This window comes from Lathyrus oleraceus, chromosome 1 (assembly GCF_024323335.1).
Source record: "Lathyrus oleraceus cultivar Zhongwan6 chromosome 1, CAAS_Psat_ZW6_1.0, whole genome shotgun sequence".
In the NCBI taxonomy this organism is placed as follows: domain Eukaryota; kingdom Viridiplantae; phylum Streptophyta; class Magnoliopsida; order Fabales; family Fabaceae; genus Lathyrus; species Lathyrus oleraceus.
Window position 1 is genome coordinate 379,765,881 of NC_066579.1, and position 70,749 is coordinate 379,836,629.

Genomic DNA, 70,749 nt, shown 5'->3' on the forward strand with positions numbered 1-70,749 from the left:
GACACCACGCGAATGCCAAATATTTCCTCAACTAACATGAGGAACATCAGGACATCCAAAGTGCCACATTAACCGTAGCCATCATTTTGACCATTCCAGTATACGCCGGACAGTCGCGATGATCTCTTGCTACTTACCTAAGGTACACTAGATCCGGGTGTAGGATCTTTCACTCAAGCATAACATACCCAAGCAATCCCTTAAAAATAAATCAGACAAATTGAATAAGTGATCTTGTTTTTAAGGTAACCTCTCTTTTTAAATATTTAGGGTCCCCAGCAGAGTCGCCAGTTCTGTCATACGGTGAACTGGACTTTTTTGTGGTTTTAATCGCAATGTCGCGGTTAGCAAGAGTCGCCACCGACTTTTCTTTTATCCAATAAGGAAAGGTGGAAAAGAACAGGAAAGACCTTAATTTAGATTTTGGGTTCGGGAGGTACATTATACAAAGGGAAGGTGTTAGCACCCTTTGTATCCATGGTTATCCATGGGCTCTTAATTGCTCGATCACTTATATTATTTTTGTCTAAAAAAGTGTTTGTGAATTGTTTGGAAAATTGTTTTGAAAAGAGAATTTAACTTTGTAATGATTCTTGTATGAATGTATACAAAGTGGTTATCCCGTTTTAGTTTTGAAAATTGTTTAGAAAAATATAACTCGGTAATGATTCTAGTATGAATGTATACCAAGTGGTGATTTTCTAAAGGCATTTTGAAAGGTGTGAGGTGCAAAAAAAAATGTTTTAAGTTGTGAGCCAGCAATTAAGAGTTATACCGACCCAAGGTCTTTACGGGCATTTCCTATCCTTATGAGGGTAAAACTGTCCTTATTATTGAGAAATAAGTAGTTTTATCCTTTGGATGTAAAAGGGTCATCGTAGGGTCATCGATTGGTCATTGAAGGCAACAGTTATGAGGATACCTTAGCATTCGAAGGGACTATCATCATTTAACCGTAGGCAACATCGGAGGGTCATCGAGGGACAAAGTTGTATATTCGAAGGCAACATCCGAGGGACTATAATTTATTTTATGATGATTTAACCGAAGGGTCTTTGCTAAGGGTATCCCCACGTTCGCGGGACATGACCGTAATATCGTAATCATAAGGCAACAAAGAGAGGTCCAAGATCACTTATTCAAAGGCAAAGTTTTACAATTAATTATATAATTAGGATGAAACTCCACATTAAAATTATTAAAAATAATATATTAAAAAATTAATACATTAGAAATTAATACATTAAAAAATTAATTTAGGGTGAAACTCCACAAGGGTATCCCACAAATAAAGTGGAATACCTAGCCAATAACCTTTTCCTGGGATATGTGAACCTTTACGAAACTCAAAAAAAGAAACATGTCAGAACACCAAATCAGGGTGCAATCGAAGATTACACCGGAGAAATATCACAACAATAAATAGGATAGGATAAATAATGCATGGCTATGATAAAAACATAAAAAAAACAGACTAGAAGAATCAGGTACTGTCTCGTTCGCCTCTGCCTCGCCTAGCGAAGGCCACGGATTTTGAATTTGAAAACAGCCCCATGTTAGGAACTTTGAATTTTATGGCATTTTATCACAGGAATAACATGGTCAAACATTCAGGGTATTCAGGCATATTTAAATTCCCATACGAAAGCAAATTATATATCAACATTTAATCATGATGCATTATATATGTAGATATGGCCAATTGAAAGTATAAACAATAGAGATACACAAACCTGTTTGCCAATTCAAGGTTGAAGGGATTGACCACTTGTAGTATCGGAATAAGTTAGGCAGCGGGAATTGGACGACGATGGCTTCGGTGCAGATGGGCTGCCTTCAGGGTTTCTTTACTCTGAATTCTCCGGGTAGGCAGGGTTCCTATGCCAAAGTTTCTATCCGTCCTTCTCTGTTCTCTCTCTTTCTTTTTCCTCAAGGTTTTGTTCCAAGGAAACCTCAGAGTGTTTTGCTTCTCTTCCTTCTTTCTCCAGTGAATCTCCCAGTGTAAACTCCCAGTGTAACTTCAAGTCTAACTCCCCCTACTGAAACTTCAGTATTTATAGACTAATTTCGTGGGTAATGGGCTTGGAATGAGGGAGACCCAAGTCCAAAATAATTTGTTATATTTTATTTATTTATTTATTTTAATTATTTAATTAATTAATTAATTAATTAATTAATTAATTAATTAAATTTTTTTTTTTTTTTTTTTTTTTTTTAGGAAAAATGATGGGTAATTTTTGGGGTATGACATACGTGTTAGTGTTTATTTAGAATTTAGGCTTCTCGAGTTATTAAGAGGGTAGAGAAGAGGACAAAAGGTTTATTTTTTATTAGTGGGCTTGACAAGATTTCGCAATCCTGCTCCTACGTATCTCAAAAGAGAAGTCAAGGCACACGTAGTTCTGGGTTAAATTTTTTATTGTTTGTTGGTCAATTTTAGCGAAAACTATCTTGTATTAATCGACGGAAAATATTATTTTACCCAAAACAAGTAAGAAGCGGAAATTTGCACCACATTGAATGGATTTACAAATCACATTCACGCCATTTTTCTCAACTCAACATTTGTGGACGAAACATTGTTTTCCATCTGCTTAAGACAAAATATCTTTCGTTTCTGAAAAGGTTTTGGTTGTGCCAAAAGGCAAAAAAAGTTTTAATGAGTTTGATGTATTTTTGGCGATGGCGAGAGCTTGGATTAGAGAGATATCCATCTCGAATCCTAGTCTCAGGAGCTCGTGGTATTCACCCCGTTCCGTTTCCATCTTTATTAAAAAAGTGTTTTGGGTATTTTTAAGTATTTTGAAGTTTTATTGAGAAAATGCACTCGATGTTGATCAAGGTTTGTTTACGGTTATGAAAAAATTGAAGTGGTTTTATGGTTTAGAAAATGATTTGAATGCGGATGGTTGATAAATTGGGATAGTGGAATCGGTTTGAAAAGAAAAGTCAAATGGGTTGGTTTTGAGATGATTTTAAAAATAGCTTGACGTTGGATCAAGCTTTTGACTTGCCTTTAGAAATAATTTTGAAAATGATTTTGGGTAAGTGATTAGAAATGAATTGAAATCGATGATTAAATAGGATGGACACAAATGGTAACGCGAAAGGTGCGACTTGGATCGTGAATGGATGCGAATTCAAATGTAACGACATGAACTCAAGCACAAGGCGTAAATCAAACATCGCAAGATCCGAATATATATACAAGCATTCGACAATGATAAAAAAATAATAAATAATAAAAATAAATACGAGAACATATACAATATTTGCATCACACGTCCACAACAAATAATTTAGAAAAATAAAGTGAAAAAATGCAAGGATTAAAATCATGACGCAAAGACGCGAATCAAAGTCGCGTACGCGAAGACGTGCAAAGGCCACCACAAGAAATTTAATTCGATATAAACATAATGATGTTGGATCGTTGTTTTTAGCATAAATTGAAGCATGCAAATTGCTAATGCACAAGCGTTCATTGCAAGTCGAATCAAGAAATAATAATATGATAAAAAATCAAATTAAAACATAAAGTTACGAATCGAAACGCGAATTGGTAAGCGCACAAAAAGCGGTTCGCCACTATGCTAAACCATCATACGCGTATAAAATCGAAATACAACAATAAACAAGTATAGAACCGCACATATACCAATAAAAATCAATCATTAGCTTGTTACACTTAATGTGATCATCACAATATGGTTCAAAATCGTGCTGATCTAAATTATCAAAAAGAAACACAAAGTAAAAATAAAATAAAACGTGTTAAAAAAAACTAACAATATTGCTAACGCAAGAATGCGATCATCGCAACCGAATCGAACTAACACAAATGTCACGCATCATGCACACATATATGCAAATAGCGTATCGACATGATCCGATCCAAGCAACATAATCGAAACCACTAAAAAAATTAACTAACACACACAATATATATATATACACTACAACAAACAAGACCTTAGACAGCGCTTTTTTTAGCCTTAGACAGCGCTTTAAAGCGCTGTCTAAACCTCCGCTGCTAAAGGTTTAGACAGCGCTTTTTTAAATCTTAAAAGCGCTGTCTAAGCCCCCCCCCCTTAGACAGCGCTTTGGCCAAAAGCGCTTTATAAGACCCTCTTATTTTAAATTTTTTAGGTATACCTTAGACAGCGCTTTTCAAAAGCGCTGTCTAAGCCCCACCCCCTTAGACAGCGCTTTGGCCAAAAGCGCTTTCTAAGACCCTCCTATTTTAATTTTTTTAGGTATACCTTAGACAGCGCTTTTCAAAAAGCGCTGTCTAAGCCCCCCCTTTAGTTTTTAAAACCTATAAATAAAAAATAATTTTGTAAAACTAAACTAAACAAATTTTATAATTTTGAAATTGTAAAAACTAAAAAATAATTTTACAAAATCAAATCAAAGAAATCCTTACTGTTTATCATATAAATATTTAAGTGTAAATTATTTCCATAATATAAAATGTTAAACTATTTTCACCAGAACTACACTTTATAAACTACTATATATAATCTCATAAGTATTAATATAAACAAATAAGCTTTAGAAAATCCAAATAGGCTCAAAATAACACCCACATCATCTTTTTTTTTACTAATGTATAAACTATTAATTGTTGGACCATACTTTCAAAAATTTAAAATATTCATAATTTAACACAGACAATTAAAAATATCATACCATAATAACTTATTTTTCACACAGAATACAACTAAAACCTTAGTTTTCTTTTAATATGAAGAACAAGAATCAGGACCTTCTAAACGAATATAGTCATACATTATTCCCTGAAAGCGTGCCAAAGGACCAAAAGCCATAGTTTGTGTTAGAAAAATAGTATTATCTCCATTGAATAGCAAAAGACTTGGTACATCAATGTTGAATAGCCAATAAAGTCCATGAATGCCATGTCTCCCTATTGCATAATCTTTTCCAATAACTCCAGTACTAAATATTGGAGGATCTTGTTTAACACTGTTCACTCGAACCTTTAAATTCGAAACCAAAAATATTTGAATGAGCCATGATAATATAAAATATAGGTATTTTATAAGTTCATGATTATATTGTAAAAATAATTGAATGTGTTTTATCATCATGTTCCTTACCTGTAATTCAGAGACATTTGCACTTGCAAGAGCCAATCGCAATTTATATATTTCATCTTTTTCCACGTCATCTAGGTTAAACTTTATTTGCCATGTAGTTCCTTCATAAATATCTTCATTTTTCTTTCTGTATTTCATATACATAATAACAATTAATCTATGTGAATAAAAAATAGAACCGATCTTTAAACTTATTATTTTTAAGTGTACCTTGTAACCTGTGCATATAACCAATCTTTTGTGTAGTCACTAACACCAACAGTATAAATCAAATCTTCATTTGGATATAACTCTGCATACCTTTCCCACAAGCCATACTGCCTATACCTGTGATTAATCAACCAAACTTATTAAAACAAGTTAAAAAATAGCTTAAAATTTCCACATTGTGGAGAATTGCAAAGCAGCTATTACAATGACTGTGGTTTAAAACCTTGATAAGCAGCAAGCACCATTAAAGATACATCAAATAGAATACAAATGCAATGAAAGAACAAACAGCAAAAGAACTTCAACACAGTAAAATCAAACTTTAAAATATAGAAACTAATTCAAGATAGAGATAATAAGTACTCACCTAGTGCAATTGCACTAACAAGAATTGTGAAGGATAAGACAAAGATAATCAAAGAAGCTCTTTGAAAGATATTGACAAGCCTGTCAATTATTTTCTGTCCTATGTATGCTGCAATTGTAGCCACAATGGTAAGATACAGAGCTGCAAATCACCACGAAAGATACATATTAGTATAACTAGTTGAATTTTATGATGACTTATGAAACATGACATTCAATTTTACCATAAGGAACCGGAAATCGATTCAAGAGAAAATATTGCGCAACCGATATAGATGCTGTGAATGTCATTCCTAATGTGGCCGTGGCACTTGCTACCTGAGGCGCGATTCCGAATTCGATAAACAAAGGACCCATGACAAATCCACTACCTACACCAAGAAGTCCACCCAATATTCCAGCTAGCAAAGCACATGAAAGTGATACAATCAGAAGATGCAAAGGCCAATGTGTGCCATGATCTTGCTTAGAAACTGTAATCTTCTTCCCTTGATATAGGCCTATTGCTTGGTACATTGAAACCCCAACAGTAACTGGTGTCTATAAAAACAACAAAATTTAAAGCCTAAAATTTTGTAACTAATTGTCAATTCGAAAATTTCAATATTTGAGTTAAAAATCTCACCTGTAACAAAGTTAGTAACCAGTATTTGATTGAACATGTAGCTGTATAATTCTGTTACAAATTTAGCTTTTATTAATCATGAATCCGTAGTAGTATTTCTATTTCGATGGTCGAAAATCTAGATTAGAAAATTACCTTGGCAATCTGCAAGAGAAGAACTGCAATCCAAACAAAACAAAGAAGTCCAAATTTCTTCCATTGAATGTTGCTAAGAATGGTACCCTACATACATAATTGAATTTATCTATTACAATTAATCAACAAGTTGCTATATTACATAAAGACAAAAGCTATTAAAATAAGCTTACTTGATTAATTTTCTTCTGAGGCTCATCATCTGGACAACTAGGAAGATACTTGTATTCAACATCTTCATTGCTAGTGGCTGAAAAAGAAAATAAGTCATTTTCATATAAATAATTGATTTTCAGATATCTACTGATTTTGTCTCTTGTGACACCATGTGGAGTGGTTTAATTCAAATCCAATTAACCTAATCTCTCACCAGTGGACTCTAAATGCTTCACAAACTCCTGTGTGATTCCAAAAGATTGAAGGAAAAAAGTTAGAGATTATTCTTCATGTTGCACATGAAAATCACTTAAAAGTATTAAAATATGCAATATTTATGAACCTCTTTCACTATGGTTTCTTTTTTCCATGTGGATAGACCCTTGCTGATGCACTACCCAACAATCTAGTGGGTGCTTTTGTCTAAAATTTACAACTTATGTTTTCACTGAAGGAAAGTAAGAATTGTAATGTTTTCTCTGAAAAATAAGAAAAGAGAGTAAGGTAAAAGATTCATCTTCTGTTACTAATGCAAGTCGTCTTGAAAATTTGTTTATTATAGCTAAGATTCATTCTCTGCTATGGCAACTTGCACGCATCTGTGTTGTCTTTTGCTTTTGCCTTAAATTTTCCAAGCATTTCATCAACAGTTCTGCATCTACACTGGTTTCCTGGCCGGATTACATCACCATAAACAGCCATGTCAATTATATCAAGCTCCTTGTCTGTTCATTGATGAAAATTATTAGGTTTCTCTCTAATTGTAAAAATTTTAGCATCAAACATTTTCCTAAAAGAACAAGATGGCTAAAAGTAGTTGTGTGGAAGATATAGAACTCACAAATCAATATCAGCCAAAATGAAGGACTGGCTTTCAATATAGCATTCCATGTCAAAAGTCAAAACATAACATCCATCCATGGCCAAATTCATATGCAGCACATAAAGCCAAGAAAAACAAATTACAGGAATAACCCCTCACTTAACACACACACAGAAAATGGGAGCAAAAGAAGGCGCTACAAAATACTACTAACATTTGGTTCTCCTCTAATAGCATACAATAAAGAACTCTTTATTGGTAAAATGCATACAATAGGTTAAAGGACATGTTCAATGTTAAAAAAAAGACAGATAAAGGGCCATGCTTGCTTACCAGTAAAATTAATATCACAAGAGTAGCCTTTCAACTTGTCCGAATCAATCTGATATTTGTCCGATTTCAATCTATTAACTCTTGATTGAAGTATTTGGCAATTATCGGCTGTTGATTCACCACCTACAATACAATTTCACATGTCAAATAGATCAATTATCAAAATAAAAAACTTGGATAACATTGTTATATGGTACTTTTTGTGCTTCACTAGTTCTATCTACAAAGCTGCATCTTAGGCTACACTTCTACATTCCATACTCCCATTGTTCTCTTTAGATAACAAAAATATTCAGCAATTTCAGTTATACTTCAAAATTCAAACTTCTAAGTTCTAGTTAATTCAAAATATGAGGAACAAAAGCTGGACAGAAAAGATCAAAATCATATAAGGAGGACCCAGAAGAAACCATATGCGAAACATAAACCTGAAATCTCGGCCAAAGATGCAGCTTACGAATATGCAAACACTTCATAGTTCTCTCCGCCTTCGCAAAACCCGAAACCATCGCTTGTGGCCTATCGGAGAAAACACGAACAAACGCACTTCGATTGAGAGAACGAAAAATCCTAACAATAAAAGCTTCAGTGGAAGTCTTCGAAACGGAATGAGCGTTGAGGATGATGAGTCCGGAGATAATTGAGGCAGGTAGTTTATTAGTGAGAAGATCAACGATGAGGATTCTAGGGGTAATGAAACAGACGGAGCCGGAAGAGTAGAGGGAGTGGCGGTGGTTAACGGGGAGGTCGGCGGTGATTTCGACGGGGACTTGGTAGAATTGGGGGTTTAGGGTTTTGAGATGGAAATTGATTTTGGATTTGAGAGTGGCGGAGGAAGGAGATAGAATGAGAAGTGTTCCCTGAGAAGTGGAGTGAAGAAGGAGAAGAGATGAAATGAGTTTCGATAGAGAGAGACCTGAAGAGAGAATGACGAGACCGCCATTGGTGTCTTCGAGAAGTTCTGTGATTATGTGTTCTGTGATTATGAGTTTCCAAAAGCGCTTTCTAAACCCCCTTAGACAGCGCTTTTGGTTTTAATTTTTTTTTTAATTTAAAGACTTTAGACAGCGCTTTATCAAAAGCGCTGACTAAGGTATATATTTAAAAGCGCTTTCTAAAAGCGCTGTCTAAGGGGGGGTCTTAGACAGCGCTTTTAGAAAGCGCTGTCTAAGACCCCCCCTTAGACAGCGCTTTCATTATTTTTTTGGTACATTTTCCGTGTTTTATTTTAATTTTAACCTTAGACAGCGCTTTCTTTTAAAAGCGCTGTCTAAGATGCGCTGTTAAAAGTCATTTTTGGCGTAGTGATATATATATATATATATAAATATAAAGTAACACATAATATATTTATATATGTATCAAATAACATGGACGCACAGAAAAGTAAACAAGTATAAAATCCACTAGCTCACATGCCGTATGACGACGAGAACCGACAAGGAAGAATGTTAGAAACAATTGAAATTGTTTACTGTATAGAAAATTTGAGAAAAGTGGATCTCATTCTCCAGCCGCGTTTGTGTCTGTATTTTCCCCTTTTTCTTTGTGCCTTCTTCTCTCAACATCACTAATATATATACCTATCACATTAGGGTTTTTAATAATTTTAAAAATTCACAAATGTCCTTGGTGCTCACTTTAGAAACAAAATTAAATAGTATTAACTAAAACTAAATAAAATTAAATATTAAAAAATAAATAAAATAAAAATATATAAAAACACCAATAATTCTATTTAATTTTTCTAGACACTCTGAAAAAAATACAAAAATAAAAGCATCTAAAATAAAAAAGCTAGGCGCAAAAATGCCCGAAAAATAAATTGACCGCACCAAAATAATCAACATGAAATAAACTTCTCAAAAATATACAACATTTGATTTAATTTTGAAATAAATTTTTATCGGTTAACAGGCCCAAACTGATCAAAATGCGACTAAAACAAGTCAAAAAAATAAAACAAGCACGCCAGGTTAAACTACGTGAAATGTAGATTAATATAATTAACGTCTATAAGCTCGATTTTGAATGTTTTTTGTCCACTGATTTTACGCACAAGTGAGATTCAGTTTGACCGATCTGTCTGTAAATCCGAGAAATTATTTTGACTGATAATTTGGACATTATGCATGTTATGATATGCATATGATGTTAATGGTTCTATGAATGCATTGATTCGGCGATTCAGGGTCAAAATTGGGGTATGATAACATGCCTCTTCAAAGTTCTCAATTCCCTTTTCTTGACCATTACATAACATGAATCTCTGAGTTATAATTCAAATTAATTTTTGAAAAATCTCTCAAATAATATCTAATTTTGAAAACTCTTACAACTATGGTATCATGCTTTCTAGCTAACTTCCATTCTTGATTCTCTAGCATAGTTAAGTTGAGACCATAAATAACGTCTGTAAGTTGATTCTCTATGGTATCATGATTTCTAGCTAACTTCCCTTTTCTTGATCTCATGATTAAGTCATACTTGATACATTAAACAGACTATCTATTCTAGGGACTTTATTAGACAAACATAATAAAGAAAAAGCCTTTTATTATTAATAAATAATTCGATACAAGTACCAAAAGTATTGGTCTCTAGGGCTTACACCAATAGTGGATTGGTCTGATGTACGTGGTGCCAAAGAAAAGTGGAATGGTAGTGGTAAATAATGAAAAAGGATATTTTATGGCCACATGTACGGTCAGTCCCCACTTTGCACAAGTGCAGGGAGCTCTACAACAACGGACCCCAAATCTTAGGGAGTCTAATCTTTTTTATATAATTAGTCCAAAAAAGTACATATAAAAAAATAAAAAATTATCAAAAACACAAAACTTATATAAAATAATTTATAATTTAAACAATACTTTGAATTTTTTGATGTTTCATTTATTTAATATAGAATTGTATTTTTGGTGTGTTATTTTTAATTATTCGAATTATATATATATATATATATATATATATATATATATATATATATATATATATATATATATATATATATATATATATATATATATATATATATATATATATATATATATATATATATATATTTTAAATTTAGGTCCGTTTTTTAAATTAAACAGGACATCTGAATTGATTGGGTCGGCCCTACGTACAGTAACGGGTTGGAGAATATGTGTTGATTATAGAAAGCTAAATAAAGGTACTAGGAAAGATCATTTTCCTCTCCCGTTTATTGATCAGATGCTTGAGCGCTTAGCCAAGCACTCACACTTATGTTACCTGGATGGATATTCAGGATTCTTTCAAATCCTGATTCACCCGAGTGATCAAGAAAAAACTACTTTCACATGCCCTTGTGGTATGTTTGCCTACCGACGAATGTTATTTGGGTTGTGTAACGCTCCAGCTACATTTTAGAGGTGTGTGATGACGATCTTTGCTGACTTCACATAGAATATCATGGAAGTCTTCACGGACGATTTTCCTGTATGTGGGTCGAACTTTGAAAATGTCTAGCCAATCTAGAAAAAGTACTTGAGAGGTGTGTCAAGGTCAAGCTTGTATTAAATTGGAAAAAATGTCACTTCATGATGAAGGAAGGAATAGTCCTCGGACATGTGGTGTCCAATAAAGGAATTGAGGTTGACAAGTCTAAAACAGAGGTTAGTGAGAATTTACAACCATCCAAAATCGTAAGAGAAGTCCGGAGCTTTATGGGACACGTTGGCTTCTACCAACGATTTTGCAAAGACTTATCTATAATCACTAAGCCTTTGATTGGTCTTCTAATGAATGACGTGAAATTCATCTTCGATGAACAATGCCATGAGTCCTTTCAGCTTTCAAAGCATACATTAATCTCTGCCCTTATAATGCAACCTCCAAATTGGAGTCTACCTTTTGAGATCATGTGCAATGCAAGTGATTATGCAGTATGTGTTATTTTAGGACAACCCAAAGATAAAAAGTTACACACCATCTATTACGCTAGTAGGACCTTGGACGAGTCTCAGATCAATTACGCCACAACTGAAAAGGGGCTTCAAGCCATCGTCTTCGCTATCGATAAATTTTGTTCCTACCTAGTAGGGTCGAAGATTATTTTTTACACAGACCATGCTATTATTAGGTACCTACTAAGTAGGAAAGATGTGAATCCGAGACTTATACGGTGGATACAACTGCTACAAGAGTTCGACATGGAGATCCACGATAAAAAGGGAACATAAAATGTAGTAGAGGATTACTTGTCAAGGATTAACAATGAGAAAATTGAAAAACTGGCTATAAATTACTACTTCCCTTATGATAAGCTGATAACGTTTTAAGAGCCGAGGCACCCCGATACGTTCATCTACCAGATTACCTCGATAAGGGCAGATCGGGCATAGTAGCAAAACCAGAGGATGTTGCATCATTAGCTAAGTCTATTATTCTATGGTACACTGATTTCATTAACTACCTCACTGCATGAGTCTTGCCTCCATGTCTTACCTATCATAAGAAGAAAAATTTCTTCCATGACATTAAGCATTACTATTGGGATGGTATCTTACTGTTGAAGAAAGGTGTCGACGGTATTTTATGCTGATGCGTCCCAGATGAGAAAATAGAGAGCGTTATTACCCACTGCCCTGCTTCTCCTTATAGAGGACACATGAGTATTTAAAAAACCACTGCAAATATTCTTCAGGTTGGCCTACCATTCTGAGATGTTTTACCACAGAATGTGAATGGTGCCAACGCACTTGGAATATTTCGAGGAGATATGAAATGCCCCTGAAAAAAATCTTAGAAGTTGAAGTCTTTGACATCCAGGGAATAGAATTCATGGGCCATTTTCTATCTTCAATGGGGAATAAGTTCATTATGGTTGCTATCGACTATGTTTCGAAGTGGATTGAGGTAATAGCCTTTCCCACCAATTATGCAAAAGTTGTGATTAAAATATTCAAGAATGTAATCTTTCCAAGATTCGGCGTCCCTAGGATTGTCATCAGTGACAATGGATTTCACTCCATCTCGAAAGTATTCAAAAATACGCTAATAAAGTATGAAGTAAGAAACGAAGTTGCTACCCCTTCTCTAATAGAGAGATTAAGCAAATCCTAGAGAAAAATGTATCCATCTTAAGGAAAGACTGGTCCACAAAGCTGAATGACGCACTCTTGGCCTATAGGACGACATACAAAACCCCTTATAGGAACCTCCCCTTTTAAGCTGATCTATGGAAAATCGTGCCACCTTCCGGTAGAGGTAGAACATAAAGCCTATTGGTCCATCAAGGCCCTAAACATTGACCATAATGCTGCAGAGGAAAAAGAATGTTGTACTTGCATGAGTTAGATGAAATGAGGTTGGATGCGTACGAAAATTCCCTAATTTACAAAGAAAGAACCAACAAGTGGCATGATAGACGCATCACCAGAAGAGAGTTAGATGAGGGAGAACTAGTACTACTCTTTAATTCTAGACTGAGATTATTTCTAGGAAAGCTTTTCTCCAAATGGTCTAGACCATTTGAAGTGACGAGAGTTACCCAACCTGGAAAAATATAGGTTTGGAGTAAGTCCACTAGATAGTTCTTAGTGAATGGCGAAAGGTTGAAGCATTATCATCCAGCAGACAATGTTGTAGGATAGTGTGTTACCTTAGGCTTATACCCCTTAAGGGTTGAGCATTAATGAGTTGAGCTACCGACTTAAAATGAAGCATTGCATGGGAGGCAACCCACGAGTTTCTAGTTTAAGTCTTTTGTGTTTCAATAATGAAAGTAGAGCAACTAAGGAGGCCGAATAAGTGAAAAAAGAGAGAGATACACTGACCACCGCCTTGATCATGTGGAAAACAAATCTTAAATAGCATGGCGATTAGAATTTCACGACAATGACAAGCGCCAACTCACTTCAAAATGCTGACGATCGAAGTACCATGTCCATGACATCCGCCAGCGTGTCAAAATCGTGATTAGTTATACCGTTTCACAACCTTTTTCCATTCAATCACTTTAAATCCCATTTAATCCCTTTTAAACCCCCACTCAAACCAAATTATAACCTCTCACTCTCTCTCTCTCTCTCTATCATAAAACCTGCGCCCATAATCACCATTTTTTGACATTTTCAAAACTTTCATCTTCCTCAAAAACCTTTTCTTCCAACAAAAACTCCATTAAAGCTTAATCTTAAAACTCCATTCTCGCTCACCTCCTACTCAAGTCAAAAATAGTTACCACCATCATTACCACTACCGTCCCAACAACATTTATCCCACTTCAAAAACCAACATTTCCTTCATTTTCCATCAACACCCAAATTTGAGTTCACCACTTTTTTCCACAAAAAACCCAACTTTTTTTCAACATGCCTCATATATTTCAAGTTGATTACATGGAAATCACATTCAGCGAAAGACCAGAGTAGAGGAAGCACTTTGAAATTCTTTATTAGCGGGAATTGACTCCGATAAGGTACACAAATGATTCTTATCTTAGAACGTTAGGCTTATTTGATAGTGTGCATTTCATGCTAGATAGAGTAGGCTAGATAAAATTTGTAACTCTATGTCACCCCACTTACGAGATACACACACTTGAGTTTCTCAACTCTTTTAGTTATGACATGCGCCCACTAAGTAATAGCACTCTTGAGACTGCTATATTTAGGATGTTTGGTTGCAATTATCAGTTTATCCAAGACAAAATTTCCAAAATGCTACATTTTCAATCGCAACCTGGTATCCCCTACGAGGTTCCCATGGCGAGAACTTGGAATCAGGATTTTGGTCGTTTATGGGAGCGATTGATTGGGGATATTGCGCATGACATGGAAGGGAAAAAGTTTTCCCGTATCCATAACCCAGTGATCCGTTATTTTCAAAATTATCATGGCTAACACCATCTTTGGTTGCGGTGATACCAAAGGTAGTTTGAATATGAATGAGTTGTTCTTTATTGGTTGCATGTTTAAAACATGTCAGGTTCTGTCGCAACCTGAAAAATACAGTGTGCGAAAAAAACAACCGGCGAAAGAAAATGACAGAAGAGTCGCCACCGTGCGTTATTTATCCTAAAGGAGGGAAAGGAAACGCTCGAAGTAAACCTGAAAAGAGGAAAGGAAAAGACAAGGTCTCGCAACCAAATCTTGGGTTCGGGAGTCGGTTATGCGAAGGGAAGGTATTAGCACCCCTACGCATCCATAGTACTCTACGGGATCCACTTTTGTAGTTCTTGTCTAAAGGGTGTGAGTTTATCTTGTGCTGTTTACTAAAAAAGGGGTTAAATGAAAATGACTCGCGCGGATGTCGCATCCACTACATACGTATCTCATCTGAATATGAGAATCAGAGTCTTCGTAGCTCGGCTGACCTATGGGTTGGGGGGATGTGTGCTCGCTAAGACATCGCGTCTTATGCCTACGTATCTCATCTGGAATGAGAATCAGAGCAAGCCGTAGTTCGGCTAACTACGGGGTTATGGATTGGGTTTTGGACAAACGACGTTACTACGCAATCTACCGGATGCTCGACCTTTGGAGACTTACTCGCCTGTAGTAGAAGGAGTAAATGTGTGTTTAGGAGAAGAAAAATCAATGAAGGGTTAGGGTTTGGGATGCTCATGCAAAAAGGCAGTCCTTGGCGAAGGAACCTGTAAAAAAAAATAAACACACAAAAACATTGCCTCCTATCGAGGTCTTCCAGCTAGGAAAACAGTAAAATGCGGGAAAAATGTAAAAGTACCACACAGATGAAGATCCGAGGTAACAACAATTAAAGGAACGATAAACCCTGAGATCCCTCCAAGCTAAACACCATCAAAGAAAGTGAGTCAGTACAGGTAATCGGAATGAAACCTCCAGGCGGTATCCCACAAATAAATTGGAAAACCACGCAAGTTATCCCTGCAAAAGTCATGTGAGCCCTCACAAAAACTCAACAAACAGGTTAGAGACAAAAAAATAGGGTAATCAAGGGTTGCCCCCGAATCAAAATGTAACCACATGAATCATGCCATTAAAATTCACAAAAAAGACATGCATCAAAAGGGTATCAAATTCACCCATAATACCTCAAACATTCAAAGTATTCAAATTCAAAGCTCAAAGGTAATGGGAATAAGGGCAAACCTGATTGGAGAGCTTGATTGAAATTGAGTTGCACCCGTGAGGTTTACAAAACAATATTTAGGGTTTATGTGAGGCAGAGGTGATTCTGTGCAGTTGAGTTCCCTTCAAGGTTTGGAGGCTGCTCTGAACTCTGTTAGCTCTTCTCTCACTATCTTTTTCCCCAGGGTTCTTCTCTCACTATCTTTTTCCCAGACAGGGTAATAGGAATATAATTCCTTTTGTTTCACTGAAACTCTGAATTTATAACCTGATTTTTGTGGACCTGTGGGCTCAAATGAGAGAGGTCCAAGTCCAAGATTTTTTCTTTTATTTATTTATTTATTTTTTCGTTTTTCATTTTTTTTTTGTTTTTTTTTTCCCGTTTTTTTTTCGTTTTTTTTTCAAAACACGTGGGCTTCGCCTAGCGAGCATGACAGCTCATGAACAAACCTTTGCTCCTTCAAGATTAACGTTTTGACTGACGAATAGACCCCTGTTGGAAGTAACTCAAGTCTTTTCCTTGTGTTGACTGATCATCTAAATAGAGCCCACAAAGTGTCCTGGATGATGTTCAAGCTTCTTGGATCCGATTCCGATTGCCATGATGAAATGCAAATGCTAAATGACCTAAAAAATGAATGCATGCATGAGGTGTAAAGCGTATGCTTCCAGGAAAAATGAAGGGTAAATTTTGGGGTATTACAGGTTCATTCAACGACATTCATGATCGCTCACATAAAAGCGGTTGCCAAAGCCAGAGAGGGTGATATCCCCATTTGAGATTGATTACCTCCATTTCCATGGCTCTAGGCCTATAGGCTAAGCTTGCCACACTTAGACCCCTCGAGGGAAGAAGTTCACTTGACATTGCCTCATGTAAGGCGCAAAGAATGATTAAGTCTAAGCGTGAGAGAAAATACTATCTGATGATAAGAAATGCATGATTGAGAGCATCGTTTTGCCCTGCCCGAGACACACTGATATGCAAGTTAAGGAAAATTGGTTGTATGACATTCATGATAACGAGAGTGAGGATGCTTAAGCTAATGTTGATGAGGGCTGGGATACTAACATAGAGATGGACTGGAGAGAGTGATTCTCTCATATGCCTCCACACTTCACCCCTTCCCCTAAGCGTCATCCACCACATACCCATCATACCTACCCCTCATATATGCATGCTTCTGACTCACCTGCAGGTACTTCCTCCAGACATCAGAGCAATACTGAGTATGAGTTGAATGCTCTATGATACAAAGTTGCTGACCTGCATTATAAGATGCATGCACGCAATAGCTGTGAAGTAGAGCGTGATCAAATGCTCATCGTGTTGAGCCAACAAATGTAAGGAATGCAGATGGAACTAAATAAATGCAATGCAAAGGAAGACGAACGTAATTATCTATTGCACTTACAGAATCCCATGATATAAGACATGTCGTTTCATATGCAAAACCACGATATGCATCCTCTGAAGGTGTGAAAAACACAAGAAAGGAGGGGGGGTTGAATTGGGTTTTACAAGCACAATCTTTTTCCAAAATAAAAACACCACTAACAAGTTAATAACAAAGAGATAAAAACACAATGATTTTTATCCTGGTTCGCTTGAGCTCAAAGCTAATCCACTCCACCCGCTAAGGTGATTTTGCCTTATACACAAGGACTTAATCCATTATAATCAACAGATTACAATAAACACAAAGAATAACCTTCTTTGTCTTCTCAAGGATTCAACTAAACCTTAGTCTCCTTAAGGACTCACAAAGAACAACTTTCTTTGTCTTCTCAAGGATAACCTCCTTAAGGACTCAAACAAATAGTTTAAAGAATATTTAGTATGTTATAAGATACTTCTTCACAAGTAGATTTTACACAAATGAATAAAAAACACTTAAGTAAAACTGTATATAAAGAATGATAGCTTTTCACAAAGAAAAAGAGCTTGTCAAAATACTTGTGCAGATTAGCGTTTTCTTCAAGTCTCCAATGCATGCTTATATAGTGTAAGCATGTGACCATTGGAGGGAAAAAGAGGGAAAGCTCCTTTGAGTGGCTGTCCACTGTTGGTTGGGAAAGGAATGATACCACGTACTATCCTTTTGCCGAAAAATTCAGTGACAAGTGTGATGTATAGTACTGTCCTTGCCCATGAAATCAGGTAGTGGAAAGGTTGTTCGATTTGTACCATGTACTATTTGATCACGTTCCCACTTTGATCTTATCTTCAAATTCTTTGTCTTCTGATGAAAGATGATTGAAGTATGAAGTCAAGAAGTAGAGATATGTTGCACATCATATGATCAGAATCAGAACTAGTTGTTAAAGCTACACAACAAGAAACCATTTGGGTACCAAAATTATTCTCACACAAATATAACATTATTATCATCAAAACTCAAGGTATAAATGTACAACCTAATCTTGTTCAGGAGTACGCTCCAGAATGGAAAGGGCAGCAGGTCGCTTTATAACTCTAGCAATTTTTGCCTGAGGCTGAGTGGAGGCTTCGACAACCTTGGGTTGTCTCTTCCTTTTCCTAAGAGTCAGATCTAGGACAGAAGATAGATCCTCTTCGTCTGACTCTATCATCATAGGAGCTACAACTGCTTTTGTTTTGATTTTTTGAGGAGTAGGGGGAGGTTTTCGAGCACCCTGAATAAAAAATCGAAGTGTTAGAGATACCATTATATATAACAAAAGTAATTGGCAGAGTAAAGATGTACCTTAATGGTCTTGCTGCCACCCTTAGCTTTTTCTTCGACCAACTTCTTGGTTGCTAGTTTCCTAGGTGGAACTCTGATAGCTAAAAGAAATAAAATGAAGCAATTACTACAAGTCAAGAGTGAATATCCTAATAAGAGATGTGATTCGAAAAGGCCTTCCACTCCACACCTTCATATATATCTGATTCGATGCGAACATCTTCGATTCCTATATGAAGATGCCCTTTGAAACTGTCTAAAGTATGATTAGTCGTAACCACCCGCGGAGCTTTTTTCTGTGATTGTTGTCGAAGGATTTTTTATAGAATCCCCACAGATGAACCAATCTGGGAATGAAGGGGTAAGGGCCACTCCAAAATCAGCGTTTGGCAGTCGAGGAAACTCAAGAGGATGCATTTTGAAAGCCATTTCGTAGCGTTTCTCAAATTTAAATAAAGGAGGGAACTTTTGTTCTTATCTAAATTGTTGAAAATACACATGGAGCATAGTGGATAGTTACATGCATGCAAAGCACCACTTGTCTCAATTTGGTGGAAAGGTCGTTAGAAGCGGTTACTTCAACTAGTATAAATAAGAGGTCTTAGTGTTAGGATCGGGTATGTATTCAAGTGTGTACAAAATCTGTCAATTTTACCAAAGTATGAGTGTGTATAGAAAGAGTAAATTGAGAAATGTACGTTTGATGTCACACCATTGTCTTTTACTTGAAGTAATTTAATCAATTCTTTATTTCCAAAATTATACTTTTACCCAGAAATTTATCTTTACCGCCATTTACTTTCGATTTACAACATTCCTTTTACCCTATTTCATTTATATTTGCATTAAATCCTTTAACGAATTACTGTTGGTATGAACACCGCCGAAGTGTTTATGTTCATTAAAATTCACCTTTAAAAACAGTTAACACATGTCCTAGGATCAATCTGATCGATCCTATAAGTAACCAAATATAGTAATTTGGAAGATCAACGATTGTTTACCAATTTTAACGGTAAACACAGGGGTAGCATAAAAATTGGGAGGAAAGAAGGCCTAAGGTCTCCTATAGTAGTTTGTGTAACTCTATGAGTAGTTGAAAAACTGGTTGATTGTGGTGGGGGAACCACCACCTTTGGAAACGTCGTTGAAACTAACATTTGACTTATAAGAAGAGCGATTACTCTAATGGACGTTGAAGTTCCCACACCACCAACCGTCTATTCGATATATTGTTCTTCAACATCTGGAACATTGTTCTAGGGAAGGGAAGAACTTTTTGATGATTGACGAGCCATCTTAAGAATTTTATCACTTCTCAGACGCATAACTCTCTAAAAATTTGACATGTACACCATTACATGACCTTCTGTCCTCTGCTTCGCTTCCACGTGTCTTCAGTTCTCAAACAAGTGTAAAATTGCTATTGTCATCGAAAATACCTCAAATTACCTCTGTCGAGAATTTCATCTGTCGAATCTTATGACTTTTTATGATTGAAAATGTGATTTAATCACCTATATTTAACTTGTGTTTTTTTATCCCAAATCCCCCCTCCTATCAAACATATCGAAAATCTCAAACTAACACGTAGTCCTAATAATCTTTTAAAAATATGAAGAATCCACCTACACTTCCAACCGATGAAAAGGTTAAAGAATTAATCCCTCTCTAAAAAAATTCATAAGTCCAAACAATTATGAGGAAGAATCCAGTATACCCTTCCACCAATTTATGTCATGATTTTTCAATAAAATAAAGGTATTGCCAACAGTTATGTATGTGATTAGTGTCCTAGTATATCTCTACTAGTCCAAGTAGTGAAACACGCCTCTACTTACTCCTTTCTGGATCTCTCCAATCCTTTCTCCTATGACGTCCCATTCCATACTAAACTAATTAGTATCGTTTAACATATAAATTTGATGCTTATTATTTTTTGGATCGAATCTTAGAATCTGAATGATGTCGATAATACCATGCACAGTTATAAAAACAAAAGCGAGTACCACAGAACCACTCATTTCATAGGGTCCCGCATCGCTTCCTCGTGCATGTCACGAGTCTCGTATAGTAGCAGCCGCCACCACCACCACATGCTCTTGTTCATATATTCCTAACTCTTCGGTTCGGTCCCTTGAGATTGGAAAGAGAGAACTCGTAACTCAGTTACGATTTTGCTTCTTTTCTTCTCTCTCTATCCACATAATAACTCATCATAGCCACACACACTATGACATCCACTTTCACTTTCTTCCATTCTTGCATCATCTTCTTGTTCTATCTCTTCCTCTTAACTCCTTCACGTGCTTCTTCGTTTTCTGGTAATTAATTTCCATTTTCTTCTTTTTCTTTGATTTGTTAATATTTATAACAACATCAGAAAAAGTACTACTGTAAAAAAAACCAGAATATTATTGAAGTTGTTTGTTTTGATTCTTGGAATCTTGGTTGGATGAAATGTGAAGATACCCTTTTTAGGATTCAGATTCCTTTCCTTGATGTTAGCAAAAAAAATATCATTTTGTCTTCTCTCTCTTAGATTTTGATGCAACAGAAGCATCTCAACTAAAGCCTTGAATCAACAAACGCCACCTCAGCTTGTTTCATGGCTATGACCTCAGAGCATGCTGAGAAAAATGAAAAGGGCCTTTCTTTCATGAAATGTTCGTGTGGGCCCTTTGTTATTCTTGGTTTGACTCCTTCTGGGCTTATGTTGAGTGTGCTTTTGTTAACTCTGAGGCTGACACCTGATAAAACATGGGAGATTCTGTTGAAATATCATTAAAAAATTGTGGTTTTTGTGTTTCTTGTTACTTATATGTGGTGGATGAGAAACTTAATTGTGTATATTGGCTTAGTTTAATTTGGAAAGAGATGAAAAGAAATTAAAACAGAAGCACAAATTAGACTTTTCAGTTCTTGTGGTTGGATATGCTAAATGCTTACTTGAAAATGGTTAGGAATTGAAACTGGAGATTTAGAAAAAAGGGGTGATTTGTTTCCGCAGATTCTAAGAGACGAGGCGGTGGCAAGACTTGTTGAGCTTGGAAAGGTACATAACCTCATCAACTCATCTTTACTTCTGATAATCATCCATTGATATTTCTATTCTGGTTTAAATTGCATATGACTGTGTGTATATGATAGATTCTTGAAGTGATTTCCAACAGTATCAATCTACTTATCACATTGTTGATGTTCCTAAATGGTGCTTGAAATTGCAGAATTTCGTTCAATGTTGATAGGCAGCATCACATTCTGCAGAAAAGGCTAAAATGAACCATAAACATGTGAATTGTTTGTTCTTAGATGTTAATGTTGGTGTTGAATGAACAGGTCAGTGATGCTAGTGGCTATCTAGAGAGGACATTTTTGAGTCCTGCATCGATGAGGGCGATTGATCTTATTCAAACATGGATGGAAGATGCTGGTTTGAGAACGTTAGCCTTCTAAATTCTTTAACTCTAAATAGTTTCTCTTAAAGGTTAACTAATGAGTATGTTTTTTCCAGTTGGGTGGATCAAATGGGAAATGTGCACGGTAGAGTTGAGGGTGCAAATGCAAATACAGAAGCTTTATTGGTTGGATCTCACTTGGTGAGACTGAACTATTTCTTGACAGTTAATGGTAAATTTGAGTGAGGATTCATTGTTCATATCACTGACTATGATGGATACTCTTTCTTTTTTAGGACACTGTTGTTGATGCTGGTAAATTTGATGGATCACTAGGAATAATTTCTGCAATATCTGCATTAAAGGTTTTGCATGTCAATGAAAAGCTGCAAAACCTAAGGCGTCCTGTTGAGGTTTGTCAAGTAACTGACTGATATAGTGCAATCTTTTAATGATATATTCTGATGCGAGTCGTTTCTCAATTCGATACTAAGTTGAACCCGAATAGTACAAATTTCTAGTGTGTCTATTTCGATGGACATGAATCTTATCTTGAATCCTGATTCGTTCTAATGTCATCTGATCGTGCAGGTTATTGCATTTTGCGATGAAGAGGGTGTGAGATTTCAAACTACTTTCTTAGGTAGTGGGGCTATAGCTGGTATTTTACCTGCTACGTCATTGGAGATATCTGATAAGAGGTATCAACTTTGAACTTTCTGGTTCTGGCTATTGTAAAATTTCGTGTTAGAAATATAGTTACTTATAGACGCTTTTCAGAAATGTAATGATAAAAGATGTTCTTAAAGAGAACTCAATAGAACCTACCGAGGAAATGTTTTCGCAGCTCAAGTATGATCCAAAATCTGTTTGGGGTTATGTTGAGGTATGACAAGCATTTGCGTTATGTTATTGGTTTATAGTGCTGTTTGGCTCAATATTTCACAAACATAGCTAACCTGTTTCTTATGTGTTGCAGCTTCACATTGAGCAGGGTCCTGTGCTAGAACAAGTTGGTTTTCCACTTGGTGTCGTTAAAGGCATAGCTGGACAGACACGATTGAAAGTAAAAAAAATATTCTCAACGAGTTTAAGCAATTTGAAAGTAATATGTATACAAAAAAATGAACTGAAAGATGATATTAATGATAAGTTATTTTGTGCAGGTTACGGTTAAAGGCTCACAAGGTCATGCGGGAACTGTTCCAATGTCCATGCGCCAGGATCCTATGGTGGCCGCTGCTGAACAAATTGTACTTATGGAAAGCCTCTGCAAACATCCCGAAGAATACCTTTCTTTTGATGGTCATTGCACCGATTCGTCGATAAAATCACTTTCAAGTTCACTTGTTTGTACTGTTGGTGAAATATCAACATGGCCAAGTGCTAGTAATGTCATTCCAGGCCAGGCAAGCGATGAATTTCCAAAATGTTGTTGCCCTGGTGATCTTCAAGTGGACATGTTTTTTTGTTCCTTAATTTTGAATACTATGATGATAACATGATGATCTGTTGCAGGTTACATATACAGTGGATATACGAGCAATTGATGATCTCGGACGCGAGGCTGTTATCTATGATTTATCCAATCGAATTTACCAGATATGTGACAAGCGTTCAGTTTCCTGCCTTATTGAACACAAGGTACGTTGTCAAGTTCAACCCAACATATTCTTAACCTTAAAACAAACAGCTTTGTTTTCTGAATTGTATATCAACAATCGACTTTTCTGTGTTCTGCTCAGCACGAGGCAGGTGCGGTGATTTGTGATCCTGAACTAAGCTCACAGCTGAAGTCTGCAGCTTATTCCGCACTCAAGAGAATGGAGGGTGACATTCAAGATGAAGTACCAACATTAATGAGTGGAGCAGGGCATGATGCCATGGCAATGTCTCGCTTAACAAAGGTTTAACATCCTTTTCTTCTATTTTCTGTATATAAGTTTACTTCGAGCCTTACTGTTTGTATAGTAGTTGTTATGTTAGTATTTTCACGTTCATCTGTGACGATTTGAACAGGTTGGAATGCTATTTGTGCGCTGTCGCGGAGGCATAAGTCACTCTCCACAAGAGGACGTGCTAGACGACGATGTTTGGGCGGCCGGTTTAGCAACCTTATCATTTCTGGAAAATCTATGATGACCAAGTGAACTAAAATATGTATATATTGTGTTTGTAGCATGTAATTATAGGTTAGTTTATTGAGCTCATTCATAATTCAACACTTCATTTAACTTTGTGTCTTTGTTATAGTTGTGTTACTAAATTATCCTCATGTCAAGAGGAGGCCTCCAAATTTGCAACAACTCAAGTTGTTGCAAATTTTGTTGTGAAAAATCAATTCTTCCATGACCATACATGAGTGGTCAATGTTTCAAATGTACTTGATAAATTGAAGAAGGAATATAAAGGCCATTTTATTAATACTTGCATTTATCAAAGTAGCATGTATATGTCAAAAGTGTTATGTAATTATTGGTAAGGGGTATTTGAATTTGAATATATAGTTTAGTTAAGGGTTTGTTCAATAAGTGCTAATGGAAGTGTTATTTTCATTTTAGACTGAAATGTTTATTTTTTTGTTCTTGTTGTGACTCTAAGTTTGTAGGTAATTCTCTTCTATAATATTGAAGAACATCAATTAGTTAGTCTCTCTATCAAAATATATTTTTAATAAACATCGATCAAAACCCTTGAAAGACCTATATATTGACTTGAATAGTCTCTTTGATTCTTGAATCTTCATGCAAGACAAACATAAAACTTTCAAAATTATGGTGTTAAATTTAGAAAGAGAAAAAAAAATACTAACTTTAATACATAGTTCAATTTAAGGAGTTAAATTGCTATTTTGTAAATTGTTTAAGGGAATTAACATCAAAAATATATAGTAGACATTATTTTCTCCGTTTTTTTTAAGTGTTATTTTTTTACTTTTTACATATATCAAGAAAGTTAATCATTATTGTTATTTTTTAAATAATAATTTTTCTTTTATCTATAATATCCTTAATTATTTATTATATTCATTTTATTTTTTCTCTCTATATAATACTAATTATTTAGGGATAATTTTGACAAAGTTTCATTTTATTAATTTTTCTCTCTCTCTCTAATAATTATCTAGGATACATTATATGTTTCCCTTTAATAGCACTAGCAACATAAGTCTTAACTACCATGTCGTTTCTAGTCTCACTAGAAGGAATCTCTATCTCAAATTGAGTATTTTCCATAATAGTTTCTAGTTCTTTAACATGTAGGTCTTTGCACTTCATCCCCATACGAGTTTCAACAAAAATAATATTTTTGCTTTCTGATAAATTTTGTTCTTCTAGGATCCATCTTCCACAATTTGTAACCTTTCAGGATAACCAATGAAGACAACTTTATATCCCTAACATCAAGTTTGTCTTGTTTGATATGAGCAGATTTCTCCTTTGTGACTTCCCTTAATATTTTATCTTAGAGGTACAAGATAATGACACTTCTGGACTTATTCAATATCCTGGTCTTCTCAGCTTGTGTAACGCTTGCAGACATTAGTGTCTCTCCCTTCAATGATTCTACACATTTTTGTTGAATTAGTATTGCTTGAATCTTTACCTTCCATAATTTTAAGTTATTGTCTCTGGAAAACTTTTCAATGTCTCATTTAGAACTCATGATGCTCACATGTAAATTTAACCCATTTTCCCCACTGTGGACGACACTTGTTAAGAAAATAAGTGCAAATGATTTTCACATAAGACTTTGATGTGTGGAACAAAAAACAATGACAACCAGACAAATGACCTCAAGCAATACAATAATAGGAGAGAACATAAGAAATTTATTTATCCAGTTTGATCAAATCGATTTATGTTTGGGGGAGAGAGCAACTCTTCTTTTTATTATACTTCAAAAGTTGTTATAAGAGATTGCAATGTAAGTTACAAGAAAATAGTCTTTGGAGTTCTCAAGAACAAACCATATTTTCCACCAAAGTATTTCTCCATCTCTCAAACTCTTAATATAATAATCGAAGAAACCCAAAGGTAACCCCTAAGGGTTGACCTAGTGGTGGAGTCTTGGGTTCTGAGAGTGCAATACTCTTAAGGTCTCAAGTTTGAATCTTGTTGAGTGCTAACAATCTTTGTGTAGGGTCAGTCCATACATAGCTTTGCTCTGGCTTAAAACATGGTCGTCACTAGTTTCCTCATCTCTCCAACTCTCAATATAAGAACCACAAAAATCCAAAGGTAACCCCAAGGGTTGGCCTAGTGGTGGAGGCTTGAGTCTTGAGAGTGTGTTACTCTCAAGGTCTCAAGTTCGAATTTTGCTAGGTGCTAACAATTTTTATGTTGGGCCAGTCCATACAAAACTTTTCTCTGGCTTTAAATGTGGCCCCCGCTAGTAGACAGTGGAATTGGTCATCTTGAATTAGTCGGTCTCAAGACCGGATTCCAAGATTTAAAAAAAAAAAAAAAACTCAAAGGTGTTTAAAGTGCTTCCTAAATGCCTTTGATAACCCCAAAAGGCTGTCAAATCCCTAAAATATAATTCTAATTTTTATCATTTGTTTCTCACTAGGATTTCTATCTTATACATCTTCAACAACTTGTCTTCTAACAAATGGAAGAAAAACCATATTTATAACTACGAAAATCTTTTTCGGACCGACCCTTTAACAAAAAAATTCGCGAACAAATATAAAAATCTATCAATATTGAAATATGTTTTTTTCCATCTCTTTTTTCACTTAAGGTTGTAAGACATATAACAACAAACATAATTTTTCTCATGCCTACAAAGGTTTAGCATAGTCTTCAAGACTTTGGACTTAGTCAAAAGCACAAGGGGATTTGTTAATTTGTCTATATGGCCACATTCTATATTTGTAGCACCAATAATCAAAGAAGGTGAGAATGATGGAACCATGATATGAAAGAGTGTCGCACATATGGACAAGGTCAACGGAACACGTCCAACAATATAAAAAAAAAACACCAAATATAGGCACCATTGCATCTCACAAATGAAGGGAAGAACCACACACTACCCATATTAATGACCTATCAAGATGACATTTTTGTAGACTATAATGCTATAGTTAATAATATGGTTAAATGTGTTTGTGGTCCTCTTAAATATTTCAATTTTCATTTTTAGCCTCTCAAAATATTTCCTTCAAGGAATGGTCCTCCTAAAATTTTTTATTCACAGTTTTGGTTCTTAATACTAAAACTGTCTCTACTTCAGTCACTATATAATAAACCGTCGTTAACTCTGTTGCTAAATCATAAAAACCGTCACTAAATTGCAGGAGAGATCAAATACGTGGATGCAAAATTTTATGAGAACCATTTAAAAAAAAATTGAAACTAAAAACGAAATTTAAAATATTTAACAAAACCACCTACATATTCAACCAATGTGAGACTATTACCCACACTACTCACACTCCCTCAAGTGTGAGTTCACAATGTTTCCCCTTAAGTGAAAATTCTTTTTACTTCCACAAACTTAAGTCGGTCCCTTTCTTAAATCAGACTCTGATATCTTTTGTCGGGAGAATTTTTCACTATGAAACATCGAGCATTGTGTGATTTCTTCTTTCTTGAGCAACACATTTATGAGACACACCACATATTCACCTAAAATCTTAAGATGATAGGTGAGTGAATTATCTCACTTATAAATGCTAAAATCTCCACATTTTCAACCAATATGAGACTATTATCCATACTATTCTCATTTGATATATTCTCAACAATTTTACCATCAATACAACATTATGTAAATTCGAAAGGATATTCAACTAATCAAACTAATTACACATTGTGCAATCATTATCTTTATTTAAATTTTTTTTATTTATAATTTTGTAGTTCATCCGTATTTAACTTTCTTTAATATACTTAAAAAACCTATAAGAAATACAATTAAAAGAAGTAGTCCATACTATATTATAGGGTTTTCCAAAAATGAGGAAGTGAGGTTACTCGTAGACCATGGTTTTTAGGTCCTAGCAAACGGTATTCGATATTAACAACGTTGGTCGCTACTCCACCAAACAAACAATACCTGACGCTGTTTCGTAGCCAAATACCACTTGATATCGCGACCACCGTTTTCTTTCAATCCACCGATAGCTTTTGCAATTTTACTTTATATATCTTTCCACCTTTTTAGTTTGGATTAAACACGTTTTTATGTCTCTAATTCTTACTTAAATTTTACTCTTCATTTTGTAGGACAACCTTTAAATCTTAAATAAATAATCCACATGTATGCATGGATACTCCGAAAAGCTAGATAGATTTCTATTTTAAAAAGCAAGAATATCTCTTAATTAAACAATTACATGTTATTGTCTTTATATGTGAGGATCATTGACCCACCCACATACTAAACAAAAAAATATCTCTTAAAAGTTAATATTTTTAAAAGATAATCATTAACGAACGAGTCAATATTTACTCCCATTGTTAATTTGACCGTATTTCACACTGATGATTTATTGTAATAATAAGATCAAATTAAAACAAAAATTAATTTTTTTTAAATAAATAAAAATATGCATTAAAAACTCAAACTGTTGAATTTTATTGACATAGAAAATCCTGTTTACCTATTTTGCCTAAAATTGTTTATATATGCCTATTTTAATTGAGAAAGGAACACAAAACAGTATAGTACTTTTTACAGATATATATATAATAAAAAAAATTAATAAATTTTTTCTCTTAAAATAAATTAACTTTTTTCAAATTTTGTTAAAAAGGAAATTTATTTAAAATTTATTTATTTATAAACTCTATCATGACTTATCACAACAAATAAGTACGTTGAATTATACAATTTTTTCAAAATATTATTTTTTCATACAGCAGACGACATTTTTGTTGTAATAAAATGTACACAACCGCATCAATATTTACGTAATTTCCACATAAGGAAAAGTAAATTATAAAATACTTTCCTGACCAAATATACTAATGTATTTCTATAAATTAATATGAAGAAAAAAATTAAATTAGAAAAACTATAAAACTATAAACTTATATTCAGTTTTTAATAAAAGTATTTGTAAAAATTGTCGATAGTTACTTTATTATAATATGAAATGTCAATTGTGTCTTTGTATGATGTATACTAGAGGTGGTAAAATGGACCATCCGTCTCGCTCCGTTTAAAGTGAAGAGAGCATTGTCCGTTAAATTGAAATAGATATAAAGATCTAATCCGTCTTGTCAAGGGGCGGGTTGGCGGGGGACGGACTTACCTGTCTTTTTTATTTTATTTAATTTTCATTTTTTAAAGAAATTAAAAGTTTTTTTTTATATATTTCAATAAGAAATATCAAACGAACAATTAGAAATCATAAATGGTAAAAGATTAAAACCATTAAAGTATTAGTCTTAAATCAAAAATAGAACCTTCAACAAGTATTCACTTAAAATAGAAATAGAATCATCAACCAGTATTAACTTTCAACCAACCAAAATAAATATTAAGTTAAATCATCAAACAACCATTAATTTTTAACCATCAAACAATCAAATTTAAGTTCAACCAACTAAAACCACAATAAATATTAAGTACAACATCAAAGTTTAAGTTCGACAAACAAAAACCATAATAACATTGCCTAACAAAACAAGAGTGAAACATTCTAAAATCTAAATCATAATCATCATGATCAAGAATATTAGATGCACTCTTAGAACAAGTTCACCATTTTTTCATCTTCATTGTCATCATTATTTCCATCTACATTACAAAACAATGAAATAAATTCAATGGTTAGTAAAAAATATATTAAAAAAATAGTAGATAACTATATTCATACTAAAAATAATTACCATCATCAAAGGCATGCAACCAATTGTGTGAGCAGAGCAATGCTTCAACATTTTCAGACAATAGTCAATTTCTATATTTGTTAAGCACTCTAGAACCAATGCTAAAGGAAGATTCTGATGCAACCGTTGTAATAGAAATGTTTAATAAGTCTTGAGCCATTACTAAAAGTTCATAAACTTTTTGTCTAGTATTCTTCCACCATTGTAGTACATCCAAATATTTTGTGTAATCAAGATCCAAAACTGACTCTTGCAAATACATGTCAAACTGACTTTAATCATTTCCTTTAGCTGTACTAGATTGTTGTCAGCCCAATCTAAATTTCTAAAATTATGACAATTGAATAATAACATAAAGTTAAATGAAATTTATTAGTAAATCATGATTTCATATTATTTGGAAGAAATCAATTAGTAAATCATGAACAAAAAACTTACATCAAATAGGCTTGACTCAGTTGACATAGTTGAAGAGGTAGTAAGAGGAGTACTTGAAGCATTGGAAGAAGAAATATAATATTCTACAAATAACTTGTACAATTTCAGCTTTATGTTTTCCAACTTCAATTCCCAATTTAGTGGATCAATCACTTTATAATAATATCTCAATGAGTCCAACTTCATTCTTGGATCTAAGACAATCTCAAATGCAAGAACAACACTATATTCATCCCAATACTTATCAAATTTCAAAATCATTCTTTTAGCCATTTTTTTATAATTCCATCTACATCTTTTTGGTTGTCTATCAAAAGACGTTGAATTTTCTAAATTTACAAGAAGTACAAATTAGAAGCGGGATAACTTGTTTTGGACATCAAAGTGGTAATTTCATAAAATGGCAACAAGAACCTACTCATTTTTTTCAAGTATCACCCACTCTTCTTTTGAAGGATTACTTGTATAATTTGCATCATAACAATGAAGGTTTTCAAATGCAAGTTGATATTTAAAAGCGTTTTTAATCATCAAATATGTTGAAGTCCATCTTATAGGCACATCTCTACCAACCCACTTGATACATCAATGTTACCAACCATATTAATGCATCACTTAATATTTACCATCCTACTCTCTGAACCTTTCACATGTTTGATGCTTTCCCTAATCTTTAGCAAAGCACCAGAATCTACTTTAAGACCATCTTGCACAATTAGATTTAAAATATGTAAGAACAACAGACGTGAAGTTTTTAACTCCCCTTTACATAACAACCAATTTTGCAAGGCTAGTTGACTCTTCAAAGTTTGCTGCATGACATCATTTACAGAAGCATTATCCAGAGTAATGGTAAAAACCTTCTTCTCTATTCCCCAATTAGTCAAAAATTCATATATTCTTTTACACAACTCAAAATCGGTGTGAGGAGGAGGCGTGAGACAAAAGTTTAGGATTTTACTATTTAACTTCCATTTTTTATCAACATAATGAGCATTTAAAGTAATATAACCCTCAATATTAATTAGTGTCCATAAATCATAAGTTAAAGAAATCTTACAAGAGTGTTGGTCTTCTATCTTAATCTTTTCCTTCTCCCTTTTATATATTCTCACAATATCAGTCTTGGCGGTATTTCTAGTGATAGGAATATAATAAAGATTCAGGTACTGAAGCCAATATGTAAGCTCTTCAAACTCAGCAAATTTAAAAGGAAGATTTCGCTTGATAATTAGTCGAACACGCTCTTCAAACACAGCAAATTTAAAAGGAAGATTCCGCTTGATAATTAGTCGAGCACACATTTCATGAGATACCAAATTATCCACCTTTAATTATTTTATCTTTCTTTGCATGTCTAACAACAACTAACCAACATCTCCAACATTAACATTAACTTTCTTACAAACTTCAAGATGACGTTTTAGAGAAGTTGTCCCATATCATTTTCCTCCACATGTATATGATCTACCACATGCATTGCATTTTCTCTTTACCTCCCCTTATTATCAAATCCTTCTATCATAGTAAAACACTTCCACACCTGAGATTTCTATTTTCTCTTAGTGTTCTTCATTTTACTAGATTCCCCTAACACATTATTATTAGGTTCCACTAACTCACAATCTTGTTCAACAGTTAGACAATAATCAACCAAAATTATATCTATAAATCTATGGCTAAACTAAGAATGAATTAGAATGGCACTGAATTAAGGGAAATAAAATAACATATAAATACAGAACAAATGCAGATGCAGAAATTGAATTAAAGTAAGACAGTAATCAATCAAAAATTTAATTAGCATATACATTGAACTAAAATAACATATAAACGTAAGATAGTAATCAACCAAAAATTGAATTAGCATATACATTTACATTGGAATACAAATGCAGAAAATCAACATATACACAAACCATACACAAATCACAAACCATACACAAATCACAAACCATACATATTATGCAGAACAATCAAACCTAAAGCCAAAACAGACCAATCATAAAAAAATCATTCATCCGCTGTCGCACGCGGATCAAAACGAGTAGTTTTTCAAAAATGTAGTTTAACGACAAATTGACTCAAATATCGTTCTCAAGGATTCTTGTTTAATTAATCTACCGATAAAACAAAAGGGGGGGGGGGGGAGTTGGTTGGTTTAGATTTTTAAAAGTGATTATAAAATAAGCTGACACGAACCAACCTACTGCATCATCTTCCGACTTATCATTGATTCTTATAAAATTCCAAATCCCTAACGGGTCTACTCCTATTCGATTACAATTACCATTAACAAGCGTAAAGGAAATTATGCGAGTAATATTCCCAAATTCCGAATTAAGCAAACGGATTAAAAACTATTGCGAATTAAGCAGACCCAACTTGATCGTTCATGATAAAATAAAAGCTATGTTAATACGAAATTGATTCGGGATCATCATTCATCAATCGAATTTAAGGATTCTATCCTATAGCAACAATTAGATTAAGAAAATAATTGGAATTATAAGAAGAATTCAAAGGAAACAAATTGGAATTAATAAAAACCTCAAAGCGGATTCTGAATTACAACAGGTTGATTCAAAAGGGATTAGTTCTCCATAGTCATCTTGCTAGCTCTCAAAAAATCATCCATGAACAGCAAAACGTAACCCTGTTTTTGGCTGCCTAACCTAGGTAAAAACACCCAAACCCGTTTCATAACTCAACCGGGTCAAATGTACGATCCGGACCCAATACAACTAACCAAAACAAAATATAAAAATAATGCAGCAGCTTCAACGAAATTTCTGGCCCTGCTACAGTCTGATTCAGCTCTCGACTTCTGAACAAAAGTTGTAGATCTTTTTCTTAGCTTTCCATCAACTGGTAGCACGTCTCAATCCGATACTCCTAGCTCAAGATATGATTTTTCTCACGAAAGCTGCTAATGCTGAAAATTAAATACGAAAATTAAATAAGTGCAAAAATAACATAAATTATGAAAACACATTAAAACATAAAAATAATCAAAGCAAACCGAAGAAATGCTTAAGTACAAACATGGAAGAACGTGCATCCAAAATGCACTGATTAATGATGAAAAATTGAGTCACTGAACGCTGGTGGTTTCAATAAAATAAAACAAAAAATTTAACTAAATTAAAAATCATATCACAATCAAACAACAAAAAAACCTCAATCAATTACAAGATACAAGACGTATATATAAGAGAGAGTCATTGGAAAGGAAGTACCTTGAGGCTGGGAGAGAGCCGCTGAACACTGAAAAGGGAAGAGAGTTTCGTCTTACGTGGTGGTTTCGACGTGCGTGGTTGTCGTCGCGAGCAAGACGAAGACGTCTGCAAGTGAGAGAGAATGAGAGGACGTCTGTTGCAAATGTAATGCGAAGAGTGATAGAGAATGAGAGGACGTCTGCTGCAAATGTAATGCGAAGAGTGATAGAGAATGAGAGGACGTCTGCTGCAAATGTAATGCGAAGAGTGAGAGAGAATGAGAGGTCATTACTCATTTGTTATTTTTTTAATGGATATTATTGGACCATTTGCCTTTTTTTCTAACCTAGACCGTGGACCATTTTTTAAGTAGTTTTTATTTCCAATTCTTTTAACAGGTTGGCGGGTCAACTCTTCCCCATTATATATTCCGCCCGCGAAATTTTTTACTTTGACAGGGCGAACTAAACGAATAAGCAATCCAAAATTCAAACCCAAACCATCAATTTTTGACGAGTGCGCGAGCCGTGGCGGTGAGCTCCGACCCGTTTTACAACCCCTAATATACATTTTAGAAATAACAAACTAAATATATCATTTTTTCCCACTAATAAGATGGAGAACAATCAAAATAAAACTTAAGCAAATAATGATTTTTCCTTTTTTTTTCTATTTTAGTCTCTGTGATCCTATTTATATATTTTTTTTAATTTTAATTTCTCTGATCCTATTTATAAAAAAAAATTAAATTTTTAAATTTATTAAATAATTAATGTATCTAATTGATAATATAATTCAAATACATTAATGAACATGAAAAAGTAAAATTACATTAATCGTCAATAATATTATAATTTATTTTTTAAAAATTATATTAAATTTATAAACACAATTTAAAATTAATTATTCCTTTATTCGTATACTGTATTCGGTTCAGTTTCATCCCTCAAGACTCTTACTAGTACATCTTAAGGTGATATACCAAAACTAGAGGCTGTATCATAAAACAACAAAATTTAAGAGATTTTAAAATCCAAAATGAACCAATTTTTAATTTAAAAAAATAAAATAAAATATAAATTATTAATTACCATAAAAAAGTTAGTAGTAATAAATCTAGGGGCTGTTTACTGATTCCCATTTTCATCTATCCTGCCTTCAAAAACAACTCTCTCTCTATAAACACACACTCTCCTTTTTTATACCCTTCATCTATAAATTGAACCGATGATGAAACAACACTGTACCTGAACCTTCTTCAGGACCATTTCTCATTTCTACACACAAAGTATTAACTCTTTTGCCGGTAAGAATAAGATTCTTTTCCATCTCTTATTTTTCCAATATTTATTTCTCTCATTTGCACTAAACAATTATAAATTAATTATCTTTTTCGCTAAACTTTTTCTACCCTAGTATTGCATCTGTATGTGTTTTTCTGGAATTTTTGATCTTTTCAATTTGACTTATACTGTTAGTAATTTGTATTTTCAGATTAAATGTCTTTTTTGATGATAGAGGTTTCAGAATATGCTACATTTTGGATATTTTGAGAATATGCCACATTTTGAAATCATTTCGGCATGCTTTTTCTATTTTCAGTATTTGGAAATTTCTATGGCATTTTTACATTTTCATTATAAATTCATAGATCTTTCGTATTTGAAATTTCTTTTCCGATTTAACAATGCGCAGGCTTACATATCAATTTTGAAGGAGTTCATTCAATACTTGGCGGTGTTTTTCGGTTCCTTGTAATTTGTGCTACCATGTCATTATTGCCTAAACTACGATGTGTCACTCTAGATGTTACCGGCACCCTGATGGCTTACAGAGGGGAGCTTGGTGACTATTATTGCATGGCTGCCAAAGCTTCTGGCCGTCCATGCCCAGACTACAAGCGTATGCACGAGGGATTTAAGTATGCATATAAGGACATGGTGAGGAAGTATCCGTGTTTTGGGTTTGCGGCCAAAATGCCAAACATTGTGTGGTGGAAAGCCTGCGTGCGAGATTCCTTTGTCAGGGTAAGATATTTGTCAAAGTCATTACTGTGGGTGCTTACATGTTGATATGCCGATGTTGTTTCTGTTAGTTAAGCCTTGTTGATGTGTTCGGCTTGATTGTAAGCTAATTTAAATCAAGCAATGACTTGGAGATTTATGATGCTTGCATTCTCGTCTGTGAAAATCCCCTGAATTTGATGAAGGAGAAATTTTATTTTTCTGGCAGGCTGGATATGAGTACGACGAGGAGACATTTGAAAAGATTTTCAAGCGCATCTATGCATCCTTTGGTTCATCTGCTCCATATACTGTCTTTCCAGATTCTAAGCCATTTCTTAGATGGCTTCGTGGAAAGGGTCTCAAGGTTGGGGTTGTTAGCAATGCTGAGTATCGATATCGAGATGTGATTCTTCCAGCTTTAGGCTTAAATCAGGTGACATTCTCATGATTTTTTAAGGTTCTCTTTCAGAGTTATAAATTTGTTTAAAAGATAAATTAACATTTAGTACTATTATATAGCATTGCTACTTACAGAAACATCTGATAGGGGCACAAGTTGTTATGCAAGAATACTTTTTGAGTTTTCGTGCAAGGCCTTGTAAGAAATGTTAATATAGAATGTAGCACCTCCGTTTTGAAACACAAGCTATTACTGATTCATGTTCAATGAATTTCAACGAATCCAAAGCTCCTATTGGATCACATTTGAAGAAAATCATGTTGAACAATTAAGTCTTATGCACTCATGTCTCATGGACGAGAATGTTTGATAGTTATAATGTTTGATGATACAGGGAACTGAGTGGGACTTTGGTGTTTTTTCTGGCCTTGAAGGCGTTGAGAAACCAGACCCAAGAATTTACGAGATTGCACTCGAGAGGGCTGGAAATATTGCACCTGAAGAAACTTTACATATTGGCGATAGCTTCCGCAAAGACTATGAGCCAGCTAAGAGCATAGGGATGCATGCACTATTGTTGGATAGATTTAAGACACCAGAAGCCGAGGAGTGGAGGAAATCCGGGGCTGTTGTTCTTCCCGACTTAAATGCAACACAAGAATGGCTGTCTTCAGAGAATTCAACTTGCTAGAGGTTCTACATCTTTGCTGTAGTAGTATATTTACGTATCGTTTTGCTCATCTGATAACATACCTGCTATCTATACCTTTGACGGGTTTCATAAAGGCATGTGTCTGAATGTTGACGTGCAGAGCCATGATTGTGGATTTCTGTTGGCTCCTGTGATCTTCTGATGTAGCTCTACCATAACTTTGTAATACAATTATATTAAAATGCTACTTTCTCTTCATCGGTCACTTAGTTTCCAATATATTTTACTTTCTCAGTTGCACATGACAACGGGCATATCGAATATGGATACTTCTAACTTTGCTCAAAATTTTACTTGATATTGTTTCTCCCCTGTATAAATGTTCCTGTTAAAATATTTTTTTGTTGTTTTACGCCCTCAGAAAACTGAAGAAAACCTCTAGATATAAAATTAAACTGAATCATATGGTCTATGTTTAAAAATCGATCAAAACTCTAACAAAGATTACATAGACTGAGACATCGACTCAATTGGCACCAGTTTGATAAAAAAAAGCTAAACATTTTAGTATCTGAAAACTCGAGGTATATTTGTTTTCCCTTGATTTTGTCGATTCAACACGGCTGAGGGTGCATCTCTGGCCTCATGACATAGAGGACCCCAGAGTTCTGATATACTATCAGTTGTTATTTGACTGGCTCTAAAGTATTGTCAACTGTAGACCATGTGTGAAATTTCACCAATCTAGCAAAATCACCAATAAGTTCCCATAAAATTTTCAGATCCAATTGTCACATATGGACAACACATACTCCGACAGCATCTACAATCTCCATGATTTGGTGATGAGTATCTACTACACTAATTAGTGTAGACTGATGTGCATTATTGCACTATCAATATGAATGCATTCAAGTCAAACAACATTTTTGTCCTTATTTAAATAAAAATTATTCAAAACTGTGGAATATTCATGTCAATTAGTTTGAATATTGTGACAATTTCATTTATTTTCCAAAGAAAAATGTGTGTGCCTTGACTACTCTGTCATTTGTATCCAAATTAGCTTTAGTGTGCAGGAATCTTCACACTTTGCACTTCACATTCTTATCTGGTTTATCTAAAGAGTGAATTCTGTGGTTCTGAATTGTCTGACATATCAGTAACACTTCTATTATTCAATTTTTAACACTATATATGATACCGCATATCATTTTGAAGTGTATATCTCCGTCTGCCGAATGGAGATAGAAGACAGATGAAGAAGAGTTAAATCCCACACTTAGAGACAAAATAGTTTGTCACTTGTTTGAGATATTTTTTTCATTTCAAAGCAATCTTGTTATTTTCTGTGACAAAATTCCATTCCAATCCCTCAGCAGTTTCTGTAAAGAAACAAGCTTTTTGAATGGCTTCTACAAAAGTCAATGATGACCATGAGCCACAAAGAAGCTATTGGAGATGGAGCAAACAAGATTTCTTTCCAGAGGAATCCTTTCAAAGCTGGCACAACTATGGTTCTGCTCTTTCACAAACATGGTTAAGGTTCAAGGATCGTGTTTCGACCAGATCAGACGATGCAACCGAGTCACAAGAACTTAAGAAACAAAGTGAGAATGAAATGAAAAAATGTCTCAACTGGTGGGACCTGATCTGGTTTGGCTTTGGTGCAGTGATTGGTGCAGGAATCTTTGTGTTAACTGGCCAAGAAGCTCATAACCATGCTGGTGCAGCAATAGTCTTATCCTATGTAGCTTCAGGAATTTCAGCAATGCTTTCTGTTTTCTGTTACACAGAATTCGCCGTCGAAGTTCCAGCTGCAGGTGGTTCATTTGCTTACCTAAGAATTGAATTAGGTGATTTTGTTGCTTTCATAGCAGCCGGTAACATACTTCTCGAATGCGTGCTTGGAGGTGCAGCAGTATCTAGATCATGGACTTCTTACTTCACAAGCCTTTTGAATCGTCCGAAAGATTCGTTTCGAATCAAAGCACATCATCTCAAAGATGGATACAATTTACTTGACCCTATAGCAGTTGTTGTTCTGTTAACCGCCGGAACGATCGCAATGATCAGCACAAGAAAAACTTCGCTTCTCAATTGGATTGCATCGGCAATCAACACTGCTGTAATAATATTTGTAATCATTGCAGGGTTTCTTCACGCAGATACATCGAATTTGACGCCTTTTTTACCCTACGGAGCTAGAGGTGTATTTCAAGCATCAGCAATTCTTTATTTTGCATATGGAGGTTTTGAAAGTCTTGCAACAATGGCTGAAGAAACAAAAAATCCACCAAAGGATATACCAATAGGTTTGATTGGCTCAATGTCAGTAATCATAGTGATTTATTCTTTGATGGCACTTTCATTAAGCATGATGCAGAAATACACAGACATCGATACAGGTGCGGCTTTTTCAATTGCATTTCAGAAAGTAGGAATGAATTGGGCAAAATACGTCGTCGCTTTCGGTGCATTGAAGGGTATGACAACGGTTCTTTTAGTAGGAAGATTAGGACAGGCGCGTTACATCGTTCACATCGCGCGCTCGCATATGATTCCTCCTTGGTTTGCTCTTGTTCATCCCAAAACAGGAACACCTATAAACGCAACACTTCTGATTACACTTACAAGTGCTTGCGTAGCCTTTTTCACTAGCTTGGACGTGTTATCGAGTTTGATATCAGTAAGTACACTTTTCGTTTTCGTGTTGATATCGATTGCGCTTCTGGTAAGGCGGTACTATGTTAGAGGAGTTACAACGAAAGAGAATCAGTTAAAGCTAGTTATGTTTTTGATTCTCATTGTTGGTTCTTCAATGGGAACTTCAGCTTATTGGGGATTGAGGCCTAATGGTTGGATTGGATATACTGTTACTGTTCCTGTTTGGTTTTTTTCGACTATTGGGATGTCGGTTTTTTTGACTCAACAAAGGAAACCAAGATTTTGGGGAGTTCCACTTGTTCCATGGCTGCCATCTTTGTCAATTGCAACAACTGTTTTTCTCATGGGATCTTTGGAATATGAAGCTTTTGTAAGATTTGCAATATGCACTTTGGTTATGTTGGTTTACTATGTTTTCTTTGGTCTTCATTCAACTTATGATATGGCTCATCAACAAGAGAAGGTGCAAAATATCAATGTGAGTCACAAAGAGAGTGCTAGGATTGAAGGGCCTTAAGATAATTGTAATTTTTATCTTCCATAACTCAGTTTCAACTTTCAAATGTGTGTGGAATTCTATGTTATTAGTTCTTGATTCAATAGATAATGTTAATATTACTGAATATGTGAATTAGAAGAGCAATAAAGAAATGTTTAGATATATAGCTGAAAATAAATTATGGTTTGATGAAATGAATTGATTACAGCTTCATTTATGGTTAACATTGCTTAGAATGATGTTTCTGTATCATAACTATATCTTCAGCACTAGAAAAATTGGAGCAATAACATTCATTAATCAACTCATGTTTTGGTAAGTCACTGCTACATTGGAAAGATTATCAACATGGTTTAAAAATTTCTACATGTTTGTTATTAAGATCAGAATCTTGAACATAAAATGAATGGTACTATATCTTATTCAATTAGCAAAAAATGATGAAGAAATAAAGAAATTGTTTGTTATTTTAACCGGTGTAATAAGTCGTTGCAAATCGTAGAAAATGGTAAAGTTGGTGAGTGTTCTGAATTTTGAAATGGCTAATATGATAGTATTTTAACTTAATTAATTGAAAAAAAGTTTTGTATTTTACTTTAGAGTTAATAGATATTTTGTTCTATGATATACAGGTTTCTTTTTGTAATTTATTTTAAGATTTCAATTTTACTATAGGAAAGATTTCAATTTTACTATAGGAAGATGCTATTCCTTTAGGTTATCTTTGGATTGATGGAACATAACGGAGCGGAGCGGAATGAAATATGACGAAGCGGGAAGGAACGGAATGGAATATAGATCTCACTCCATAGTTTGATTACTTTATTAAAAATGTCTCATTCCATCACATACATCCCAAATTAGATGGAACAAAAAATAGAGATTTTGATGAAATTGGATGGAATGGATTCCATCATGTTCCATTCCATTCCATCCATTATTTGCAAATCCAAACAATGGAATCTCATTAGTAACCACTCCACTCCATTTCATTCCATCACATACCACCAATCCAAACATACCCTACTTGTCTGGTTGAATTAATTTTATTTTTTTTATTTTTTTTATTACACATGGAATAACTAATGTCATGTCAGAATTTATTTGTTATGAATTATTTATTGAATCTAAATAGAATTGGAAAATTACTTCATATCTATTATCATTCTCTTCATTTTGCCCTAACATTTCCACTGAAAAGAACTCCATTGAAGATGAAACTTGCGGAGGAGAAGAAGACAGTTGGATTAAAAAACGCTCATCGTAGCTGTCTACATTAGTCTCATAGCTTGATTCATCAAAGAATTTTGAACAACGGTATTCTCATTTCTTCTTTTTTTTTTTTAATTTTTTGTTTTGTTTAGTAGACAACAACTTTGATGCATGTCGTTCTGAAATATAGTAAAAGTATGTTCAATGTTGTTTTCCATTAGGGGGGAGTTTGTCAAAGACCAAATTATCATAATGTGAAGGAAGTGAGTTTAGAGTTTGGAGCAAACTTGAAGGTATATATGATTACTTTTTTGAAGTTAACATGGATAACCGAGTTGTAGATGTTTTGAGTTATGCTACTGAAAACAATATTGAAAGACATTTATATGTTGAGCATAATGTGAAGGACATTAATGTCAAAGTTGTTGAGCCTCATTGTATTGAATTGGCTGAATGGACTAAATTGAGTGAGGGAGAAGAGGAATCAGTTGGAAGTGATGATGATGGAAGGAAGGTTAGGTTTGATGATACCGAAGATGAGAGAACAACTGCATTGGATGATGTATTTGAAGTAATTGAAGTTGAAAGACCCGAAGATGGTACAAACATGGTTGAAATTAAGGGAAAGTTATCTAGGATTAAGTTTTGTGCTAATAAGTCACCAAAGAAGAAATTAATCCCAAACAAGAAGAAACTGAAACTAGTTGCACCCACTATGATATGCAAACTTCATAAAACCAAGGTTTCCTAAAGGATGGATGAAAGAAAAAACCAATATGTGAGTGATGAACTGAGTAGCCCAGACCCAGATGCCTTTGAAGATAAAAAACTTCCAAATTATAAAAAGTTTAGGAAGGAATAGTTACGTATGGACTATGAGTTTAAGTTAGGTATGAAATTCAATTCCTTAAGTGATTTCAAGGATACAATAATATAGTGGTCAGTTTTAAATGGATGGGAAATTACATTTGTCAAGAATGAAAGATATATGGTGAGAGTAGAACGCAAGGGTAAATGAGGATTTTTGGCTCTATGCTCTAAAGTAGGTGGCTGTCATAATTTTCAAATAAAAACATAGGTGGGAACCCACACTTGTGATATGGTTTTGAATAATAAAACTGCAAAGTTCCTATTCATGGTAGAACTCCTGCTGTTGAGGGGTTGTTTTTCCATCTTAAGGGAGACAATTTTGTTTATTACACTGAATATGAGATGATAAATGAAGTACTTGAGAAACCAAGTGTGAGAGAAACAATGTTTACTTCATGAATGAAAGCAAACAAAACATATCCAGATCCAAAAAAATTAACTTATTCTCAGCTTGCTTCTAAGTTTGCCTATGTGAAAAGACACCGACGTTGGATACCACATAAAAAAAGGCCATACCATTGACAGACTTATTTAGGTTCCTCTAAGTACAATTGGATTGTATTACTTGAGAATGATGCTAACAGTCGTCAGAGGTCCAACTTCCTATAAGGATATAAAATATATGGGTGGAAAGGTAAAGATAGTTCCAGTGATACATGTTTTAAAATGGGATTTTTTGAAGATGACAAATAATATGTTACAACTATACGGGAGGTAGAGGACCGGGTTTCAAGTCACTTCTTAGGAAAGTTATTAGTAACTATGCTTTCTATCATATACCATTAATAGATCCCGTCAAATATGGGAGAGAACTTGGATTTGACTATGTGAAGATATTCTTTATTAACAAAGAAACAACTCAAATAACATAGGTAAATGGATATTATCTTTTTTAAATTTACTATTTTAAATGATAATATATTTTATTAGGGAAGTAAAATTTCAGAATCAGTACCTTTCATAGTCAACAAATTCTTTGTTTCTTCTATTGTTATAGCTTATTTTTTATTTGATGGATATCAGTATGCTAAAATCACTAAAACTGTTGAAACTTTATCAATGTTGAAACCTTCATTCTACATAATATATAATTTGAAATCATTCTTCCATTTTGTACATGAATCTTTTATGGATTATCTTCATGAAACATATTTAACCTTATGTATGTTGGAAAATATGATACTGTTGCACCCCAATATTTGCTCACTTGGTTTTCAACCATCATATGCTTATTGCTTCTAATACATTGCATTTACATTGGTACTTGTGTGTGGGATCAAGGATTGCTAGAGCTTGTGATCATCAGTTGAAGATTTCAGTTTTCAAGGAAAGTTGCGTGGTACCTCATACTCATGAGTATCTTATTGATTCAATATCATTGGCTTTTTGAAATTCCCCAAGAATCTTTGAGGAATCAGGGTGTGGCTTCAGTTAATTGGCCCTTAAGCCTTTTGATCAGGAATTAGGGTTTTGGCCCCTTTTAAGAATTGAGTTGAATTTTCATCAAGAATTGGTTTCTTTGATAAATTTATGGCCCAAGGTATCAAGTATGACCATTGGATTCATCACAAGACTTCTTAAAGCATTGCATTGGATGATTCTTGAATTCTGACTTGATTAGTGAAAAAGTCAATTGTTGGTCAAAGGTTGTTTCTGACAAATTTCTTGAGCAACTTGGTTCTCAATGGATTATATGTGTACTAGGGAATCCTCATTTGGATCATGGACATTTGGTGGGTATTATTTGATGTCCAGTGGTTTATTCTTGATTATTTGATTATTTGAGCAAAAGTCAACTGTTGACCAAGTGGACTTTTGGTCAAAGTTGAAGTCAAAAATCATGTTTCAACATCATATGGATTTTGGTGAAAAAAATTCAAGGGAAATGTGGTTTTGGAAGCTAACTTATTCATGAAGTAACTTGGTGAAGTGGAAATTTTTCTAGGTGTAAGTTACTTCATAGTGCTGATTTTGTAAAATTCATAAATTCCTCATTTTTTATTGAAAATTTGCAAACTTTATATGCCTGGAAATATGGGAAGAAGACCTACAAGTTTGTAAATGTGGTCCCATATCCAAAAAATGCTTATTTTGAGAGTTATGGAGCAAGACATTATAGGTCACTTTTGAGAATTATGGGTCATTTTCACCGTTCAGCCATTTTCGAGGCCACTTTTGGGGACTTTAAATGTTTTAAACCAATTTTTTACCAATATGAAAGTTGTAGGGCATCTCAATATATTTCCAAAAAGTACAAGAACTTGAGTTAACTCTCAAAATTGAGAAAGTTATAGCCATGAAACCAATGGGTGGTTTTTGTGAATTTACTAAAACCTAGTTTTGCATATACTCCATTTTCTCAAAATGTAGTCATTATTTTTGACTCAAATCAAGCCCTTAACCTATTTGGATCGTGAATGAGAGTACCTTGTCATCTATTTGCACCCATGCAACCATTTTGGCCAATTTTACACTTAAAACCTCATTTTTGCCAAAATTGCCAACTTTGATGTTTCTCTCTCTACACTCCACTAACTTGTACCATCTTTTTCCCATATACTACTGCACTTATGAGGTGTCCAAAACGCACAAATCCCCTAGTCAAATGTGAACAAAACACAACCTTGCTTAACAAGTTGATTTTTGGTCTTATATTCCATTTATACCCTCCAACGTCTCTTTGCTTGCAATGACTCTTCTACCCTCACTTTGGGGGCCTATATAAGCAAGCAGAGTCGTCCATTTCAAGACACACAAGCCCTCTCTTCTCCTTTCACAAAAAACCACCAAATTGGTCTTATCTTTCTCCCTCTTGAATCAAGCTTTTTCTCCAGAATTTCTCAATATAAAAACTTTTTATTTGAGTTGAAGGAAGAAGAATTTACAAGAGTTTCTGAGTTTCTTTTGATTTTGGAAGCACAAGAGGGCAGTGGACTCTTTCTCCACTTGGTAAGCTTGCAAAACCCTAACCATGGCATTAAAGATCTGGAAATTATTGTATGTGTTCTTGATGTTGTTTAGAACATTTTTCATGTTGAAACTTTCCATTGATTCTTGCTTGATTTTCTGATTTTTGGATTGGAAGTTATTTGATGAAAAATGATTTTTAGCCAACTTCTCGCTCAAATTTCTCTCTCATCTTTCATCATTTTGAAACAATTTCTAAACCAAAGTTGTAGATCTCTCTGAGATCTACAACTTTGGTGTTTACAACGTTTGATTTCGTTAAGAAACGAAGGAGAAAAATGAAAGTGAAGTTGCCTGGTTGGAATTCGTGAAACATGATTTCAAGTGAAAAAGTGTTTTTTAGCCAACTTCTCTCTCATCTTTCATCCTTTTGAAAAACTTTCAAAATCAAAGTTATAGATCTCTCTGAGATTTACAACTTTGGTGTTTACAACTTTTTATTTCATCAAGAAACAAAGGAGAAAAATGGATTGGAAGTCCCCCTGGTGAAAAATCGTGAAACACGATTTTGGTGAAGAATTTGAAACTTTTTTGCTTTTGCATGGCCATGTGGCGTGTTGTGGTTGGCTTGCCTTGATTTTTGTCCTCTAGCACCCAATGATTGGATTTGTTTTGATTGGCTTGGCACGGAATACCATGTGGACATGTTTGACCAACTTTATTTTTAGTCATTTATTTTCTTATATTTTCTATTACTTGTTTATTTTATTAAAAATGTTTTTAATTATCAAAAAAATATATAGAAAATATGTGCTGAAAGGTATTTGTATCTATTTTTTATTTATGATTTTTATTTTAATTTTACATTTAGTTTGCTATTTTTGGTATTTTAATTTCTAAAATGTGTTTATTTTGTTATTTCTTTTATATAACTTATGAATTTAATTATTTATGGCCAATTTATGAACCCTAAAAATCCCAAAAAAAATATTTTCATAATACTCTGAGTTTCCTGGAATTTTGATGGTTTTGGACTAAATTTATTTTTAGTTTTGCTTTGTTTTAAAAATCGGACAAGATTTAAATGGATTCTTGAGGTTGTATGGCTTCTACATGAAGTTTCAATGTAATTCCTTCACTTCCATTGGTCATAAAAATTCACAAAAATATTTTCTAGCTTTCGTAAGATGTTAAGTTGATGTTTGTTATTTTTTTAGATTTTCTGCTTTCTGTTTTTGTGCCTTGTTCAAATTTATTTTGTTCAAAGGTTATTTTAGACTAGTTTGTGAGCTAGTTTCAACTTTTCTTTTTGTTTTGGTGCTTCCTTGGTCTTTTGACTTGAGCAAGGATATGCCTATGACTTGTTAGAGGTTTGAGCTCCTGTAAATATTTTGTTTGGATTTTATATCCTATTTTTTTATTTTCTTTGGTTTTTTTATCATGAGCATCTCTTTTGCATAGTGTAATTTAACCCAAGTTCATTTTGAAGCTTGTGGACATAATTTAAGGCTTAGTTTTGGGTATGTTATGATCATTTGTATGCTTAGTTGGTATGTCAACTTATTTTCAATTGTTGGAAATTTTAAGTTGATCGTTTGGTTTTTACCTTAAGCATATAAGTTTGTGTGGTTTGTAAACCCTAGTTTCCTACCCTTTTGATCTTTTGAGCCAACTTTTGCTTTGACCTTGACTCCATTGATGCTTAGAAGAATTATAAGCTCAAGGATAGTATTATAAAAGACTTGGGAGGCATTTGACTTTATTTGATCACCTTGATCTTTCTCTTTGGTTGTGTTTCTTTCTTACGCTTATTTGTGGTTTTTGTGAGATACATGGAATGCATTGATGCAGACCATTAAGGAGATGATTCTCATTTCTGTATCTTATTCTCATGACATATTTAGGGACTTAAGATCAATTTGGTTGATTCATTTAAGATCCTTAACTTGTGTTTGCTATGATTGTCTTTGTTGCTTTATTTTCATTCATATGTGATCAAGGTTAGGAGATTGTTTTGATGCGTTCCTTTGCCAAATACCTTTGATCCATATTGAATTGAATCTTGTGTGTTTGCTACTGACTTCTAAAGTCGTTTTACCTTTAAGGTATAGCTTCTATGATTCTATGGCTTGCATTCAATTACAAGTCCACTTTGATGACTTTTGGGAAGCAACATTTCTCCTCCTCCCACTTTATTTTCTTTCCTCTTTGATGGTGAGACCTTTAGGGTTAAGGATCTATATTTGAAGTATGTTTTCATGTGTATGTGAATATTTCATTACTTTCATCTTTGTCCTTCCTTCTTGCTTGCATTACAAGTTTGCTTCCTTTGAGCTTTGTTTGATGTTTTCGCTAGCTAGTTTTGTATCTTGAGGACTATTTCATTTCTTGAATGATGTTCAATGATTGATACCTATTGGTATGTCTTATCTACCACCTTCTATTGTTTGTTTTGATCCTTTAGTGATCATACCTTCCTTGTTTGACCTTTGATATATGATTCCTTTATGCGATGATATCTCTCACTTGTGTGAATTGTGTTTGTTTTGTGCTTTAGCCTTAGTGCTTTGATCATTTGGAATCCTTTGTGATATGTTGATGACTTTTGGCTTGTCATTTCCTTGTCACATGGATATTTGATCATACATTAGTTTGTTTTGTTTTGCATAGATTACTTGAGTATTGCTTCGTGTGCATTACATCTTGTGGCGATCTTATGCATCCTCTCCGTGAGTTTGTTTTGTTGTTTGATCTTAGTATGTATGTTGTTTATCCTTGTTTACTTCTTTATTATTTGTTTGCCATGCTCCCTTAGGATTTGACTTCATCTTGTGCAATATAAGTCATTAGATCTTAGGATTCTATCCATGCATACTAACATTAGGGTTTTGCTTAGTCTCCCCTATCCTCAACTTTAGGGCCACTATTGCATGATAACGTTAGGGCTTTGTGTAGTCTCCCCTTAGCCTTTTCTTCTTTATTTTGCATTATACCTTCTTTTTCTTAATCAAATTCAAAACACTAAGCTATAACAAGTTGGTTCACATGTTATGAGACTTAAGTAATAGGAGGGTAATGAGGTGGTACATTCCGTTTACCATTATTTCTCTTATTCATAGCCTTTTATTGTGGACCAATTCTCAAATCTTTTTCATAAAAGTGGAGAAGGAAGAGTGTCCCTACATTGGGATTAACTCATCACTATCTACAACAAAAATACAAACCAAATCAAACTCTTTTTGGCCTCTTGACCCTTTTTTCTTTTGCAAACCTTCTTCTTAACAAAGGATGTGTTATTTCCACTCCGTGCAATGCGATGTGTAAGTCCCTAAGGTCGGGCGGTAAAAAGCTAGAGTGTGAATGTAACATTATCCGCCTAAAAAACACAAACAAACCAACTTTTTAAGGTGAACTACGAATGCCCTGATCCCTCACTAAGGGGGTACGTAGGCACAAAGGCTCACAACCACGTCGGGCACATTAATAAAAACTTTTTTTTTCTTTGTAAATAAATTAACCTTCTATGATGCATTGTGTAACACCCTTCTAAAATACCCCAAATATTTAATGAAAACAACAATTATATATATCAGAGTAGATATGCAATTAAGGGTGTCACACAATCACTTCACACATTTCACCAAAATAACTGTCATGCTCTTTTATTAATTCAAAACATAAGCCTTTGCATAATACGCAGCGGATAGAAATCTCATCAATCATTGTAAAACATGTAACACATTACATGTAAAATGGTTCAACAACCAACAATAAGACAATTAAAAACATCCCATCCCGATGTTACATCTATCAGAGCATGACCCACTAAGGAACTACACTAGACTCCAAGCACTAGCTCCTACTCAATCATTGCTCGTTACCTGAAACATAGTTGTAAGGGTGAGTTCCTCAATCGATGTAATAAGCATTATAAAATATCATGTAATGCTAAGTAATTTAACACATATCACCACCCTAATCAGATCTCAATATTCAGCAACGGCAATATCAACTCATAATCATCATCATCATCATACTCAAACTCAACACAACCATAAAACACACGTATAATATTGGAATACATCCATTCATATTATACGTCATACATACATACATTATGCAATGAGACTCCATGCATGCGGTACCGACTATTCGTGAACATATAGTTCAACCTCACCGATCAAATCCAGATACGGCTACCAAGCTCACTAGTCCCACTCATTTGAGACCTAGTGACTCACTCACTAATTCCTCACCATGGGAATTAGCTACCACCCCAAGGGCTATGATATGCACGCTAATCACCTAGCATGCAAACATCAACAACGATCCACAATACTAACTCACTAATTCCTCACCATGGGAATTAGCTACCACCATAAAGGCCACAATATGCAAGCTAAATCACTTAGTCATGCAAACATCAACAATCATCCACAATGGACATATGCTCACACTCTAAGCCATAAACAGTCCATTCATAATTTCAAACATGATAGATACATTCACAACATTATGCATATCATCATACATCATCAACATATTCACCACATAATCATATCATGTCATACCACATAATCAATCACAGCATTAGCACACTCTACTAATACCTATACTACTCAAAACAACAGGAAATGATCCCTACTCTATCATACGTCAGCTAATTTACATTACTCAGCTGAACAACCAAAAACTGCACAACAACAGCACAGAAAAATCACAATCCTGCCCATACGCGTATTGCCTAGTCCCATACGCGTATGGCCCAATTCTCAGCCAATTCCATACGCGTACCACCTATCTCATACGCGTATGCTACGCGTACCACTTCCCCATACGCGTACCAACAGAGACCAAACCACGTTCAAAACATCATCTTCCTCATCCATACGCGTATTGCCTAGTGCCATACGCGTACCAGACTATCTCATACGCGTATTGCCTAGTGCCATACGCGTATGACCAGAAACCAGATTTCCCAGATCTGCTATGGTCTTCTCTGCTACGAGATCTACCAATTCCAACCTCCTACAATCCAATTTTTCACAGTAATCGTTCATATCATCCAACACGAATCATACCCTATTCAATTTCACCAATTCTAACATTTTTACATCTAATTCCTACGAATTTCTCTCAATCACAATCCAATTTCGTTCATACAAAAGTTCACAATTTCATCATGCATCATTCCGAATAGAGTCAAATCAATGGTCTATCACTACCCACTACATGTTATCCCATAATACCCATTAATCGACGATAAACCCCCCTTACCTGAGTTAATCCGGCGAATCTTTAAGCTTCAAGCTCTTCCTCTCTTCAACCCTTGTCCTCTGGTTCTCTTTGCCCTTTTTTCCACTTTTCTGCCCCTTTTTCCTTTTCACGTGAAAAATAAACCTTTTTACTAAATGAGACCTTTTCTAAATTCCAACTTTTATTCCAATAAAATAATAACCCAATAATAATAATTCCAATTATTTAATTAAATTAATAAATATATTATTAACTTAAATTAAATAATTATCTTGTTTTATCGGGGTGTTACACATTGCATTCCTCCTTAGCTTTTAAGCTGTAGACTTAGACACCCTTAGAACAAACAAACTTATGTGGATACCGTAGAGTACTACTGACGTGAGGGGTGCTAATACCTTCCCCTTGCGTAACTGACTTCCGTACCTAGTTTTCTTTAGGGTTTTCTCGATATTTCTCCCTTTTCCTTTTGGAATAAATAAAAAATCGGTGGCGATTCTATTTCAATCGAGTTAAGTTAATCAATAGCTTACACTCAGAATTTTCCCGCCGCGACAGATACCTAACACATTTGTTTTCAATCTGAATGCTATAACGATTGGTCTTTAAATTAGGTTTAGTTTGATTTATAATGGAGCTTTGAGTTAGACTATATCGTCTTTTCTTTCTTAGCCCGTAGAAAATATAAATATATTTTTCTACATGTACTTGAATAATACCCACTTCCTATTCATGTTTTGGTGATATTTTAAGGATATTTTATTATACATATCCAACTAACCTTTTTTATGATGCATAACACGTCTATTTTCAATCTGATTACTATAATGATTGGATTATAAATTAAGTTCATTTTGATTTATAATTTCGTAGAGTTACAATTGACCGAGGAAGAGATAAGAAATTTAACTCTTATTGAAATTGAGAATCTATTGCAAAAAAATCGTAGAAGTTTGAAGGGATTTAAAGGTATGTTGTATCTAAACTCATATGTCACGAGACACATTGGCAACGAGCTGATTTGTGAAGAGCGCAATTATAATGTTGATATCAAACGATGCAAATTTTATGATTTATTTTGTTCACTTACAGGTAATTAAGTTACTAGCAAAACAATCATATGTCTAAGTTATGTTACTAAGACATTGCAAGATTTTTTAATGATAATCTTTACATTTTAATTGATAGATGAATAACATTCAATTTTTGATAAAATTATGCAAGCTATGAACAATCGAAGATGATAAGTGTTTTTTTACATGGTTATGGAGTGACTGGTAAAACTTTCATGTGGAAAACTCTATCAAGTGCATTGCATTCACAGAAAAAAATTATTCTAACGAGTGGTATAACTTCGTTATTATTGTCAGGTGGAATAACAACACACTCAAAGTTCAAAATACTTGTGCCAACACTTGACAACTCTATTTGCAACATTGAGAAAGACAGTGAACATTCACAGTTATTGGTAGGAATTGATTTGATAATATAGTACGAAACACCTATGTTTGATAAAAATTGCTTTGAGGCTTTGGATAAATCTCTTAAAGATGTCATGAGCTGTTAGGATCTTGAGGATACCATTTTTTATGGCAAAGTAGTTGTTTTTGGAGGAGATTTTAGACAAATTCTTCCTGTTGTTCCAAGAAGAGGTCACTTCGATATAGTTCATGCTTCACTTAGCTCATCTTATGTATGGAACTATTGTCAGGTTTTAACTCTAATAAAAAATATGAAACTTCAAGAAGGTTAAGAGAATACAAGTTCTTCAGAGTTAGCCGAATTCTCAAAATAGATTTAAAATGCGGGGATGATAAGATTTGTGAACCAAACGATGGTTTGGTAGATATCGAAGTTCCTTAAGAGTTATTAATATCAAATTTTGAAGATTCTATAAGTACAATTATTGAGAGCACATATCCCCATCTGTTAGAAAATTACGAAAGTGAAGAACTCTTACAATGTAAAGCTATTCTTACTTCAACCATTAAAGTAGTGGACAAAATCAATCATGGTGTATTATACCTGATTCTAGGTAAAAAAATGTTAAGTTACATTAATTTATGCATATAACAATTCTTTATATCAAATGTTGTCACTAACATTTTGATGGTTTGATTTTATAACATTTTGAAGGAGAAGAGAAAGAGTATCTGAGTTCCAATTCAATTAATAAAATAGAAGTCAATTATAGTGAAGTTTATGAAGTTCTAACTCCAAATTTTTTGGAACCCCCATTACGACTACCAAATCACATGATCAAACTAAAATTGATAAAATGGAAGAGTATCCGGACTACCAAATCACAGGATCAAACTGAAAGTTGAAACCCCCAGTACGCTGATGAGAAATTTGGACCAGGACTAAGGATTATGCATTGGAACAAAATTAATCGTGACAAGGTTGGTAAATCACGTCATTGATGCCAAAATTATATCTGAAAAGAACATAGATAACATGATTTACATTCCCCAAATGTCTGTCACCTTCTGAATCATCATGGCCATTCAAGTTGATTAGGAGACAATTCCCGATCATTGTCTCATATACAATGACAATCAATAAATCTCACGGTCAATCATTTGATAGTGTAGGATTATATTTGCTTATTCCTGTTTTTAGTCGTGGCCAATTGTATGTTACAAAAGAGTTAAGAGTAAAAATGGTTTGAAAATCTTAATACACAACAAAGAGAATGTATCATGCTTGACTAGAACCAGTGTTGTGTTCAAGGAGATTTTTCAAGCACTATGTTAAGTTGGTAAATGACTTTTTTTTTTTTTTTTATTCTACAATTTTATTCTCCATCTTTTATTAATGTATCTTTGATTGTGAATTTTGTATTTTGGATATTGGATCCATTATGATATATTTTTTCATGTTTTTGTAGGATGGAAAAATAAGCGATGACCTTATTGCTGCACGGTTGAAGTTCGACGTTGAAGTCATAAATTATGTTTGTTAAAAGATATACTATCATTTGTTTAAATACACATTCTTTTTGGTGAGAGATAAGTCACGAATTATTATTTTAAAATATATCTGTTTGGATCAATGCAGGACGGTTGATGCATTTTATTACTCTATATTTATAATTTTGTTAATATTTAATATCTAAAAAATAATAATTAAAATTAACAAATGCGATATCGCAATGGGAATTTCGCATGAGTATTTTACTCGTTAGAAAAATAAAAATAAAACATATTATCATCAAATAATATTAAAACGCATTCCTAGATATCTAAAGCGCACGAGAAATAATATTATAAAGAAAAGTAACCTTAAGTATCATTTTTATATCCTATTTAGTTCCATGATTATTAAGAGTGGATGGATATAAATGTTAAGGATAATTTAGGGTGACATTACCCAAATATTGAGAGATGAATATAAATGTTTGGCAAGAGTGAGTATTAGGTCTAAATTTAGAGTGAGATATCTTTTATTTTTAAAAATAACCTTTTGGGACTGTTGAATCCGTGTGACTTGAGAGAAGACATCACCACAACAAACGTTGTACTACAAATTTCAAACACAAACCACTTCCTCAACCAAACCAAACCTCGTTTGATTCATGCCATGCCAAAATGCTCAAAATTTCCCAAAACCCTTCTCAAACACACACTTCAATTAACCCAAACCCAAACCCTTCTCTCTTACTCTTCCTCTTGCTCCAACTTTCCTCACCCTCCTCCAGTTTCACCTCAAATCTTCAAATCAACCACTTCCCACAAATGGGGTTCTTACAAATTGGGCGATTTATCTTTCTATTCCCTCATCGAAAATCTATCTTCCACCTTCGATTTTCAATCCTTGGAACAACTCCTTCATCGAATGAAGCGTGAAAATAGAGTCTTTATCGAGAAAAATTTCATCATCATGTTCAAGGCTTATGGAAAAGCACATTTACCTGAAAAAGCTTTGGACTTATTTCACAGAATGCCTGTTGAGTTTCACTGTAAGCAAACTGTTAAATCTTTCAATTCTGTTCTCAATGTTGTTATTCAAGAGGGTCATTTTAACCGTGCTTTGGAGTTTTATTCTCATGTTATTGATTCCAAGAATTTTAATCATGTTCATCCGAATGGACTTACTTTTAACTTGGTGATTAAGGCTTTGTGTAGACTTGAGTTGGTTGATCAAGCTGTTGAGGTTTTTCGAGGGATTAGTGTTAGGAATTGTGTTCCTGATACTTATACATACTCTACATTGATGCATGGTTTGTGTAATGTTGGTAGAATTGATGAGGCAGTTTCGTTGTTGGATGAGATGCAGATTGAAGGTACATTTCCTAACCCTGTTGCGTTTAATGTTTTGATCAGTGCGTTGTGTAAGAACGGTGATTTGGCGCGTGCGTCCAAGCTAGTCGATAATATGTTTCTTAAGGGTTGTGTTCCGAATGAAGTGACGTATAATTCACTTGTTCATGGCTTGTGTCTGAAAGGGAAGTTGGAGAAGGCGGTGAGTCTCTTGAATCGAATGGTGTCGAATAAATGTGTTCCTAATGATGTTACTTTTGGAACACTCATTGATGGGTTTGTTAAGCATGGTAGAGCTTTAGATGGGGTGCGTGTGTTGGTTTCGTTGGAAGAGAAAGGTCACCGCGGGAACGAGTTTATTTACTCGTCTCTTATTAGTGGATTGTTCAAGGAGGGGAAATGTGAGCGTGGAATGCAATTGTGGAAGGAGATGGTTGAAAAAGGATGTGAACCGAATACAATAGTGTATAGTGCTCTTATTGACGGTCTTTGTCGAGAAGGGAAGCCAGATGAAGCGAAAGAGTTTCTATTAGAGATGAAGAATAAAGGTCACATTCCCAATTCTTTCACTTATAGCTCCTTGATGTGGGGTTATTTTGAAACAGGTGATAGTCATAAAGCTATTCTTGTTTGGAAAGAGATGACAGATGATAATTGTAATCATCACGAAGTTTGTTACAGTATACTTATCAATGGATTGTGCAAGAATGGAAGGCTTAAGGAGGCCTTAATGGTGTGGAAGCAAATGTTGAGTAGAGGAATCAAATTAGATGTTGTGGCTTATAGTTCAATGATTCATGGCTTTTGTAATGCTCAGTTATTAGAACAAGGGGTGAAACTTTTCCATCAGATGCTTTGTCACGTGCCAAAGTTACAACCGGACGTGGTTACATACAACATACTCCTGAATGCTTTTTGCACAACGAATAGCGTCTCCCGTGCTATTGATGTTCTAAATACTATGTTAGATCAAGGCTGTGATCCTGATTTTATTACTTGTGAGATTTTCTTAAAAACTTTAAGAGACAATATGGACCCACCTCAAGATGGGAGAGAGTTTCTAGACGAGCTTGTAGTCCGATTAGTTAAGCGACAGAGAACAGTTGGTGCTTCCAATATTATAGAAGTCATGCTTAAGAAATTTTTGCTGCCTAAACCTTCTACTTGGGCCTTAGCTGTTCAACAGCTCTGCAAACCTACGAAAGTTCGAAAAACCATCAGTGAATGTTGGAGTAGGCTACATTGCTGATGCCGAAAATATGTTGGATTACTTGAGACTGAGTAATTTAAGGGGATCAATTCCACCGTCCACTAGCAGGGTGCCTATTTAAAGGCAGAGTGAAGCTCTGTATGGCCCAGCCCAACACAGAGATCGTTGCCACCTAGCGGATTTCGAATCTGAATCCCTGAGATGAGCACACTATCAGGTCACACAAGCTTTCACCAACAGGCCAACTCCTGGGCGTTAGCATGTGCGCAGAGTTAATGCCAAACAGGCGACAGATGAGAATACAGCCACTTAACCAATGAAACTGTTTAAACCTCTTCCAGTCATTGCAAAATCATTAGAATAATTTTCTTTTCTGTCTAAAATATTTGATCTTTGCAACATACAATGGTGAGAATGTTACTGAAAGGGTTAAGTGTACAATATCCAATCAACTTTGATCTATAATTGTGGATTTCAACAGGGCTCAGTCAAAGTAATTGGTTGTAATGTACACTCAGTAGTTAGCCAGTAAATTATTTCATACAATGTGCAAGTATTCTGCCGAATGCATTTTTGCAAGGCATATGAAAGTCAATGATGATGAACGCCAACAAGACTGCTACTGGATGCCTATGTGCAGAATTGCAAAGGAAAAGATTATCAAAATTTCCTAGTTGACTCTAGTTGTTCACATTCTTCTATATCCTGGAATTCATATCCTATTTCTTATTAGTACTGACACCTCTGAAAAAAGGTCTTGTCCGTATCGATGTCGGACACCTGCACCAACCGGTGTGATCATGTTTAATTTATTTATTTATTTATTCAAATTATTATCGATGTCGCCGTGTTAGTTTTGGGGTCTTTATTGAATTCTCTATCAGTGTCATCTTTTGATTTCTTCTTTCAACAATATTACTGGTATTTACAATCAAAAGGAGGATCTGACATTAGCTCTAGGATCTGTGTATGCCTGGACTGAGAATCCACTTAGACTTTTTACCTTTTTTTTTTTTAAATTAGAAAACAAAATAAATTGTGATTGATTATTTTCATGACTGTTTTTGTAATTGTCTAGCTTCTTGTGTAAATTTTTCTTGTACAAAACTCAGTAATATACTTTTATTTTATTTTACTTTTTATTGTCTATAATATAATGTGAGGAGCGGAATTTTATTGGATTATCAATGACTTGTGGTGAATTAAAAAAAAAAAAAAAAGGACATAGTTTTAAATAGTTGAACCAAAGGCTGTTTTGGTTGAAAGATGGCACTACCAAGTAAAGCATTTGTTGAAGTTGGGAATATGTAAATGATTTGTTGATATGGATAATTGAGAAATGTGTTACATATGTACACTTAATTATAGCCGTTAGACTGTTATTTGCATTGCTGTATCTATACTGAGGGTGTTAATCCCCTTTTGAAATAATAATAAGATTTTTTTCTTTTTCAATATTGTGATGGTACTTGCACTTTGATATGCTATCATAGATATCAATTATCTCTGGTTACTATCCTCTCTTTTGCCATTTCTTTTCTCTTACTATCACGTGTTTTGTCTCTCCCCTCTTCAATTTTTCCTTTTCAAATTCCATTGTTCTCTCTCAAATTCATCTTCCTCTCAAGAACACCTCTTCTATGAACTTCATTAGCGCCACCAATTTTTCACAAAAATCGCCTCTTTCTTTCACAAATCTCTATTTTCATTTAGAATCCCAGATTTTTCCTAACAAATTTCATCTTTTTTCACCGATTCTTCTCATCGCCAAAACCCTAATCTGTGTTTCTTTCTAGATTTCAAACCTTTCCTTCCTATAATCGCTCATGGTAGATCAAAATTACCTTGATTTTGCAACAAATCCATCCAAACCATACTACAATCATCTGAATGAAAACTCAACCCTTATCCTTGTTTCCTCGCCGCTCGATAGCGTAAACTATCTTTCTTGGGCTAGATCCATGAAGGTAGCTTTTATCTCCAAGAACAAAACCCATTTTATCGACGATACCTTCATAAAACCCAACGTCACGATCTGTTGATTCGCTGCAACAACCTTGTTCTATCATGGATTAAGCGATTTGTCTCTGACAACATTGCGTAGTTTAGCCTCTACTTCGACAATGCTTCAATCGTTTGGGAAAACCTTCATAATCAATTCTCTGAGGGTGATATATTTTGTCTCTCAGTTCTTCATGACAATCTTGTGCGTCTTCAACAGGGATCTCTCGATGTCTTCACATATTTCACTAAGCTAACCTCAATTTAAGAACAAATAGATACCTATAGGCCTACACGGGATTGTACATCCGCAATCCTTTGCACTTGCAGTGTTGTTACTAATCTACGCAAATTTCGCAACCAGGATAAAGTTCTGAAGTTTCTGAAAGGATTAAACGAATAATTTTCCAATGTTCGTTCTCAAATCATGATGCTCGGATCCTACCCAACCTTGAAAAATATTTCTCCCTCGTTCTTGGCCAAGAAAAGAAACTCACCACACCTCTTACCCAACCCTCTATTTCAGAACCCCAAACCCTAGCCTCTCACATTCAACCCTAACACTGTTATGGTCGAAGTTCTCCATATCCCTCTTCAAGAGGCAGGGGTTGCAATTATCCTCCCAATGGTCGTGTTCATCCTCAAGGCTCTGCCCGTGTTTTGTGGTCGCAACAACCATACCATTGATAACTATTTTTCTAAACATGGCTACCCCCTTAGGGTTTCAACAAAGGTCCAAAACTCCTTTTGTGCATTCTACCTCTGCAGAAATCGTTTCCACCACTCCTTCTCAAAGCACTACACATGATCAGTATACTCATCTCATCAATATCATCTAACAACATCTTACAAGCAATATTATTGCTCCTACTACACCTCTCGATTCAGATCTTAACTCTGTAATCTCGTCAATCGGTAATGTCTGAAGGAGAAGAGTGATCCAAAATGCAGCGGAATTTAAAATTTCTCCTTTAGTGATCCTTACGAATGGGCATGATCAGTGATAGAATCGTTACCTCTTGTGGCGATTGTAACCTTTGATGCAAATCTACGGAGCGATCATGAATGTTGAACGATGACAACGCCTCTACTCAATCCGTACGAACGGATTCCTTCAATCTCAATGCTAGCTGCTACGAATGAAGGCTTTGAGTGAGAGAGAGAGAGAGAAACGAAATTGCAACTACACTAATGCTTCTACACAAGGGTTCTATTTATAGAACCACTTGTGTGGGCTGCAAGCTAAAAAGCCCACTCAAGTGTATGTGGCCCATATCTTATAATATGTCAAAATCGCTTAAGCGCATGATACCTTACCATATTTCGTATTCTACTTAAGTACACCATACCTTACGATGTTCTACAATTCACTTAAGTGCACCGTACATTACGGTATTCCTTAGTTACTTTATCTCTCATCAATCCGTCCTTTTGTGTGTGACCTTATAGGTTTTCGCGGCATTGACAATTATATTAAATCACGTATTTAACATAATAAACAGTGAGCGGTATCTAGCAACACATCACTGCTACCCAAAACACGAAAATGTCATGTGATCTGACAAATCCTTTTGTGATAATACTTATGTGTACAATTACCCTTTTGCCCTTATGTCTATATTGAACACAAGGCATAGACCGTGTCATCCTTGTCCAGTTCAATATCGGGCCCATAGACATTTATCCTGTTACGCAGGATGGGCAAATTCCATCTAGGTCACTCATGTCCCTTAGCATGCTTCGTGGAGTACCCATCAACTATCTTTATGGTCATCCAGTTACGGACAATGTTTGATCAGCAATAAGGCACTCGACTATACATCTAGGGTCCATAGTGGTTTCAGGTCGAAGGGTGGTATACACCATTATCACCATGAGAATAACTTATGACACTTTGCATAACATTCTATATAGTATTCTCACAGCGGGTCAATCCAGTATAAATATTACTCTTAATATTCATACCTATGTTTAAGACTTGATAACTCCTTATCTATGATCCATGAGATGTGATCATCAGTCTATATACATAATAGTCTTAATGCTTTATTGTTATCCCACTTCACAATAAAGCTCGACTACGAATACTTTAAGAATAATGTCCTTATGTTTAATGTGATCTTATGATTAAGTCACAGTTGATACATTAAATGGACTAGCTATTCTAGGGACTTTATTAAACAAACATAATAAAGAAAAAGCCTTTTATTATTAATAAATAATTCGATACAAGTACCAAAAGTATTGGCCTCTAGGGCTTACACCAACAATCTCCCACTAGAACTAGAGCCAATCAGGCATATCCCTAATGCCCATAGATCTAGTATGGCCATCATGCTTCTGCTGCGCAAGAGGCTCTGTCAGTGGGTCAACAATATTGTCAAGTGTAGGTACTCTGCATATTTTTACATCTCCTCTATCTATTATCTCTCGAATGAGGTGATAGCGCCTAAGTATGTGTTTGGATCGTTGGTGAGATCTAGGTTCCTTAGCTTGTGCGATAGCACCATTGTTATCACAATAGAGACCAATGGGATCCACAATGCTAGGAACTATGCCAAGTTCACTAATGAACTTTTTGATCCAAACAACTTCCTTTGCTGCACTTGAGGCAACAATATACTCGGCCTCGGTTGTAGAATCAGCAACTGTATCTTGCTTTGAACTTTTCCAACTCACAGCGCCACCGTTTAAGCAAAACACATAACCAGATTGCGATCTAAAGTCATCCTTATCTGTCTGGAAGTTAGCATCGGTGTATCTAATTACAGTCAGCTCTTCCTGACCTCCATATATCAAGAATGAGTCCTTAGTCCTTCTCAAATACTTAAGGATATTATTGACAGCTACCCAATGAGCATCACCAGGATCAGATGGTACCTACTCGTTGCACTTAAAGCATACGAGACATCTGGTCGAGTACATAACATGGCATACATGATAGATCCTATTGCAGATGCATATGGAATCTTATTCATGCGATCCCCTTCTTCCTTAGTTGAAGGGGATTGTGTTTTTGATAGACACATGCCATGTTGCATAAGTATGAATCCTTTCTTGGAACCATGCATATTAAAGCATCTCAACACTTTGTCTATGTACATACTCTGACTTAGGCCAAGCAGTTTTTGTGATCTATCTCTATAGGTTCTGATTCCTAATATATAGGCTGCTTCACCTAGGTACTTCATAGAAAAGCATTTCCCCAACCAAGACTTTACTTGTTGCAGGGTAGGGACATCGTTTCCAATGAGTAATATGTCATCTATATATAATACCAGGAAAATGATCATGCTCCCACTAACCTTCTTGTAGACACAAGGCTCATCTTCGTTCTTGATGAATCCATATTGTTTTATTGTTTCATCAAAATGAAGATTCCAGCTTCTGAAAGCTTGCTTCAATCCATAGATTGATCTCTGTAACTTACATATCTTTTGGGCTTCTTCTGGTATGTCAAATCCTTCAGGTTGTGTTATGTACACATCCTCAAGAAGATTCCCATTAAGGAAAGCAGTTTTGACATCCATCTTCCATATTTCATAATCATGATATGCAGCGATAACAAGTAAAATCCGAACAGATTTAAGCATTGCAACTGACGAAAAGGTTTCATCATAGTCAACCCCATGAATTTGTTTATATCCTTTTGCAACCAGTCTTGCCTTATAGGTATGTACCTTACCATTCATGTCAGTCTTCTTTTTGAAGACCCACTTGCATCTTATAGGGTTAACTCCTACAGGAGGCTTTACCAAGGTCCAAACTTGGTTTGTGTACATGGAATCCATTTCATATTTCATGGCTTCTAGCCATTTCTCAGACTCGGGACCAGTTATGGCCTCTTGGTAGGTCACAGGCTCATCTTGATCCATGAGTAATGTAACACCCTTCTACCCCAAACGACATAATTAAATAGATTATCAGAGTACAACATGTAGAAGAGTTTACATTTCGTTCAACATAACACTTTTATCGTATCACAACATAAAACATATTATTTATTTATTAAAACTTCGCAGCGGACAACAACACAATTATAATCTTTCAACATATAACAATTCATAATAACGTTTCATTATCGTCTCAACAACCATTTCAACATAATAGTCATCATAAACAACGTAATAATAATCAATTCTCTATCGAATCCCATAACCCCGGTGTCACATGGCCAGAGCATTTGACTCGACTTGTAGAATAACTCTACACTTATTCTTCAAACCTCGACAATAGCTACTCTTCTTTATCTGCACATTGCTCATCATAGATGAACGTAAACACATGCAGAAGGGGTGAGAATTACATTATTAAATAATAATATAACGACAGGAATATAAACATAATTATATATCACATATGCCAACACATCTCATCATAATCATCCTAATCAACATACGCATGAACATCAACGAAACAACATATCAAATGCAATGCACACACCCATGCATGACTCAACACGACTCGGTATACCCATTTTGTGACCAACTACAGGATCACTACTCCCAGATTCATCACCATAGAATCCGAGTTCCCCGTAAGGAACCAAGCCTCTCAACAAGCCCGGAGTCAACAACATCATTGGAACTCAGTCCGTTCATCACTAGGCATCGGCCTTTCATGAATGCATGCACACCAAACATGCATCACAATCAACATCGCAACAACAGCATCATGTAGTCATGTTATCATCATCATTAATAGCATGACATACAACTCAACAAAACCACAACCAAATTATAACTTAACAAATTAATTCATCACACTTAACCACAATAGGCCAAATCACAATTTCAACATAAAAATTAGCCATTTTTCAATACTGGAACAGTGTTAACCGGTTAACGCCACAGGTTAACCGGTTAACGCAGGCAAAACTCACTTCTTGGCAAAACGCAACAGTGTTAACCGGTTAACGCTATAGGTTAACCGGTTAACGCAGGCAAAACTCAACATTTTCACAAAATATAACGGTGTTAACCGGTTAACGCCCTGGGTTAACCGGTTAACGCAGACAAAACAGCAGTCCCTGCGCTAACACAAGGCAGAATGCAGAGTTCTCCGCATTTTCCGCCGTTGGAGGACTTCCGGACCTCCGATTCAACTTCCGTAAAAAGCTATACGTTCGGAAATTCATAACTAACCTAAACACATATTCAATTACAGCCTAAACACAGTTTCATCCAACGTGAGTTTCCATCAAAACCCCAATTTTCCCAATCTCCCTAAAATCCCCAAAATCCATCAACAATCCAACATATACATGAAATTGCTCGCATATTATCGTTTAATAAGATTCAGACCCCTTACCTCAGATAATTCGGCAACTCAACGCTTCAGCTTTTCCGCTCTTCAGCCTTTGCTCTACAGCTTCTCCCTTCTCTGCAGCTTCTCAACTTCCACGTAAAACTCTTCTGTTCCAAATGAGAAACTTTTTCTCTTAATTCCAACTTATATATATTTTCCAAATATTATTATTCCAAATAATAATAATAATAATAATAATAATCCAATAATCCATTTTATTTAATTAAATTAATAAAATAATATTATCAACTTAATTAAATAATTCTTTTACTTTATTTGGGGTGTTACAACTCTCCCCCACTTTAGAAGTTTTCGTCCTCGAAAACATACCTCAAGCAAATAGAGTCGGATACGACTCCTTCATCTGATCTTCACGCTCCCAAGTCAAGCTCTCACCAGCTGGACCTCCCCAAACAACTTTCACTAGAGCAATCTTCTTACCTCTCAGGGTCTTCTCTTCTCGGTCATCTATCCGAATTGGCAACACCTCAACGGTCAGATTATCCCTCACCTGGATATCATCCAACTGAACAACATGCGAAGGATCCGCAATATATTTCCTCAACTGAGATACATGAAACACATCATGCAGATTAGAAAGCGACGGCGGTAAAGCTATCCGATACGCCACTTCCCCAACCCTCTTCAAAATCTGATACGGACCCACAAACCTCGGAGTAAGCTTCTTAGACTTTAAAGCTCTACCCACACCTGTCGTCGGAGTAACTCTCAGGAACACATGATCTCCCTCTTGGAACTCAAGTGCCTTTCTCCTATTATCATGATAACTCTTCTGACGACTCTGAGAAATCTTCATTTTCTCCTGAATCATCTTAACCCTTTCAGTCGTCTGCTGCACAATCTCAGGTCCGAGTACAGCACTCTCACCTGATTCATACCAACACAATGGAGTTCTACACCTCCTACCATACAATGCTTCATATGGAGCCATACCGATACTAGCATGAAAACTATTATTATAAGTAAACTCCACCAACGGCAAATAACTATCCCAAGAACCACTCTGCTCCAACACACAAGCTCTCAACAAATCCTCCAAGGATTGGATAGTTCTTTCAGTCTGACCATCAGTCTGAGGATGATAAGCTGAACTCAACCTCAACTTAGTCCCCAACGCTTTCTGCAAACTTTCCCAAAATCTAGAAGTAAATCTGGGATCTCTATCCGACACAATACTGGATGGAATACCATGCAGCCTCACTATCTCCTCAATATACAACTCTGCCAACTTCTCCAAAGAGTGATTAATCTTCATCGGCAAGAAATGCGCCGACTTAGTCAATCGATCCACAATCACCCAAATAGAATCATTACCTTTCACCGTCCTCGGCAATCCCGTCACAAAATCCATGGAAATGCTATCCCACTTCCATTCAGGAATCTTCAAAGGTTGCATCATACCTGCCGGTTTCTGATGTTCAATCTTTGACTTCTGACAAGTCAAACAGGCATACACAAACTTAGCAACATCTCTTTTCATACCAGCCCACCAAAACAACTTCTTCAAATCTTGATACATTTTAGTTGCACCTGGATGGATACTCAATCCACTCCTATGGCCCTCTTCAAGAATACTCTTTTTCAATTCAGACACCTCAGGAACACAAACTCTACCTTTAAATCGCAGGATGCCATTCTCATCAGTCTCAAAATTACCACCATTACCCTGGTTAACCATAGTAATATGATCAACTAGAGCGACATCAACTTGCTGACCATTCCGAATATCTTCCAGAATTCCACTAGTCAACTTCAGCATACCCAACTTTACACTATCAGCGGAAACTTCACAACCCAAACTCATATCACGGAACTGTTCAATCAACTCAAGCTCCCGAACCATCATCATAGACATATGTAGAGACTTTCTACTCAGCGCATCTGCGACTACATTAGCCTTACCGGGATGATAACTCAATTCAAAGTCAAAATCCTTCAGTAATTCTAACCACCTTCTCTGCCTCATATTTAACTCTTTCTGATCAAACAGATACTTCAGACTCTTGTGATCACTGAACACTTCGAATCTGGAACCAAATAGATAATGCCTCCACATTTTCAACACAAATACAACAGCTGCAAGTTCTAGATCATGCGTAGGATAATTCCTCTCGTGAACTTTCAATTGTCTAGAAGCATAAGCCACAACTTTACCATTCTGCATCAAAACACCACCAAGACCCATCAAAGAAGCATCACAATAAACAACGAAGGGCTCACCAGGATTAGGCAAGATCAACACTGGAGCACTGGTCAACCGCCTCTTCAACTCAACAAAACTCGCTTCACAAGCTGCATCCCACACATACACTTGACCCTTCTTAGTCAACTGCGTCAACGGCAATGCCAACTTAGAGAAGCCTTCAATAAATCTGCGATAATAACCAGCTAACCCCAGAAAACTGCGTATCTCAGTAGCAGACTTCGGAGTCTCCCACTGTAATACGGCATCAACTTTAGCAGGATCAACAGAAATTCCACCCCTCGAAATCACATGGCCAAGGAAACTCACTTCCTTCAACCAGAACTCACATTTAGATAACTTTGCATATAATTTCTTTTCTCTTAACACCTGCAAAACAATCCTCAGATGTCCTGCGTGCTCTTCTTCCGTCTTAGAATATATCAATATATCATCTATGAATACCACAACAAAATTATCAAGGTACGGATGAAATATACGATTCATATATTCCATAAACACACCTGGAGCATTAGATACACCGAACGGCATCACAGTGTATTCATAATGACCATACCTCGTACGGAAAGCAGTCTTCGCAATATCATCTGACTTCACTCGGATCTGATGATAACCCGACCGCAAATCAATCTTACTGAAAACATGAGCTCCAACCAACTGGTCCATCAAATCATCAATCCTCGGTAATGGATACCGATTCTTGATAGTCACCTTATTCAATTGCCGATAATCGACACACAACCTCATCGTACCTTCTTTCTTCTTCACTAACAATACTGGTGCACCCCAAGGAGAAACACTTGGACGCACAAACTTCTTCTCAAGCAATTCTTCAAGTTGTTTCTTCAATTCAACTAATTCAGTTGCCGACATTCTATAAGGAGACATCGACACTGGACTCGTACCTGGTACTAAGTCAATGGCGAATTCGACTTCACGTTCTGGAGGTAAATCACTTACATCCTCCGGAAACACATCCTGAAATTCACAGACAACAGGCAAATCTACACTCACCACTTTCTTATCCGCTTGCAGAGACGCAAATAAAGCGAATATCTGAGCTTCATCTCTCACCAATTCCCCCACCTGCCTAGCAGATAGAAATCTTGCCTCATCATTCTCACCAACTTCAGAAAACCGCACCGTCTTACTATAGCAGTTTATAAACACGCCATAGAATTCTAACCAATTCATTCCCAGAATAATATCAATTTGGTGCAAGGGTAAGCACACCAAATCGACCACGAACTCTCTCTCAAAGATCGTCAAATGACAACCTCGACAAACAACCGAAGTCTTCACAGGACCATTAGCAGGAGTATCTATCACCATACTTCCGCCTAGGGACGACATAATCACACCAATCCTAGTTGCACACTCATATGAAATAAACGAATGAGTAGCACCAGTGTCAACAATAGCAAGCAATTCAACATTATTAATCAAGCAAGTACCTTTAATCAGATTATCTTCTTTAGGAGCTTCAGTCCCACTCAGAGCAAACACCCTACCAGTAGTATGAGCTGCAGTAGCCGCCTTCTTCGGTTTCGAGCACTGCGAACTGATATGACCTTTCTCGCCACAATTAAAACATGTCGGACCAGCATCCTTACATTCCGTAACTCTATGACCGGTCTGACCGCATCGGAAACATCTCAGCACTTTCTTGGTACAGCTATCAGCACGGTGGCCTGGCTCGCCACACTTGAAACATTTACCAGCTATGGAAGATCCTCCCCCACTTGGCTTCTTCTCATCTATCACTTTCTGCTTACCTTTACCATTCGGAGATGCATAAGGACTACCACGATCCTTATTCTTCTTCTCACTAAGACTTTTGTAATGAGCAGTCCTAGCCTTGCTATCTTCCTCAAATATCCTGCACTTATTAACCAATGTAGGAAACCTACGAATCTCCTGGTAACCAATGCCTTGTTTGATCTCGGGACGCAACCCGTTCTCAAACTTGACACACTTGGATCCCTCAGCATCAGCATTATTATAGTGAGGACAATACTGCACCAGCTCTTCAAACTTCGAAGCGTAGTCAGCAACAGACATGTTACCCTGCTTCAGTTCTAGAAATTCCATCTCCTTCTTACATCGCACATCAGCAGGAAAATATTTCTCCAGAAAGGCCGTCTTGAACCTTTCCCAAGTCATCTCAGTACCTGGTACTTCAATTCTCTGGCGAGTGTTATCCCACCAGTTTTCAGCCTCTTCAGATAACATATGCGTACCAAACTGCACCTTCTGTGCTTCAGTACACGTCATCACCCGGAAAATCTTCTCAATTTCCTTCAGCCAAATCTGAGCACCATCTGGATCATAGCGCCCTTTGAATGTAGGAGGGTTATTCTTCAGAAACCTTCCCAAATTCTTAAACTCGTCGACCGGCGGATTCTGCTGCGCCTGCATAGCCTGCGCTATAGCAGCCAAAGCCTCAGCAATCGCAAGGTCATTTTCTCCAGCCATACTCTGCACAACACGACCACAACCGTTAAGTATCGACAGTGTCATCTACACTAATCGACCAACAGGGAAAACCTCACATTATGACTCGACTGGACTGACCATGCTCTGATACCACTAATGTAACACCCTTCTACCCCAAACGACATAATTAAATAGATTATCAGAGTACAACATGTAGAAGAGTTTACATTTCGTTCAACATAACACTTTTATCGTATCACAACATAAAACATATTATTTATTTATTAAAACTTCGCAGCGGACAACAACACAATTATAATCTTTCAACATATAACAATTCATAATAACGTTTCATTATCGTCTCAACAACCATTTCAACATAATAGTCATCATAAACAACGTAATAATAATCAATTCTCTATCGAATCCCATAACCCCGGTGTCACATGGCCAGAGCATTTGACTCGACTTGTAGAATAACTCTACACTTATTCTTCAAACCTCGACAATAGCTACTCTTCTTTATCTGCACATTGCTCATCATAGATGAACGTAAACACATGCAGAAGGGGTGAGAATTACATTATTAAATAATAATATAACGACAGGAATATAAACATAATTATATATCACATATGCCAACACATCTCATCATAATCATCCTAATCAACATACGCATGAACATCAACGAAACAACATATCAAATGCAATGCACACACCCATGCATGACTCAACACGACTCGGTATACCCATTTTGTGACCAACTACAGGATCACTACTCCCAGATTCATCACCATAGAATCCGAGTTCCCCGTAAGGAACCAAGCCTCTCAACAAGCCCGGAGTCAACAACATCATTGGAACTCAGTCCGTTCATCACTAGGCATCGGCCTTTCATGAATGCATGCACACCAAACATGCATCACAATCAACATCGCAACAACAACATCATGTAGTCATGTTATCATCATCATTAATAGCATGACATACAACTCAACAAAACCACAACCAAATTATAACTTAACAAATTAATTCATCACACTTAACCACAATAGGCCAAATCACAATTTCAACATAAAAATTAGCCATTTTTCAATACTGGAACAGTGTTAACCGGTTAACGCCACAGGTTAACCGGTTAACGCAGGCAAAACTCACTTCTTGGCAAAACGCAACAGTGTTAACCGGTTAACGCTATAGGTTAACCGGTTAACGCAGGCAAAACTCAACATTTTCACAAAATATAACGGTGTTAACCGGTTAACGCCCTGGGTTAACCGGTTAACGCAGACAAAACAGCAGTCCCTGCGCTAACACAAGGCAGAATGCAGAGTTCTCCGCATTTTCCGCCGTTGGAGGACTTCCGGACCTCCGATTCAACTTCCGTAAAAAGCTATACGTTCGGAAATTCATAACTAACCTAAACACATATTCAATTACAGCCTAAACACAGTTTCATCCAACGTGAGTTTCCATCAAAACCCCAATTTTCCCAATCTCCCTAAAATCCCCAAAATCCATCAACAATCCAACATATACATGAAATTGCTCGCATATTATCGTTTAATAAGATTCAGACCCCTTACCTCAGATAATTCGGCAACTCAACGCTTCAGCTTTTCCGCTCTTCAGCCTTTGCTCTACAGCTTCTCCCTTCTCTGCAGCTTCTCAACTTCCACGTAAAACTCTTCTGTTCCAAATGAGAAACTTTTTCTCTTAATTCCAACTTATATATATTTTCCAAATATTATTATTCCAAATAATAATAATAATAATAATAATAATAATCCAATAATCCATTTTATTTAATTAAATTAATAAAATAATATTATCAACTTAATTAAATAATTCTTTTACTTTATTTGGGGTGTTACAAGTAATACATCACCTTGATCGGTTATAAGATATCCATATCTCTCAGGTAGGTGACATATCCTGCTTGACCTACGTTGGTCTTGTTCTACTTGAGCAGGTTGCTCCTCCACAACTACTTGTGTTTCCTGCTCTAATTCCTCCATAGGTGTATCAATGCTTTGTGATTCTTGAATTTCTTCAAGCTCTACTTTCCTCCCACTGATTCCTTTGGAAATAAAATCCTTTTGTAAGAAAACTCCAGTTCGAGCGACAAACACTTTTCCCTCAGAAGGATTGTAGAAGTAATACCCTCTTGTTTCTTTAGGATATCCCACAAATAAGCATTTGTCAGATTTGGGCTCAAGCTTAGTTGAAATTTATCGTTTCACATAAACTTCGCAACCCCAAATCTTCATGTAAGACATATGTGGTTTCTTACCACTCCATATCTCATATGGTGTCTTCTCAACCTTTTTGGATGGAACACGGTTAAGTGTGTAAGCTGCTGTCAATAGTGCATGTCCCCAAAAGGAGTTTGGAAGATCGGCGTGACTCATCATGGATCGGACCATGTCTAACAGGGTTCGATTTCTTCTTTCAGATACACCATTCCATTGGGGTTTTCCAGGAGGAGTAAGTTGGGATATGATCCCACACTCTTTCAGATGGTCATCAAACTCTAGGCTTAAATACTCACCACCTCGATCTGATCGAAGAGTTTTAATATTCTTACGTAGTTGGTTTTGTACTTCATTCTTGAATTCCTTGAACTTTTCAAAGGACTCTGACTTGTGTTTCATTAAATACACATAACCATATCTACTGAAATCATCAGTAAATGTGATGAAGTACTGAAAACCTCATATGGCTGGTATGTTCAGTGGTCCACATACATCAGTATGTATGAGGGCTAAAAGATCATTAGATCTTTCACCTTTTCCTGTGAATGGAGACGTTGTCATCTTTCCAATTAAACAAGATCTGCATGTCTCATATGATTCATAATCAAAAGAGTCCAAGAGTCCATCTTTATGGAGTCTGGAAATGCGCTTCTCATTTATGTGGCTTAATCAACAATGCCAAAGGTAAGTTGGATTTAACTCATTAGATTTCATCCTTTTAGTATTAATGTTATAGATAGGCATTTCAAGATCAAGGACATATAGTCCATTGTTCATTTGGGCAGTAGCATAGAATATATCATTCAAATAAATTGAGAAACAATTGTTCTTTATCATAAATGAAAAACCAAACTTGTCCAAACAAGAAACGAAAATAATATTCCTGCTAATTGCATGTACATAATAACAGTTCTCTAACTGAATTATTAAACCACTAGGTAAAGTCAATACATAAGTTCCTACGGCTAAAGCAACAACCTTTTCTCCATTGCCAACTCGTAGGTCAACTTCACATTTTGCCAAATCTCTACTCCTTTTTAGCCCTTGCACATTGGTACAAATGTGAGAACCGCATCCAGTATCTAATACCCATGATGCAGAAGTAGATAAATTAATTTCAATAAAAAAAA

General features: G+C 35.3%; 7 protein-coding genes across 8 annotated transcripts; 4 read left to right on the top strand and 3 right to left on the bottom strand.

Moving 5' to 3' along the window:
• Nucleotides 1-4,738: 4,738 nt before the first annotated feature.
• On the bottom strand, nt 4,739-5,575 carry LOC127108211 (uncharacterized). The gene is made up of 4 exons (XM_051045644.1): nt 5,554-5,575; nt 5,331-5,466; nt 5,121-5,247; nt 4,739-5,000 (listed from the first exon to the last, which is right to left on the bottom strand). Exons 1-4 carry the CDS (start codon nt 5,573-5,575, stop codon nt 4,743-4,745), a joined length of 543 nt encoding a protein of 180 aa, XP_050901601.1. The 3' UTR covers nt 4,739-4,742.
• Nucleotides 5,576-5,671: 96 nt separating this feature from the next.
• LOC127108222 (sulfite exporter TauE/SafE family protein 3-like) lies at nt 5,672-8,711 on the bottom strand. Its single transcript, XM_051045652.1, has 11 exons — nt 8,685-8,711; nt 8,226-8,628; nt 7,769-7,891; nt 7,234-7,337; nt 6,956-7,006; nt 6,827-6,854; nt 6,630-6,706; nt 6,457-6,543; nt 6,322-6,372; nt 5,921-6,236; nt 5,672-5,838 (listed from the first exon to the last, which is right to left on the bottom strand). Exons 1-11 carry the CDS (start codon nt 8,709-8,711, stop codon nt 5,672-5,674), a joined length of 1,434 nt encoding a protein of 477 aa, XP_050901609.1.
• Nucleotides 8,712-20,448: 11,737 nt separating this feature from the next.
• On the top strand, nt 20,449-24,378 carry LOC127138107 (allantoate deiminase 2). 2 transcript variants are annotated; one of them, XM_051064506.1, is made up of 12 exons: nt 20,449-20,878; nt 21,518-21,609; nt 21,894-21,997; nt 22,069-22,153; nt 22,249-22,365; nt 22,544-22,653; nt 22,733-22,838; nt 22,932-23,018; nt 23,119-23,361; nt 23,471-23,596; nt 23,698-23,859; nt 23,972-24,378. In XM_051064506.1, the coding sequence occupies exons 1-12, from the start codon at nt 20,788-20,790 to the stop codon at nt 24,089-24,091; spliced, it is 1,443 nt and encodes a 480-aa protein (XP_050920463.1). In that variant the 5' UTR covers nt 20,449-20,787; the 3' UTR covers nt 24,092-24,378. The 2 variants fall into 2 exon arrangements, with proteins under 2 accessions (XP_050920463.1, XP_050920469.1); XM_051064512.1 differs by having other exon boundaries at nt 20,452-20,878; nt 21,565-21,609.
• Nucleotides 24,379-30,848: 6,470 nt separating this feature from the next.
• Nucleotides 30,849-31,541, bottom strand: LOC127108232 (zinc finger BED domain-containing protein RICESLEEPER 2-like). Its single transcript, XM_051045664.1, has one exon. It carries the CDS (start codon nt 31,539-31,541, stop codon nt 30,849-30,851), a length of 693 nt encoding a protein of 230 aa, XP_050901621.1.
• A 3,068-nt stretch (nt 31,542-34,609) lies between these two features.
• Nucleotides 34,610-36,778, top strand: LOC127138123 (uncharacterized). The gene is made up of 4 exons (XM_051064525.1): nt 34,610-34,761; nt 35,151-35,482; nt 35,688-35,894; nt 36,256-36,778. Exons 2-4 carry the CDS (start codon nt 35,225-35,227, stop codon nt 36,550-36,552), a joined length of 762 nt encoding a protein of 253 aa, XP_050920482.1. The 5' UTR covers nt 34,610-34,761; nt 35,151-35,224; the 3' UTR covers nt 36,553-36,778.
• A 611-nt stretch (nt 36,779-37,389) lies between these two features.
• Nucleotides 37,390-39,890, top strand: LOC127138118 (cationic amino acid transporter 5). The gene has a single exon (XM_051064519.1). It carries the CDS (start codon nt 37,922-37,924, stop codon nt 39,695-39,697), a length of 1,776 nt encoding a protein of 591 aa, XP_050920476.1. The 5' UTR covers nt 37,390-37,921; the 3' UTR covers nt 39,698-39,890.
• A 13,457-nt stretch (nt 39,891-53,347) lies between these two features.
• Nucleotides 53,348-56,761, top strand: LOC127138130 (pentatricopeptide repeat-containing protein At4g20090). The gene has a single exon (XM_051064530.1). It carries the CDS (start codon nt 53,507-53,509, stop codon nt 55,433-55,435), a length of 1,929 nt encoding a protein of 642 aa, XP_050920487.1. The 5' UTR covers nt 53,348-53,506; the 3' UTR covers nt 55,436-56,761.
• The last annotated feature ends 13,988 nt before the right edge of the window (nt 56,762-70,749 follow it).

Coding starts and splice junctions, on each gene's coding strand:
- LOC127108211 (XM_051045644.1), bottom strand. CDS start 5,575: ATGGTGCTTGCTGCTTATCAAG. Junction 5,248..5,330: donor TTATATGCACAGGTTACAAG/GTACACTTAAAA, acceptor TATGAAATACAG/AAAGAAAAATGAAGATATTT. Junction 5,001..5,120: donor CAAATGTCTCTGAATTACAG/GTAAGGAACATG, acceptor TCGAATTTAAAG/GTTCGAGTGAACAGTGTTAA.
- LOC127108222 (XM_051045652.1), bottom strand. CDS start 8,711: ATGGCGGTCTCGTCATTCTCTCTTCAG. Junction 6,707..6,826: donor GAAGCATTTAGAGTCCACTG/GTGAGAGATTAG, acceptor TTTCTTTTTCAG/CCACTAGCAATGAAGATGTT. Junction 5,839..5,920: donor TCGATTTCCGGTTCCTTATG/GTAAAATTGAAT, acceptor GGTGATTTGCAG/CTCTGTATCTTACCATTGTG.
- LOC127138107 (XM_051064506.1), top strand. CDS start 20,788: ATGACATCCACTTTCACTTTCTTCCATTCTTGCATCATCTTCTTGTTC. Junction 21,998..22,068: donor GAAGATGCTGGTTTGAGAAC/GTTAGCCTTCTA, acceptor TGTTTTTTCCAG/TTGGGTGGATCAAATGGGAA. Junction 22,654..22,732: donor TTGGAGATATCTGATAAGAG/GTATCAACTTTG, acceptor GACGCTTTTCAG/AAATGTAATGATAAAAGATG.
- LOC127108232 (XM_051045664.1), bottom strand. CDS start 31,541: ATGTGTGCTCGACTAATTATCAAGCGGAATCTTCCTTTTAAATTTGCT.
- LOC127138123 (XM_051064525.1), top strand. CDS start 35,225: ATGTCATTATTGCCTAAACTACGATGTGTCACTCTAGATGTTACCGGC. Junction 35,483..35,687: donor TGCGAGATTCCTTTGTCAGG/GTAAGATATTTG, acceptor TTTTTCTGGCAG/GCTGGATATGAGTACGACGA. Junction 35,895..36,255: donor CAGCTTTAGGCTTAAATCAG/GTGACATTCTCA, acceptor TTGATGATACAG/GGAACTGAGTGGGACTTTGG.
- LOC127138118 (XM_051064519.1), top strand. CDS start 37,922: ATGGCTTCTACAAAAGTCAATGATGACCATGAGCCACAAAGAAGCTAT.
- LOC127138130 (XM_051064530.1), top strand. CDS start 53,507: ATGCCAAAATGCTCAAAATTTCCCAAAACCCTTCTCAAACACACACTT.